At 39.3% G+C, this 72,089-nt stretch overlaps 2 protein-coding genes and 1 pseudogene across 2 annotated transcripts; 1 reads left to right on the forward strand and 2 right to left on the reverse strand.

The window, feature by feature from the left end:
* The first annotated feature begins 5,467 nt into the window (after positions 1-5,467).
* Positions 5,468-26,435, forward strand: LOC121327757 (meiosis 1 associated protein). Its single transcript, XM_041271946.1, has 8 exons — positions 5,468-5,710; positions 7,613-7,798; positions 9,696-9,882; positions 20,588-20,749; positions 22,887-23,034; positions 24,621-24,762; positions 25,186-25,392; positions 26,221-26,435. The coding sequence occupies exons 1-8, from the start codon at positions 5,468-5,470 to the stop codon at positions 26,389-26,391; spliced, it is 1,446 nt and encodes a 481-aa protein (XP_041127880.1). The 3' UTR covers positions 26,392-26,435.
* Positions 26,436-33,434: 6,999 nt separating this feature from the next.
* Positions 33,435-58,277, reverse strand: dok1b (docking protein 1b). Its single transcript, XM_041218513.1, has 5 exons — positions 57,588-58,277; positions 44,604-44,894; positions 39,752-39,863; positions 38,057-38,229; positions 33,435-36,457 (listed from the first exon to the last, which is right to left on the reverse strand). The coding sequence occupies exons 1-5, from the start codon at positions 57,642-57,644 to the stop codon at positions 35,309-35,311; spliced, it is 1,782 nt and encodes a 593-aa protein (XP_041074447.1). The 5' UTR covers positions 57,645-58,277; the 3' UTR covers positions 33,435-35,308.
* LOC121294624 lies at positions 39,917-43,167 on the reverse strand (annotated as a pseudogene).
* Positions 58,278-72,089: the final 13,812 nt, after the last annotated feature.

Genomic DNA, 72,089 nt, shown 5'->3' on the forward strand with positions numbered 1-72,089 from the left:
AATGATTTGTCATAAACTACATAGCGTTCTGTATTAAGTACATTAGGCCTTCTAATTTTCATACATTAGCTAATGTCATAGCTAGCAAGGTTTATCAGAACGGTAAAATGGTTTATACTTGTTATTTACCTGAAAATTAGGACCAGTGTCTCTTCTTATTTTATGTACCCATTCCTTCCTAATTTTTTCTTGTTTAAGAAATTGATGATATATTTTTCGACGGATTGTTTCTTAAATCAGAACCACAAAACGGACTGCAACAGTGCAACGCCATAACTTCTCTACATTGTAGATGGAGACATCGTGGCTGGAAGCTAGCAACTGTACTCCAAGTCTCGTTTTGAGTCTGGCGTGAATAAGGTCTATTACATTACTGGAAGATTATTACATGAATGGTTATTACAATCATAGTTCTGATGAATTCAGCTAAGTGTAGAACTACAACAATCCCTAGGGCAAGAATGTTGAATCCTAAATCCGGTCAGCTGCTTGCAGTTGTTTAAAATGTATTTTGTTTAACACTGAAGCAACTGCCTGTATTCAGGATTCAGTATTCTGACTGCAGGGATTGTGGACAGGACCATAACCAGAGCTGACATTCTACAGAGGTCAAACTTACAGGTTTCAAGCTATAGCTGCAGTATTTATATGACTGCTTGGTACTGACTATTCAACCTGCAAATCTCTGTTACACGGCAAACCAACAAAGAAAATGAAGGATCCTTTTATACTTTTACAGAATATTTACATGAGCATCAGCATTGATGATGCAAAAAAACAACCGTGGGCACGACCTCAGTGTCCTCATAGCTAGTTATGGCCATGATTGTGGTTAATACATTTTAAAAAAGCACAAAGCACTTACAACCCTATGAAATACATTAATACATAAATAATACAAGTTTTAGGTCAGAATAAAAAAAAAAAAACAAATAAAAACACAGCAAACAAAGGCAAGCATTTAAAAACAAAATATTTTTCAATTTAAGTACACGGTTAAAACAGCTGAAGTGTTCATATGCGTTACACGGACGCGACAGTTAAGAGACTTATCATTTGCAACACAGTGGTACTTGTTCATTTTTCAATTACCACGTGTACCAGGTGTGTACGCACGTCTGGGTCAAGTGTCACGTGATACGGTGTAATGCCCACAGTAACGACGTATTTTAAAGCTGGGCGCGCAAAGACTCTCACAGAGACGGTCCTCCCAGAAGCGCCGCCACAGACCACGCCTCCGGTCTGCAGTTATACACCTGGCTTTATCGGGAAGCCTGGGGAGAATTACAATTACATCACATTATGATTAAATGTTGAATACATCCTTAAAATACGAGTCAATTGTTTTTTTATTCCTAAACAAAATGAATCACTGTTTTTCTTTTTCTTTTTTCTTTTTTTTTTTAAATATTTCCACATAGAATTAAATCACATCTTATCACAAGGCGAGACACCTGGGATGTTGACACGTCGCCTTTCTTTGTAACAGCAGCCTGACCACAATTAAACGACATAAATAGCATTGGGAAGAGTTATATCCCATTAAGCAGACCTCCCGACTGCAGTAGTCGTAGAATTAGTATGGGTGGTACAGTTTTTTAAAAGTCAGTTTCAAGTCAACAAGCCAAAATTGATTTCTTGCAGTTTGGTGGGAGTTGGCAAGTCCGCTTATAATAAACGTGATTGGGCTTGTTTTTGAGAGTGGCCGGTCGAATTTGAGAGTCGCGGGTTATAATTTGTATAAATGCCCATACTCTAACATGGGCTGCGCTTGTGTTGGTTTTGTTTGGGCTTGTTTGAAGAACGAGGTCGCTATTTCCCTGTCAGAAACCTGGCAACCCTGGCACAGCATTCCTTTCAAAATGCCCGAGAGCGTCGAGGGCGGCTCGAGCCTCTGTAAAAGGCGGGAAGTTTAAGTGACCAGAGTGGAAAATACGAACATTTACAAATTACAAAAAGAAAAAGGAATAAAGTCTTCAGTATACTTTAAATTAGTAACACCGATATCGTCAATCTCAATTGATAATCACCTCGACCGGACGGGTTTTGGAGGAGACGAAAACAGTTTAGTTTAGTTTAGTTTTTTTTGTTTGCTTTAACCATTCACAGGTAAAGTAATATTCTGAAATTTACCGTAAATTACACCTCTTCAAAAGTAAGCAAGCGAAACGTGGGTTAGGGATCGGCCTACTGTACTGTACACATTTTGACCTTTTTTTTAAAACCCTGTCTCCTAAGTGAAATTGTGTTATTGTTTTGGGTTAAAATGACATGTTAAATATGAAGTGTAAGACTAAATGACTAAATTAGCAACATAACGGGGCCAATATTTCTGGTAGTAACCCACGAAAGTAGACGCGATTTTTTCACCCTTTGCACGTTTAAGATTATAATGTCGTGTAGCAAAATATATTGGTCAGTGTCTCTGTTCGACAGTGGACCAAATGTTTACAAAAGTACTTAATGTAGGATAATGTGTTTTTTTTTTTGTTTGTTTGTTTGTTTTGTTTATTTTTTTTAACGTTGATGATAAAGCACGAAATGTATGTACCGTTATGTTCTATTTCCTGTATTGTGGTTTGTAATTTATATTAGCTAATAACAAAATAAAAACAATAGAAAACCTGAACCATACATATAAAGTCTCTGAATCAGGTTTAAATATTTTCAGTGCATACCAAGAGGGTCTAGGCATAGTTGATAAAGTAATTGTTAACGATAAAGTTACATAGCAAGTTGAAAAGGTCAGATTGAATTCTAGTTGTGTGGGAACTTGCTTAAAATAAACTTTCAGTAGCCCCTTAGGAAAGGGAGTGACAATGCTGTGAAATTCAACAATATGTCTTACACAGTTTGGGTACTAATACTACCAGTGTATTTAAGTGAATTCTGTTCAATTCAGAAAACACAATAATTGTAATCTTTTGAGCAGGTTTACCACCTCTGCGGTACTAAAAAACGGGACCTCTGAACATAAAGGGGTGCTGTTAAAATCTTTTTTTTTTTTAAATCTTATATTCATCCAATAAGAAACATTGATAATATCACTACTATAGTATTGACAACCAGTTAATATTGTGTGTCTATTGCAATAATATTGTGGTTTATCTAATTTCTGCTCAATTTATGATACTGGCATTTAGTGTTTGGGTACTTCATGACTGCACCAGGAAGACTGCTCCTGGCTCTTGGTAAACTTCCAATTTACAAGACCAGGAAAAGCAAGATCACCTGGGAGAGTCTCTTTGATTGCGGAGCCATGTTCAGGGCCCTAGTCCAGTCAAGGGTTGCTTTAGACTAGAGCACGCCAACACGGAGTCCACTGGTGACAGCTTTTGTTGACCAGTGGGCTCTGAGTTGTGTGCTCTGTACCGTTTCTTTTGGTTGTGTTTTGGTTTTAAACATTTAATATACAAGCTTTTGAAAAAGAAAAAAAACATTTTTTTTTGGTTAAATTGAGTTAGTTGCCAGTTTTGGTCAGAACCCCCTTTTTTGTTTAGGGAATGCTAAACTGAATTTTTTCACTGGCTGTCACTAGGTAGCTGGTGTAGACCCCCTACAGGCACTAAATAGGACTGCTGTATTTAACTGAATTCTGTTTAATTAAGGAAACAATAATTCCTTTGCAACCTTTTGTTTTGATGGCTTGCTGTGTATGTTCTTGTAAAACTCAAGGACATATTTTATAACATAAGGCAGGTTACTGTACTTTGGTCTGGAATCTGTTTTGCCTGCCATAGTATGATAGACGTAAGGCTTTGAAAGCTTGGCTCTTTTGCGTTGCTGCTTATTCGCACCCAGCTTCATATTCAGTACATAACTGTACTCTATGATTCTCTAGGTCAAGGCAGATTGTGGCTATCGTACAGAAAAATCAAAGTGGTGCTAAATGTATTGGGGGCCTTGACATTGACCCACTATCCAATATGTCATGATGCTATGTGAAGTTTTTAGGTTTCTGCAGCATATACTGTAGCCTACATATTTCCATCAAGTTCTGAGATAGTGTCTTCACATTTGGTACACAGCTGTATTCTATTCTCTCACTCATCTGTGATTATCAGCACCATCACAGAAAATATAATCGTATTGTTTTAACTTCATCCCATGTTAATGATACATACTTCATTATATCCTATGGAAGATGCGGAGAAGTAGTCTTAACAACACATTAGTTTCCCACAGCGAAGGGTCAATATGCCTAAATGTGGGGCAGCTTGGTACATTTAACAAGAAACTTGACACTCACATTTGGGAAAGTACAGTACTATTAAAGGGCGGTATTGATTGTTTTAGGCAAAGGAGAATAGACTGTGAGTGAGGAAACTAGGGAATGTGTGTGACACTGGTTCCCTACTGCTTGAGATCCTCTTGTGATGATTGTTTGTAAAATCTTATTGAAAGCCTATTTCTTTCCCTTACAACAATGTCCTGTAGTATAGCATGTTAAATGTATTTATATATTCAACCAGGAGATATACCCATTGAAACCGAGGCCTGTACAATAGAGACAATTACAAAGTGCAAGAACACAATAAAAAGAACAGTGTAAGTAAGACATATATATTTGTTAATGTAGACTGGATGAGAAGCAGGAGGTTCTAAGAAATTCCCTAATACAGTCTTTAAAATTAGAGAAGGAAAGATGATCAAATTTCACATTTTACAAATTCGATCTTCAGGAGTTGATATGCAAATGATAATTCTTCCATAAGTATTCGAACCCAACACACTATTTTGTTATTTGTTTTTCTTAAGAACAGCAAAGTCTGTTTGTTTCTGTATAAGTGTGTCCGATTGTCGATTGGAAATGCACCTTCATTAAGGTTCGGAAATCAAACATGCAGATTGTTATAACCAGATCTAATCTGTAGCAAGCTTTGGGGCTTTGGTTGGTTAAATGCATATAAGTCAATACTTAAAGTCAGTGGAAGATCTTAGCCAATGCCCCTGTGATCGATCTACTTAGCACATCAAGGTTGTTAAAAATAAATAAATACATAAATAAAATCTGCAAGTCTTTAATATATATATTTTTTTACAAAAAGTACCTACCAGGTCCACCTTTGCTTAAATTTGTTAAAGTTAAAAAACATTAAAAGACTCAAAATGACTCATACAGTACAGTGCTACGATACAAATGATTCCATCCCATTTGTTTGTCATTCTTACAAAATGGATACATTTGGGGGTACCACTGTGAGTGAGATGGCTTGGCTTGCATTGTGTACTTTTTAATAGGCAAACCATTAACTAATATAATTTAGTAAGCAAGCAGGACTGAGTGGGTTAAAACAAGCATTTTTTATTTTATTTTATTGTGGCACAATAATGTTCCATATCGTTAGATCACATAAGTAGAGGACTGGATAAACAATCTTAAACAATCTTTCCTTGGACTTGCAGGTACTGTATCTACTTTAAAGCCGGAGCTTGTTCTCCTGTGACTGTATTTCAGCCCCTTATCATGAATTCTGCAAACAAGGCCAGTTACAACAATAAGACCTACGCTTCGGTGTTCGCCAGACAGCCTCCTCGAATCCTCATTGTGGATGTGACTCCGCCCTTGTGGTTGGACACCTGCACTAACCTGTGCGAGGCACTGGAAAATTTCTTCTCCCTTGCGTGCAGCTTGGCCGGCCCCTGTCGCGTCCCATTGCTAAGCCTCTACGTGGTCCATAACCAACAGGAATGTCTGCTTCCTTTTGTGGTGAGTATGAACCAGACATAGAAAGTGAAGGATAATGTGATACGTTACCACAAGTCTGTTTTAATTTTTGTTTGTTTGTTATTTTGCTTATATACAAAGTCAGGGATACACCAGCAAAAATACACCTGCTGTCAAACTGCCGTTGCACATCATTTGTGTCCAACCTGCAATGCCTATGCCTACCAGAACCATTGCAAATGGTCCAATTAAAAAGGTCATGTTCCACCTTGTTGCAGTATTATATCACTTCCTTGTTGCCCACACTCCTGCATAATCCACATAAAATACTGTGCTTTGGGTGACTTAATTGAACGTTCACATGGTCCCTGAAAAAGTCGAGACTATCCTCAACATTTTTTAATTCAGTTTGTTATTTTTCTAATTTGGGTACTCTGTGTTTAACCCTTTAAGGTACACAATGAATTGAGGGGTTGTTGAAATGGTTTCTTAAAATACATCTGAGAGTGACTCAAGTATCACGAGAAAGTTGACAACTTGGATGAACATATCCAACCCATCAGTAAATTGTAAACCCTGTTTCATGCACCTCATTGCAAAAATAAGAAAGTTAGCATAATTTTTATTTGTGGGACAAATATGTCCCTTGTACCTTAAAGGGTTAAAGAGCCGTGGAATATATACAGTAAAGTCATAATTTTTCTAAAAGCAGAAAGCTTTTTGACAAATATTCTTATAGTGCATTGCTGTTAAGATGGACTCCCTATACAGTACATCCTCTGAAAGTACATAAGAAAGTTTACAAACGAGAGGAGGCCATTTGGCCCATCTTGCTCGTTTGGTTGTTAGTAGCTTATTGATCCCAGAATCTCATCAAGCAGCTTCTTGAAGGATCCCAGGGTGTCAGCTTCAACAACATTACTGGGGAGTTGATTCCAGACCCTCACGATTCTCTGTGTAAAAAAGTGCCTCCTATTTTCTATTCTGAATGCCCTTTTATCTGATCTCCATTTGTGACCCCTGGTCCTTGTTTCTTTTTTCAGGTCGAAAAAGTCCCTTGGGTCGACATTGTCAATACCTTTTAGAATTTTGAATGCTTGAATTAGGTCGCCGCGTAGTCTTCTTTGTTCAAGACTGAACAGATTCAATTCTTTTAGCCTGTCTGCATATGACATGCTTTTTAAGCCTGGAATAATTCTGGTCGCTCTTCTTTGCACTCTTTCTAGAGCAGCAATATCTTTTTTATAGCGAGGTGACCAGAACTGAACACAATATTCAAGATGAGGTCTTACTAATGCATTGTACAGTTTTAACATTACTTCCCTTGATTTAAATTCAACACTTCTCACAATGTATACGAGCATCTTGTTAGCCTTTTTTATAGCTTCCCCACATTGTCTAGATGAAGACATTTCTGAGTCAACAAAAACTCCTAGGTCTTTTTCATAGATTCCTTCTCCAATTTCAGTATCTCCCATATGATATTTATAATGTACATTTTTATTTCCTGCGTGCAGTACCTTACACTTTTCTCTATTAAATGTCATTTGCCATGTGTCTGCCCAGTTCTGAATCTTGTCTAGATCATTTTAAATGACCTTTGCTGCTGCAAAAGTGTTTGCCATTCCTCCTATTTTTGTGTCGTCTGCAAATTTAACAAGTTTGCTTACTATACCAGAATCTAAATCATTAATGTAGATTAGGAGTAGCAGAGGACCTAATACTGATCCCTGTGGTACAGCACTGGTTACCACACTCCATTCTGAGGTTTTTCCTCTAATCAGTACTTTCTGTTTTCTACATGTTAACCACTCCCTAATCCATGTACATGTGTTTCCTTGAATCCCAACTGTGTTCAGTTTGAGAATTAATCTTTTTACATGGGGAATGCCATTAGAATCCCAAGGATTTGTTAACTGTTTGTTTTTTATTTTTTTATTACAGCAAGTTAAGGGTAACTTTGCCAGACTACACTCATGTGTCACAGAGCTCAGGTCAATGCCAAAGGAGGGATGTTTACGACAAAAGCCGGACTCTCTCGCCCATGCGATTGAAGACGGTGTGCTGCAGTTCAAACAGTACATGCGTCACATGACTGTTGGAGGGTCCCTGAACAGCTGCTCAGTGGAGGTTAGACACTTTTCATTAGCACTTGGATTTCCTTTTGAGATATTCTCTGTAAAAAAGAAAAAACACCTCAGCTTAGGTGGAAATCACTATTGACCCTTAGATGCCTGGTGTCCAATGTGTTTGACATTGAGAAAATAGGGATTAAATAGGTATGGGAACATACACAGGGCAGTAAAGGGTTAACCCATGGGTTTAAAAGCATAATTCCAGTAAATGCACAGTGCATCAGTGCAATTATCATTTGAGCTAATGCATACTGAATTCAGATAAAACTGCTGGTTCCGCATGCTAGCACAAAATAGTATAGTTTTCAATTTGATCTGTACAAAGCTTCCTCGATACTTCTTGATTAAATAATTCACAAACATAGTTCATTTATCGTAGGCAATGTTGACAGTAAATTGCACTGTATTTTACTGTGTAAGGGCCCTTCACTAATTCACCGTATCCAGTACAACACTTTGTAAAAGAGAAGTGGTTCAGTCATGGCTGGCTAGCAGTAGGAATGGCAAATACGGAGGAAGATTGCTGTTTAGCACTTTCATGCACTTTTATTAAACAACACAAAGTAAACACACAAAATACTTAAACAAAACAAATACATCAAAATCAAAATAAAAACTGCACCTAAGCTGTACTATCGGAGACAGGGAAAACAACCTGGTGCTGTCAAATCCTTTCCCTAAACTAACCAACCCCCAACACAGGATTAGACTTTTATATTAGTGGCCATCCCCAAACTGGCAATCAAGTAACCAATTTAAGAATGGCCACATTCCACACTCATCCCATTATCAGGGAGGGGACTCTAGCACCAGTACTGCCATATTCAACACAAACTTACATTTCAATGACTTTATGTATAAAATGAAAAAGAAACCCAAATACAAAAACCTACTATTTACATTTGCATTCGTGTGTGTGTGTGTGTGTGTGTGTATGTATATATATATATATATATATATATATATATATATATATATATATATATATATATATATATATGAACACATACACACCAAAGTATATAGTGAAATTAGGGTTCTCACGCAATTAACATTTTTGATTAGTTCATTTATGGGCATTAGTTGATTAACCTGTAGATTCATCCGTGCACAAGTTTAATAACATGTATTACTAAAAAATCTATAGAATCTAAAAAAAAAATCCAATGGGAATTTGGTCTTTTTAAAGGCATTTGTATTGTTCTTATTTTAGTAAATGTCTCTCTTTGTATTTGTACTGCACTATTGAGATATGCCTGTGGTGGCCCATTCTTGCAAAAGTGTACTGGTAAATGAAAGCCTATATACATAATGTATTTATACTTATGCCTTCTCTGAATTAATATTTAGAAAAAACAAAACTTCCTTTTAGAATCGTGTTATACGTATTCACATGGATGTAATGGCTAAGTAAATGCCAGTCGCCATCTAGAACGTTCTGTTTATTATGGATGTTTCCTTTTTACTGCATTAAGTAACTCAATCCACAGTAGTTCTGAATGTTTTCAATTCAAATAGTGAAGCATTGAACTGGTGTTTTTGTGGTACGGCAATTTTGTTTGGAATAATTATTTACACATCACGGTTTTCTAGTCCGGTTTCTCAAAATATTTCCAAAGTGAGGATCGGATACCATACCACGCCCACTACAGCATGAACTCACAGTGCACTAATGAAGCATGTGACCTGTTATACGTCTAGCCTATTCAACGTTTAACACTTCTTTAGAGTTTATACGTTTAAACGTTTAAAATATATATATTAGGGATGGGAATTGTAATGTTTTGTAATCTAGGACTGGGTGCAGGACTGCTGTGAGTTTCTAACCCTCTATTCAGTTGTACTGTGTGTGTGTGTGTGTGTGTGTGTGTGTGTGTGTGATATTGTTTTAGATTACCGTGCTGACCAGCCAGCCAGGCAGGCATGTGGTAAAGCAGCTGGAGTCTGGGCTGAGCAGCACTGACCTGGTCAGTCTCAGGAGGGTGCAGGTCGTCCACATCTCAAAGGGAAACCCACTGATGATGACAGACATGGATTGGAGCCCACAGCCACTTTCTGGAGAAGAGGGGGAAATGGATGGTAAGAATGTTAAGTTGGAGACTTGATGTAATTCTAGGGAAGGGGTCCCTTTGCCAAATCTTAGTGGCTAACTCATAAAGCCCAACTTTACCAAAATGTTCTGAGGCCCTTTTTCACAGGCCTCCACTCTACGACTCCTAAGCAACTATATCTGTGAATCAGGGGGTGATTGTCTTCCATTACCTGGCACTGGCTGCTGGACCGGAAGGCAAGATTGCTGGGTCTGTCTATGGCATGCTGTTTTTGAAGCCGGCTTATCTCTCCCCATCAAATCTATTGTTTTTAAAATCTAATTTTTTTGTCTACTGGCAGTCTTCCACTGTATTCGTAAGAGGGTTTAGTGCATGAGGATGTTTTTTCTTTTAAAGAGACAAGACCACAAATATCACTACAACTACAAACATATAAACTAAGGATAGTGTTTATGGGATTTCTCTTATTACTGCTAGATATACTTTAAAAAAGGGACTATTTTAAAGTATCTCAGTGAAACACTAAGGGTCGAATGCACCAACGTGGATTAAATAAAACTCAGTTTAGTACTAAACTAGGGTTAGTTCATCTGAAGTTATTTTTTAATCACAGCTACATTGCACCACAAAAATTTAAACCAGGATTAGTAAATCTTTGATTAAGAAGGTAAACCTAGACTTCTGATTAGTAATCAGTCATTATTTCTACATACCGTATGTAGCAAATGTAAACGTAAAAGCAATTGTAAACAAAAAAAGAAGAGTTCAAGCATAAGAAAACATTTCTATTATTTTTACTCATTATATACTATGTCTCTGCTCAGATGATATTTTAAATTAATTATCTAAAAGCAACAACATAGGCCCCACATGCAGCTTGCGGCTTTCCTACAATCCTTAACCTGATCTCTCGTTATGCATTAATTCGAATATCAATTAAGTGTAAAAGTAGATTTGTTTTACTTTGTGTAAACTTTAATATATTTATTTTGTTCTTGATTATGATGTTTTAAGCAAAAAAGCTACAAAGTGATGGAAAGTATTAATTTACTGGGGATGATACATTTGGAATGAATATTAATTTAGCCACTAAAGTTTGTTAGTTATCAACACCATATTCCACTGACCTTGATTTACAGTAGTTTCCATATAATGTACATCAAGTTATCATGTGCTTGTGGTCTTCATGCTTTATTTCTGGTGTCGGTAACTGCCTACCGACCTTTGCGTAGCCCTGTTTTAATAGAATATTCAGGTTTGAACAGTACTAGTGAAGGGTTGGCTAATCTGATGAACAGGAGCGACAACCGCTAGTTTTTTGTTGTTTCGCTATTTGGGTTGTGAAAAAAGTGTATTTTCTTACTCATTGATGTCACATCCTAAAATGTTGTACTTTATAATTCTCACCTGTCAGACAAAAAGAGACAGGATCTAGGATCCGCTGCGATCAGCACACACGAACACCTGCAGACATGTATATACAGTGCACTCCATTTATAAGAATCACATCCGTCCTAGATGATTTTATGTAAGTAGTTGATTCTTAAAAGCGGATTGATATTATTACGTGGTTGAGAATGAAAGCTTTGTTCCCTGCAGTGCAATGGGTTCAGCAGTTCAAATGCAGTATACAAATGTCAGTTGTGCTCAATCACGGAGGACAATACATCAAAACAAGTCCTTGTGGATAAGCAACTTGTTATATGACCACGATTATGTTTACTCAAGGCTAGAGAATCCTATTTTACTACAGTATACTTGAGAAGCAATCGTCTCGTGAGGGTGCCTAGTTTAACTGCCCCGTGGTGTTACATGTAATGGCCTTGGAATTAAAATGGCATTACAGTACAGTATTTTATTGTCTGGACTACCACTGCATTTAATGATCTGTGGCTTACTTATTTTCTGTTGCAATGCAAATCTCAGTTTTTCATTAAGCAGAGAAGCAAAGCTTCGCAATGCCCCCCCCCCCCCCCCCCCCTCCTCCTTACTGCAGCGCACCGCGCCGCAATCTCACTCCCTCTACATGCATATCACACAATAACACTGCTGTACTCTATGTATTCAAGGAACGTGTATTCACTTTACTGAAACAAATTTTCACTAACAACACAAAAAACATACCTGCACAATGCAGTGGTGCAGTCACCATTTGATTACAAACAATGCAGTGTTTCCTACATCACTGTACAATCCATGCTGCGTACATGTCTAATCATACTACATGTGATCAAATTCAAAAACAGCTTTATTGGCTGTACATATCATTGCTCTTGGTCAAGTACCGATTATTATAAGCGGATTGCTTGATTCTTACAAGCAGATTGTTTTACATTGGATAGTATAGGAATGATTTTGCCCCAGTCATTTTTATATGTGGTTCATTTTTATATCCGTGATTCATATAAACAGAGTGCACTGTACTTTTAAAATGCTGCATTCTATTTTTACTATTTTTTAAATAAAAATTACATTTGTAATTGTACAACATGATGTATAATCACGATATACAACTTTCGTCTCAGTTTCTTTTCTCCTTTACTCAAATATGTCTGTCTCTAATTTTTCTTTGTGGAACTCTTTCCTGCAACTCAAACAAGCTGAGGTATGCTGCCATTATGTCCAAGTTTAAACCACCTCCAGTGAAAGTTTAAATTTAAACCACCTTTCACATTTAGACATGGATTAAAATTAGTGGTGCAATATGATTATATTTGAATCTTTTATGTTTAAAACATGTTTAAGCTTGGATTAATGTCAAACAAGGATTACATATAAAACCAGCTTTAAAGTTATGTGTACCATGATTAAAATACACTTGAGTGTACAAAACATTAGGAACACCTGCTCTTTCCATGAAATAGACTGACAAGGTAAATGCAGGTGAAAGCTATGATCCCTTATTGATGTAACGTGTTAAATTCACTTTAATCAGTGTAGATGAAGGGGAGACAGGTTAAATAAGGATTTTTAAGCCTTGACACAATTGAGACATGGATTGTGTATGTATGCCATTCAGAGGGTAAATGAGCAAGATAAAAGATGTAAGTGCCTTTGAGCGGGGTATGGTAGAAGGTGCCAGGTGTGCCGGTTTGAGTATGTCAAGAACTGCAGCTCTGCTGGGTTTTTCACGTTCAACAGTTTCACGTGTGTATCAAGGATGGTCCACCACCCAAAGGACATCCAGCCAACGGCAGGCCAGTGGTCGAAAACGGCTCATTGATGAAAGATGCCAAAGGAGACTGATAAGAATTGTGCAGAGCAACAGACAGGTTACAGTTAGTCAACTGACAGTGCAGTACAACATTGGGGCCGAAAGACCGATAAAAGAATGAACAACATTGCCTGGTCTAATGAATCCCGGTTCCTGCTGTTTCACGCTGATGGGAGGAATAGGGAATGGAGAAAACCACATGAGTACATGCATCCATCATGCTGCATGTCAACATTGCAGGCTGGTGTTGGTGGTGTGAGCTGTGGTGTGTGTTTTCATAGCACACATTGGGCCCCTTGATAAAAGTGGAGCAACGTTTGAATGCCACAGGATATCTGAACATCATTGCCAATCAGGTGCATCCCTTCATGGCAACAGTGTATCCATCTACTAATGGATTTTTTCAGCAGGATAATATCCCATGCCACAAGGCTAGGATTGTCCAGGAATGGTTCCACGAACATGACAGTGAATTCAGCTTACTGCCTGCCCAGTCACAGGATCTCAATCCAATTGAGCCTCTGTGGGATGAGATGGAACGAGCTACTAGGAGTAGAGATCCCCTATCAGCCAACTTGACACAACTGTGGGAATCATTGGAGTCAACATGGGCCAGCACCCCTGTGGAACACTTTCGACACCTTATAGAGTCCATGCCCCAACGAATTGAGGTTGTTCTGAGGGCAAAAGGGGGTGTAACTCAATATTAGGAAGGTGTTCCTAATGTCTTGTACACTCAGTGTATAATGCTTGATTTAGTTTGGGTTAGTGGTTAATCCATGTGGTGCATTTGATCCTAAGGGTTTCTCTACTCAAGTGCAGCATAAAAGATTCAGAACAGTAAATTGACCAAGTGTCATAACACAAATAATAAGCTAGCTAACTAGCTAATAAAGAACATTTGTGTAAATCATAGAAAGATAACTTCACTAGAATGGAGATCAAAGTTGAAGTGATTTATATACGTCAGTAAAACCCTGAAATCAATAAATTTTCTGCATTCATTTTGCATTTGTGTTTTTGTTAATTATTGAATTAGTATATTGTCCAATTCATGGTTTCCACTCACAGCTTAGGAGTGCATACACAATGCCAACCGGTACAAACAATACAATTTAGTTATTAAATATTACGTGTAAAGTATACTTTTATGACTCCACTTGGTGAAAGATGCCAGGACAGTAGTCATCTGTCAGACATCTCCCATGAGTAAAGGTCAAATAGCATACAAGTGCTAATCTCCATGGTAAAGCATTGACAAATTAATACTTCACTGTGTACACACTGATGAAACAGTAGCACACTGATTAATCTACAGTTATTGTTCATTAACAGGATAGCTGCAATTCATGTGACTTGCTTACTAGAAGTACTGAAAAGAAGATTACATGACGCTGACCTAATGGGAGAAGACCTCTTTCAAAAACTGCCAAAACCTCATGTAATAAAAATGCAATCTGCTGAACCCATGGGGCCTTGCTACCTTCCTGTTTCTAAGTGGAGGAAGTTTAATGTGTAGTGTTATGTACAGTTTTCCCATTTAATTAACTCTAATCAGAACACTATGACGTTTGCAAGTACTGCATTTTTTTATCAAGGAGATTGGTGGTTTTTGTTTATTGTGTTGTACAGTACCTCCCAGCATCACAACACATTCCACTATCTTCTACATAGAATAAATAAAATAAAAATACAATATGACAAACTTTTTTTTTTTTCAAAGGAATCGGTATAGAAAATCCTTGTTGAATAAAACTCAAGAACTGGTATTTCCTACTCGTGTTTGATCATTTGAAAAGTAGTAAAACTGCATTCTTCACTCATTCCCAAGTGCTCTCGAGAAGCCAAGACAGCATAAACTGTATTTTTTATTTTTTACAAACGGCACAAGCATTGTACTGTTGGCATGAACTGATAAATCCCAATTGATCTTTAGATTTCAAATACCCCTCTTCGGTTCTTTGTTGTTTCGTCCAAGAGTCCACGAAGAAAGCCTGTCATGCATTGTGGCAACTCTGTGTCTTTAATAGGTATCTGCTTCAATGAAGTAGCATGGTTTTATAGCCCTCCCTTACTGGATTATTCCTACACTGGTCAAGAGTTACAGTTCCGCTGCTCAACCATAATTGCTATTAGAGAGGAGAAACTGGTTGAGTGAAGGAAGCACTAGATCCTGGTTTGAAATCCCTGACTCTGTGTGTCATGCGGCCATTGGGGGTCAGGCCATTTCCTTTCTTTGTCTTCAAGCCTCATCTAGACAAACTGTTGCAAAAACGCCACATTAAGATTGATTGCTAAACAGAATGCAACTGCTCTTTAAGCAAGTGACATACATTTAATGAGCAAACAGCCATGTTTGCTTTGCTTTGCTAATACCTGATATTATTATTGTTAATAATACTTGTAGTGGTAACAGTGATAATTATTTTGGAGCATTATGGTTGGTGCTTCTAGTTTCTTGTAAAACTGCTATTTTAGGTTGGAAAAAACCTTGAAAACAAGGTACAGAAACAGTTTAGTAAAACTAGTATGTTCGGCATATCTGCTGATTTGCATAAGCTGGCCCACATGGTTTCTGTTTAGGAAAATAGAGGGTACTGTAGGTGTGCCATCAGTGGAACATATTTCTCAGTGTTGGCTTTGCACAACTATTGTAAAGCTCTTCATTAGAATTAATGGAATCTCATTTATTTCCGCAGATCTCTTGTGATGGTGTAACTGTGATGTGCAGTTTGTTATATATCGTGACTCCATATTTTTTATTTGTATGATTGATGCCACATGTATGCTTGATGCAAAATCTATGTATGTGTAAAAGTGTATGTAAGAGGCCAACCTATACTTAAGTATCTGGGTTTACCTGTAATTCATCAAAACAAACTCATTGCATGACTAATTATAATACAAGATCACATCAGTTCTAACTGACTTATTGTAATGATTGAACAACTTGTTTTACAAGGAGGAACGCAGCACATTGTGTAATTTACCAACATCTCAATCATGAGATCAGTTGAAAAATAATTAAAAAATTATGCAATATATGGTCAAGAGAACTTTGTTTGGGGGTTTTCGTTGTGGGTGAAAGAAAAAATATGAAACAATAAAAGGTCAGTGGGCAAGTCACAGTTTTTAGGTGATGTTTTTAAAGGCTAAGGTCTATCATTTTAAGATTTTGGGCGGGATGTGCTGTGCAAAAAAGTAACGTCAGAAATCCGTGAAATATAATGTTAAAGTTTATCTTTTGGAGCCAAAGATTCTGTCTTGATAAGAGGAAGCTGTGAGGGACCTTGTGTCTCTGTCTGCAGAAGAAAAGGAAAAAGGAAAGGAAGATCATTTCACTGTTTTGATAAAACTACAACTCCCTAAGGAGGACTTCCCCTGTCCTAATAACCCCATTTAAAAGATAACTTCTTTGTCAAGTAACGTCAGGCCCTATACATTTAATTTATGAAACATCATGTCAGTAAGTTTTGCTGTGACCTGTGTTTGAATTATGGAAGGTAAAGATTAATATATATATATATATATATATAGAGAGAGAGAGAGAGAGAGAGAGAGAGAGAGAGAGAGAGAGAGAGAGAGAGAGAGAGAGAGATGTATTACAATACAAGGGTTTGTTTCCAAGCCTTTGGTACCAGTCTTTGACTTCTCTTTTCTGAATGTGATACTGCTATTTTATTAAAATGCAGTTCAGCAAAACATTGAGTTTTATTGCAACATCAGCTGTGCCTGGCCACAGTCTGTAGGAAGTAATTTCCATTACAGTTTCAGCTGTAGTGCTTGCCCATGCTTCTGTGTTACAGTTTTCTTTGACCTGGATCTAGTGTACTTGTAAAAACACAGAGCTCAAAAATGATACTGTTTTTCATTTTATTATTGACTCCTGCAGAGGCATTTGTGCTCTTTTTTTTCTGGAGCTGGCAAGCTTGCTGACATTGATGCCTGCCTGCACTCGTCTCTGCATTGTTACACTTCCATTGAAAAACCTGGCAAACAAATGACCCTGGAAAGGTGGCCATTGCTTTTCCCCTTCCCCTTCACACCCTTTTCCTTTATAGCTTCAATGTGGACTCTGGGGACCGATTTAGAAAAGCCATTAAGCTGTTTTGAAACAAAACCAAAAGAAAAAAATAAATCTTAGCTTACAACTGAAATCTGCTCATATACTGTATAACAGGCAATAACTTAGGGAAAAAAGCCCCAGGGGTAAATACAGTAAAAACTCAGTGATGTTCAAAGATTTGCTGTCAAAATGTTCACACTAGTTGTGGAGTGCTTCCTGAAACACTTACCATAGTTTAGTCTTGTAGGCTATAGTTTTTCTTAGTAAAATGACCCAATCTCACATAATTTACAAACTTGCTATTTTTCCTTGAAGCATAGCTGTGTATTAGTCATTCCACACTCTTTATTGCAGCATCCTACTTCTCAAAGCACATTTCCCGACATTTGTGCAACATTTGTTATCTAAAAACGCAGGGAACATACATTACAGGGAATCCAATATATACAAATAAGCTAGGACTGCTCTAACTGTAAAACAGTTGCCTTCATTTCTAAACTGTGTTAACAGCAAAATTAATCTAGGGTTTTGTTTGTGTATAGAGTAGTTTACACAGGCATGCCATTCCAAACTACAGCAGGTATTGTAAGTAAACGAGGACACCTGGTGGAAATGCTCGCAAATTACATCATTGTTAAAATAGTTACCCATACCAGTATTTCATTCATAGAGCTTGCCAGTGGAATATATAATATAAAGACTTTCAACTCAGGGCAATTGACGCAAGTCCAGCTGTTAGTTCAGTTCCAGTTTTTATCTTCTGCTGGTCTTCAATGCAGAAATAACCCTGGGTGCAATTCACTGATCAGAAGACGAGTGTCTGCTCGTCACTACAGTACATGTCACTGAACAGTGATGTTGCATTGCTTCCTAGTGGAAAATAGTCATATTGACTATAAAAAAGGCCTAGTTACAGTGTATGGGGAAATGATTGCCTATTATTTCCATTGCAATAGTGAGACATTAAATATTCATGAGCAAAGTTGCCGAAACATTGTTTTTTATCAGAAGGGTGTGGTTTTCTGTCTCTTTGAAAAAAATTGACTAGAGAAGATGGGGATTGATTTCAATTACATGAGAGTAGATGTTAAAACCTCATGCTGATTTGAACTCTGCTCTCGCCAAGATAAGCATTAACTAAGACATAGCTTTACAGTAAACTAATGTGATCCAGCTGCATCTCCATCCATTTGCGTTTCTTTCCATCTGTTGATGTAGCTGGCTTTCTGCCTGGTGTTGATAGCTGAAGTGTAGTGCTGGCTCCTCTTATTTTGCCCCTCAGCGCATCAGCACACACAACAGCTGCGATGCTGGCTCTGGGGATCAACCACAGTGTGGTCTCCCCAGCGCATCAGCATGACAACCGTCTGGATTGAGCTAAGTAGGGTACATCTCTGGTGTTTCGTCGACTAGCCCACATCACCTCAAGGCTTAAAAGTGATTCTGGCGTCCCAGCATCACCCCCCTCTGTCCCCCACTCAACTCAGTCCAGCGTACTTACCTGTATGTCAGCGATGCTTTCTTTCTATTGTGCTTGAGAGCCCCATCCAGAATCTTTCCGTCTCAACCACAGCCAGTTGCTGATCCTTTCTGGTGCTTGAGATAGGTTCTTCACTGTGCGACGCTTCTCTTGGCCACTGAACCCGACATCTCTGAGAAATTGGGTTGTAGAGTGTGTCACAAATCCTTGACAACCCACTTGCACTGGATAAACCCAGACTCTCCATCCTCACTGTTCCGCTTCATCATATAGTTGAGCATACAAAGTATCTTCCTCTCATACGTCTCATCCACAGTATCTTCCCATGGCGCTGTTAACTCCAGGTGAACAAGGCGTGCTGATCCAGACCACAAGACAATGTCTGGTTCAAGGTTAGTGGTGGAAAAATAAGCCGTTGACCAACATCTGCCAGCATCTTCCAGTCTCTAGCAGCTTCCAGTTGTCCTGGGAGAGGCTTGGTTTTAACACATTTTCTTGGTAGAAAGGAGGAATGTTGTCTTTTGTGTGTAATGCTTTGATGGAACTGATGGCAAGTTATTGGTCAGGTTACGCTTGTGTAGTGGGTGGGACCAGACACAAATGCGCCCCTGTATACACTTGAGTGCTAATGAATGTAGCGGGTGGGACCAGACACAAATGCGCACCTGTATACATTTGAGTGCTAATTACAATTGATCAATTAACTATTTCGGACCAAATAAAAGCCATGCACTTCAGCTGTGTTGCACAAGCTTTCCTGTTGGGTTCATGTGTTTGTCTATTGGATGCATCTGTGAGTGGACGTGTGTTTTCCCCCCTACTACGACTACTACTATCATTATTATTGGGACAGACGTAGAGTGTTTGCTGTGCATTTTATATCTTGCCAGAACTTTCTTGTTGACAATGCACTCCCTTAACTATCAGGTGCTATCCAAAATTCACACAAATAATCAATATTTGTGCTATTTCTCTTTACATCTGGCATTTTTAGCAGTAATTTGCATCCGGGATCACATTAGTGTGTGATTTGATTTAATTGGTTTATTTACGTTATTAGTAGAGCACAATTAGTATTGATTATTTGTGAAATTATTTATACACTGAGTTTTTGGTTTGTTTATTGTTTTTCACTGATCTTTGTATTGAGTTTTTGTGTTGTTTGGTTTAACTTGTGTTTAGGATTTCTGGATGTTCTTGCTGCCACAGACGCCGGGACCCTTTTGACTTGTAGCATTGTATTACCTTCTTGTGTGTGTTCTTTTTACTAGGATATACAACCTCCCTATCTAGTGGACACGAGCGGTACTGCCGTTGCCTGGCTATAAACCAATAATTGCACTTTGTCTTTGTCTAATTCTGTTTTAATAAAATCAACTTTTTGTATTTTTATATTCGATTCCTGCCTCCTTGATGTTCATTTATTTGACAGGACTTGAGTGGGGAACCTAACCTTATAATCATGGGAGTCAACTTGATGGTTTAATTAGTATTCTGATACTGGTATTTAGTCAAACTTTATTGTCCAACGGTAAATAAGTTGCCCCCCTGCCACACTTGTCTTCCAATGGTAAGGCCAAACATCGCAGAACCTAGTTGGCGCCAAGTAAACCGCCCTTGGCTAAGACCCACCTTACACCCTGTCAAAATGTGCCTTAATGTTGCAGGTGATGAACACAAAGGACATGAGGGATCCTTATTCTATAGCCTATTGTATATGAAGTGGTCAAAAATGAAATTATTACTATATACACCTTGGGTTAGATATATCTGTGTAATGTGCTCATTTGAATAATACATATAATAAAATACTGTATAGAATACCTGATGTGAATTGTACATAATGCATAACCAGTATTTAAACATGCAGAAATTATCCAAAATATTTGTAAAATGATGCACTTTATAGAAACTATGGTATTCAAAATAAATAATTACTGCTTGTTATTTCCCCATCTCTCTCACTCTTGCAGAGAATGCAATTCTGGGCACAGACATTGACCTACAGAGCGTGGAGAATGATGCTGTCTGTCTGGAGAGCTTCTTCAAGGCCTGGCTGCATGACCACAGCTCTGACAAAGAGCATCTCCACCTGCTCCTGCCTCCGGGGGGTTTCACAGACAAGAGCAGCCCGAGTTCAGTACTGATAAAACAAAACAGAGTAGGGTAATACAGGGTCTCCCATAAGGCATTGAGCATCATATTATTGGTATTAGTATTAGTAGTATTGGTTGCTTCTCTTTTTCTTTCAGGTGTGAAATGTCTTAAAGCAAAGAGGAATGAATTCTGATAATTTTGCTATGTTGCAGCCTGATTTATTATATGATATTGCCTATGATGCCTTTCTTATGAGACATGTTTGATTTTACAAATATTTATGTTATCTCTGGTTACCTGCTGTGTTGTGTGAAGTGATTTGTCCATGTTTCATACTGATATTATGAATATTCTACCAGCCCTTTTATTTCTGCGATCAAGAGTACAGTTCTGAACTGTATATTATATATTTTAAAGATTCAGCTCTTGCGTGGGGATGACCTTGTGGGGATCATACCATGTGGAGCAGTGTATTCTGTTTCTGTTCAGTTTGAGGTCAAGGCTCCCATTTTTGCATATTATAGGATACTGTTTCATGCTGTCACTATAAAGTATGTAACAGGACTGCGGTAAGACCCAGTAACTTATGAGAGAGCTACAGAGGTCAGTCCTTGTGAGTATAAAAACTTTATATCATGACCCTGGTTTAAGTAAATGGGAAACTGAAAGAATCTATGAATATCCCAGATGAAACTGAAACTATGCAAAGGACCATGAAGTTGGATTTGGTTGTTTGGGTAGATTTCAGAGTTTGTGTTGCAGTACTTGTTTTTAAGCTTGTAATTATGAGCCCTCAAAGTATTGTGAAATACCAAATTCAAGAATAAATAGGAAATTCACTCTTCCAATTAGCAGGGTTGGTTGTGGTTGTGGTTTTGCTTATGGCCTGCAGGCTACAAGTATTTTTCCATCCATTCATATATTCAGTGATTTCTGATATTACAGAGAATGTTTAATTCCTTGATACCCGTAGAGATTGTAACTCATGCTGGGGAAGTACTGAAGGACTTGGAGACCTTTGTGACTGTACTGACTGACATCTGTACCTGCTAAGTTGCTGCCTATTTTTATGTTTGATGTTTTATGATATGTTTTTTACTCCTTATTTATTGTATTTGGACTTCTTTACTGTGGTGGTGTGATTGTGACATGATCATTTTGTTCTCAATTGACTCATCTGGATAAATAAAGGTTCCCTTTCTAGTAAAAAATATAACCATTACTGAAACCTAAATATTCTATACCAAAGCTGCTCAGCCGAGCCTGTGACGCAGTCATGCCCACCCACAGCAGCGAGAGATCTCTTTGCCTCCCGGGAATCGACCCACTGTTCCCTATGGTTCTTCATAATAGGAGGCGGGGACCCTCTGGCGGTTGATGCCTTGGCACACCAGTGGCTGAGGCAACTGTTATATGCCTTCCCACCGCTCGCCCTGCTCCCACTGTGTCTGGAGAAATTCACTCAGGACTGGGCCAAGGTGTCCCTAGTAGCCACTTACCGGCCCAGGAGACTGGTTTTCAACCATGCTGCAGCTCCTGAACGGCCAGCCGTGAAGAGTGCCCAAGCGACATGACCTGCTCAGTCAGGCACGTGGGACCTTATGGCATCCTGACCCATCAAGCCTGCAACTCTGGGTCTGGCCCCTGAATGGCTGCATTTAAGCCATCTGGGTCTGTCGCAGGGTTATTGACACCCTGCAAAATGCCAGGGTGGGTAGAAGTGGGGTGTCTTTCAGACATGGTGTCTGCCTTGTGGGTTCAACCCCACGACTCGTCCCATGACAGTAATACTACAATTGATCAATCAACCCCTCAGCCACATTCTATATAAGGTTCAGCATTATGCAAAGTTAATCACTGAAACACCGCTATCTATGACACGCCCCCACCTACTCGTTTCTAAAATGGCTGCATCAGAAATCTCTTATCAATCGGCTCAGTTTCATTTTCAGACACGTTTAATCAAAAAAGGGCAGGAAGGTTTCACAAGCATGGCCTGTGAGCTTGCTGGGGTTGTGTGCTTTGTGCAGCCCAGCCTGGACAGTTTTATTAGGTTTGGCTTTCTGAATTAGTAATTTTATTGAAACAGATCGTTTGTGGCACCTCTCTGTTAAGTAAGCTGTGGTATGGTAGTACTGCGTTGTGCTTATTAACATACCCCTGTGCTGTCTGCAGTGTGTTTGAAGTGTGATGTTCAGGAAAGGCTCCTCAGTCCAACCCTGCTCCCTGGAGCTGCAGACTTCACTGTGAAGACCGAAAGTGTCAAAGACTTCCAGCAGACCCACAAGGCCCCAGCCAACCTGTACCGGCTCAGAGTCCTAAAGTAGGTGGCCACCCGCTGAAACTAGACACTAATACCATGTGTTCATCTGCCACTTAAGAGTTGAATGAGTATTGCATCCAGGCACGTTCATTTCCATTGACAGACCAGATATGATTGCAGACTGGCAAAAACTAATCAGTTATACAAGTGTGTGTGCTGCATATTACGTTTTCGTCCGTCGCCTACAAGTTGAATGAATGTATTTATTTTATGCAATTACATAGGGTTTTGATATTGTGATTTTTTTTATAGTTTAATCTCCTATTCATTTTGGAGCAGAATATCAGAATTTGCTAAGATATGTTATATATTTTATTTAACGTCACAGTCAGTATGCAAACCTAAAAAAAATACTGCACTGTATAGCACAGTTTTTAACAACTGAATATGAACTAATGTACTGTACATCAGTGTCTTTGTTTAAAACATTCAACTCAAGATAGTGAAAGTCAGCCATTGGTTAAAAGAAGTATCTGTGCCTTCTTTCTCTTTTACAATCACTGCCATTATCTGCCCTTGCCTTTTTGCTTCTGCAAAAACATTGGCTTTGAAAGGATCATATGCAAAGCAAAACCAGACACCCACTGGTGATTATTCCTTTTCACCATCCGTGAGCATAAACCACACATGTCTAACCTCACATTCAGTCTCCTCTCTGTATGGCACCATTGTAGAAAACATAAGAACCATATTGTCCCTTTTTTAAACATTCATCGTTGGATTTGCATGTGTTTTACATGCCGTTCAATCAGCCAGATTCCAGTTAATGCTGTTTAAAGAAATTTACATGAGTATGCCTCTACTATTGTTCTCTAACATGAATCTGCTGCATCAGACTTACAGCTGGGACACTTTGAATGCCAGTTTTTAAATAATGTTGCTTATTGTAATATACTGTAGATGTCAAACAAATGCAGTATGTAATACTTACGATGTGGTTTTGCTGATGTACTATAGAACATCATCTTTATATTTGCATTAATTATAGGAAATTTTGTCCACAAATCGCTAGTTTCACAACACAGCACTTTTATAGATCACCCTGCATTGCTGACAGTCATTGGGTCTGTTTGCTTGAAATAGGTTGCAAATATAAAGGGATTTACTATATAGAATATTAAAAAAATATATATAATAATTTAATTATATATGAAAAATGGTTACCTAAAAATGTTTGGTGTGGTGACAGAATGGTGTGCAGATAGAGAACTGTATGTCTCAAGCAACCTATTTTGCAGTGTTCCTTTTTGCAATTTATTGCATAATTATCCTACAATTAATTTACACAAGTCCAGAGCCTTTTGTTAAAGGGTTGATTTGATCAGTTTATACTCCGCAGGGATAAACCCCTTCTGGATTAGGTTGTTGATGCAATCCAGGTTGATTCACCTGTGATGTAAAATGTCCCAATAAAATCCAGCTGTGGCTTATGCTGGCAGTGTATAACTGCTTCCGATATATTGTATAAACAAAATATTTAGATTCGAGAGGTACCAACTTCCCATACTGTAGTCCAGTGCTGCTTGGTCCACTTTTTCCCTTCTGATATTTGTGAATGTAATCCCTGCCTTGGCCTTGTGTTCCAGGGCCCTGAAATCCAGTGGGGTGTGTGAGTCTGTGTTCTTCGGACTTCCTGTCATCATAAGGCCCACAAACTGCTGGCAGCTGGACTGGGATGAACTGGAGTCCAACTACCAGACCTTCCAGGCTCTCTGCCACACCCTGAGGGTGAGTGGAATCACTTGAACACAAATAACTAAGAAAGGTAATGGGCAGTGTTGTGTGATGATCTGCCGTTACAGATTCTCAGATGTCCCCCCCTCCCTGTCAGTGAGATGAGGTTAAAAACTTGATACCCACAAGTGCAGATGAGCTTTGCTCTTCTGTATTGTGTTAAAACTTTCACCTGCGGTGTGCGGGGTTGCCGGTTCTCATGCAGCCTCCACAATGTTCCCTAAGCAACAAAAAAAAAAGCCAATGTTTATTTTCGAAATTGTAACTTTTGAACAAGATCTAAGCGTTTTTCACAGTCACCCTATCGTAAACAATTCTAAAACACTAGAGCAAAAATGTGTGAACATGTTAGCTAGGGCTCAGGACCTTAACACTACAAACGTCTGAGGTTTATTGCTGTGTTGTTATGCTTCACAGAACAGAGACTGGTTGCTGCTGGCACGCTGTGAGCCCCAGACTCAGGGGCCGAGCTGGAGGGTCACTGTATACTCATACTACGTTATCCAGCCCTCCGCCTCCCTCACCCTGCTCATGAAGCCTGTGGTGGTCAGGGAGTTGCTGCTGCCCTGCCACCTTCCTGTGGTAGACGAGGAACCACCAGAGGCAGCACTCAGCAGAATACAGGTACATTACAGATCCAAGATCCAAGGCGGTCATGTTGAACACTTTTTTCACTGAGGGTACTAGGCTTCATTGGCTCTAATTTTATAAAAGTTTACCATAGTAAACACAGAGCAAAGTTTAATAAAGTATAGTGAACAGAATAGATAAGCTTTGTAAAGCCCAGAGAGGTATGGTAAGAAATATAAAAGTACGGCAAACCAAGGTAAACTATGGTAAATGCATAGCATAAACATTGGAAAAGCATGGGAAAACTGCAGTATTATCACAGAAGGATATCAATATCCATTGCTTTAAGCCTTACATCCAAAATCTTAGAATATAAGAACATAACAAAATGTATTATTTTTTATATTAGGCCCATTAATACTTCTCCAGCTCTTAGTAGCTGATTGATCTCAAAACTTTGTTAAGACAGGTCTCCACGATTCAGCATCAGCAACATGGCTAGGTAACCCTGTTCATACCCTCACTACTCTCTGCTTAAAGAAATGTCTCCAACTCTATGTCCTAAGGCTATCTCCACCTAATTTCCAACCATGTCCCCTATACTACCTTACATCTGTTACAACACTTTTATTACTGTACCTCTCATGTTTTTTTTTTTTTTTAGTCGTTGCCAATTATTTTTATTTTCTCCCAATTTCAAAATGGCCAATTATTATTTAGGCTCGCTACCACCTCCGAAGCGTGTGCCGTCAGCCGACCGCTTCTTTACGCTCTGCGGATTCACCATGCAGCTGCCCAGGAGCTACAGTGTAGGAGGACAACGCAGCCCCATGTTTTTTCCCTAGTTTCTGTTTGTTATGTGTTCAATTTTTTAAAACATAGAGTTCGCTGGATGTACTCGATGTGGACCCTGCATACAACCCTTTGGCCCTGAAAAGCAACCTGTACAAGCACCTGCGTGGGCTCCTGGGCAGGACTCCCTACAGACAACAGACACAGCGCAGAGAGCAGCGTCCCTCAGAGCAGCCTCCACACCGGCAGGTGAGAGTATAGGGCAGGGCATTAATCTGGGGGACCAGGGGACTGCGCATGGCATAATGTGCTTCTTCTGGTGACTCAAAAGGGCATGCTATGTGTGATTAAATCTAGATGATCAAGATTCTTCATAGAATTTCTGTCTTTATGGATTTCAGTTTAATGCTTAACATGTAATATATGAATATGGTCCATGTCTGCATCTGCTAATTTAGCAGGTACTTTCTGACAGGAAGGAATGGCATTCCAATTCTATTTAATCTATTTTATCTTTTAATATCAATATGACAACTGTACTCTAATCATAACTAAACCTAATCGTAACAAAACCTGGTCTACTATTACTGTGGCAACAACAATTTCTGTTACAACTACAATAAGCTTGAAAAATGTACACAGGGCACAAAACGATGCAAAGGTCACGTTACGACATGTATCACGATACATGATACAATTCTGATGGCCAGCTTTGTATCATGTATGGATTATTTTGTAAGAAAAAAAAAAAGTAAAAAGTTAAATTTAAATGGAAATAATGTGTTAAATTCCAAATATAAACCACATTTATTTATCAGTCAAGAGTTAAGTGGTAGATTACAAGTATTTATGTAGTGCTTTTGGTCATGTATTATGATTCATCCCTTTGTTACTATATGGTATATCATGTTAAAATATAATGATTCATTGAAACACCAAATGACATTTCTAAAACTAACAAGAATCAATTTATATGGAATTAGGCTATTTTGAGTGTTTGTAGGTTGTTTTATTTTTGTTAGTTACTTAACGTTTTGAGGCAAACTGTGTCAAATAGGGCCATAGTTTTTGTTTTTTGTTTTTTTTTTTAGAAAAAAAATGTGTCTGTCTGCAGAAAGTACATTGCAGTCATATTGTGACTAAGACAAATACTGATTAATGGTAGCCATTTCCTCCCAAGAGCTGCTGTTGTCTTCTCTGGCTTATTGCCATGTGATGTGCAGACAATATATAAGGAACTTGCAAATCATCTTGAATAACAAACATTTTAAAGACTTTTTCAGGCTTAAAGGAGCTCTAACCAAGTTTCTTAAAATCTATTTTACCATCTTATACTGGTCGAACTGATCCCATCTTTACAGGAGTGCTAACCAAGTTTTTAAAATCTATTTTATTACCCCTTATTTGCATTACCAATATTGTAACAGGAATATTTTTTTCCTTCTGCTGGTTCTTTGCTTGTACTTTATACTTTAATTTGTAATATGCAGACATTAAAAAAACAAAACGCATATGTATAAGCATAAGGCAACACTATGGATGTAAAGTTGTCTGCTTCCTGGTGCCTTTATATCACTTCACTTTGTAGTTAAAACTCACTGCCATGGTATAGCTGCAATCAGACCATGTGACCTACAGCAAAGTTACCATGATGCCGTTTATGTAATGTTGCAATATTTTTAACATTTGCATATCTTCAATTTACATTAAAAAAAAGTGGAGAATCAAAATATTCTTAACACAGTAGAAGAGGTGGGAGGGCAATAATAATATTAATAAAGCTAATAAAAGGTATGAAAATGTGTTTGGCTAGCACACTAGATGGCAATAACTGCCCATTAAACTTTCTGCAAGAATTGTGTAATGTCAGTTAACTGAACCCCCTTTTACTAACAATCGACACCGAATAATGTCTGTATAGAGATATCTGTTAATGGGTCATTAAAATAAAGCGTTGCTATGTGTTCTGTCCTTACAACCCGCAGCAAAGCCGGCAACACCAAAGCAAAGTCAAAGCGACAGTGGCCCCTCTACCATCAGCTTCCTCAAAGAGTTTCCGGCCAGCACTCACCATGAACAGCTCGTATGACCCGACATTCTGCTCCGATGAGGAGGAGTTCCTCACATGTCTATAGTTCTGCACAAGGATACTCACTCAGGGGTGAAAAGACACCCACACTCGTCTGAATTGTTAATAATCGAGTGCGTCTCATGACAAAACTGAATGGAGAAGCATTCCCCTGTAGCCCCTTGTGTCAGGGAAAGATAGATGAAAAATACTGCACAGTTATGTACATCTGTGATCACATAATTGTTCATAAACAAAGGGCAATTACATTCTGCTTATCAATGGCTGTGTTGTCCATGCACAGATCCGACTACCTTGCATTTGAACGAAGTTAAGTCTTTATCAAGTCTTAATGTAAAGGCCAACTGAAAACATGCCTTATGGGAATCAATCGTCTTACCACCAAAAAGTCATGTTTTATTTGAATTACTTTGAAAACTATTCGACAGGTGCCAGGTTTGTACAAAGCACAGTTTATTTCACATAACCTAGATATCTGAGTGAGCTGCATTTCAATATATTTATAATCTGAATTTAAACAAGTTTCAGAAAAAAAATATTCTATTCAATTTTTAAACCTTTAACACAGTAATTTTGTCTTCCAGTTCTCTTGAAATAGGTTTCACAGTATTCTGTTTTTCCACATAAGGAAAGTGTGGAGGTATTTCTGGTTTTTATGCAGTTTTGCATGCTGCTTTTCATGTTTGTTTGCTTCTTATAACTTTCCCAGGCCTTTAAAGTTTTAATGAAATTACGTTTTTTGCATTACTCTATTACTGAATCAATTTAACAGACATATGTTTACTTAAACAATCCTGTTTTAATTTGTGTATTGGGTGTGTGGTAGTCACTGCACACATTTAGTCCACCTTCTCAGTTGTAACTCAGAACATCCTAATCACATTTTATAGGCAGCCATGGTGAAAATGGCTTCTTTAAATCTTTAAAACCTACCATAGCACAGCATGTGCGGATCAAAGTACATGTCTGTACAGTAAAACTTCTGTAAGGATCTCCTGAAAGTTAATATGTACAGTTGAGCCTTATTTTTAACGCAAAACTGTACACAGGATGAATTTATAATTAATATTTAGTTAAAAGAAAGGCAAAGCAGCACATTTAATTTGTTAACCTTTTTACTGACATTCCTTTTTTGAAAAAATAAATTGCAAAGTGTCTCCCCCCCCCCATGCACTAGGCAACAAAGTAAAATTTTCTGGAATGTTTGTGAATAAGAAAAGAAAAACGTCACTGCAACTAGAGATTCACCTGCAAACAATGCTCACTGACACCAAGCCTTGATGCTTCACCTCTGATTAATAGCATTTTTGTAACACCCATGCCTTGGAGAAAGCAACATGCAAGCGCACGCCTAAGTATGCACAGCTCATGCTCTTTGTTTGCTATGAAAAACAAAAATGCCAAATTGGGTGGGGTAGTTTATTTTGAAAGTCTGTGGTTTTTGTACTGTATGAATTAAATAAAGTTCAATATTCATGAAACTGTTGTAGACTGTTTTTGGTTTCATTTAAAACATGCTTTGTTTAAATAAATCATGAGTTAAAGCTTTGTAATAATAAAAATAATTTAGAGAGCTGTTATTGTTATTAGAATATATTATTATAGTATTGTATATAATTATATATTGGTTTTACTTTCAGGAGTCCACTATTATAATCCTTGCAAAATTGAACACTTCACATTGAAAAAATGAAACCTTTTACTCAACTGTAAAATCAACGGTGTCCAAAGCACAATATACCATAGTAACCACTGATGGAATCTCATAACAAACAGGACATTAGCCACTCACATTATCACAAGAGCTGGCATGCTTAATAAAATATTTCTGAGTAGAAAACATTGGCTCTTACTTCCTTTAATATGTATAGAGTCATTAGTTTTGTTAATAGATATATATAGTAGTTTCAGTAATATAGCATATATATCGTATATCTATATATATCTATATATATTGCATCGCTATATATCTAATATATCTTCCTCTCTATCCTTATATATATTTGGATAAAAAATTTTATGCCGACAGACCAAGCTTAGCCACAAAAAAACCCTACATTAAGTGTGCATAATGGAACAAACACATAAAATGACATTTGAAGCCATGTTCTTTACATTTTGCAAATGTAACTGAAACAGTAACATTTTACATGACTATTCATTCACAGCCGATTCCCTTTTCTTTTAAGTATTATTTTCTTCTGCATATATTTAAATATTTTCTGAATTAAACATTTCTAGTATCTCACCACTTCCTACCTATGCTGTTAACTTCTGTCCAAAGGTCTGATGGTAATCTAACTAAGTGACCTACAGCACAGGACGTGACTATATACTGAAAGCCAAAAACAAATCAAGATGACAAACATTTCTGCTACTGCGTTCATCAGTGTGCTGGGCTGTGCATCTGGTTCTGACAGCTGATGATTTCAGGGTGTTAACATGCTTTCCCACATACTGTGGCCCCTAACTGGTTGTGCACTAGAACTTCCAAAGTGTTTATTTCTGTCTTTAAATAACAGCTACTGATTTTAGAAAACTATAAAGAAAGAGCCAAGTCATTTTATTAAAGGTTTGTCAAGCACTGTCAAGCTGTTCCTCATTTTAGCAAACAAAGTCTCTAAACCTTTTCTGAAATGAATAAACTAGTTTGCTTTTTTTTTTTTTTTACCTAAATAAGGCCACTAATAATATGATTGACTCTCAAAGGGGTCAAATTAAAACATAGTTTTTAAAACATTTTTAAAAAGGTGTGCAGAGATTCTTAATGTAAATCAGACTAAAATGATAATTTCTGTATTTATATGGTGAATATCCATCTGAAACCTGTATGTGTGAAAGAAATTAGACAACATGCTTGTGTGTGAAAGGAATTCACCTACATTTTTTTGTAGTCATGGTCTCTGGGGACCTAGATTAACATGGGGAATGTATTACTTATAATGAAAACACTATTGGGGTGAGAGTGAAAAGAAAGGGTTATGGGCATGTTCTGTTTTTGTGAAACCAGTTGCTGAAGGCTAGTGTTGCTTCCAGGGGTATAACAATACAACATTAATGTCACAATACGATATCACGATACATGTGATGTTCCTGATAGGCTACTTGTGTGATGCATAAAAAGATAATTTAATGAGGGACTATTTTGTAAATTAAAGGAGCTATGGAGAGTATGCATTCATATCAGCTATGAAACACACTTATTCTTCATTCAAGAACCACTTGGTGAACAGAAATTAGCTATGTTGGGCCTCTGTTCTTGTATGATATATTTCATGAATTATTATACACACAATTTTTTTTCCACTTCGATTCACTACCAGGCTCATATGAGTGACTACAGTACAGTCTGTCTCTGTTCCTGTGAAGAGAATAGATTTCATTTAAGCAGATGAGCTCAGAAAAGAGGAAGCTGCAGGATAAAGCACACAACCCCTGCAAGCTCACAGGCCATGCTCGTGAAACCTTCCTGCCCTTTTTTGGTTAAACGTGTCTGAAAATGAAACTGAGCTGATTGATAAGATTTCTGATGCAGCTATTTTAGAAACGAGCGGCAGGGGCGTGTCATAGATAGCGGTGTTTCAATGATTAACTTTGCATAATGCTGTAAAATTAAAGCTTTGGAGTCCAACATCTTATTTGGATTTTCTTTATTATTTTATTGCGACACACAAAATGTTATCTGTCATTATTGCCTTGCTCATTCACAAACAAAGCTTATGTATGATACACTTACAATATTTCGGGTGTTTGTCTCTTTACGCATATAGTATCCCACCCCCTAGCCCTGACCAGTGCTGCAGAAACTTGTGACAGATTTGCACAGCTGACCACATCTGTACCTCTGTGCTGTGCATATTCCTGGTGTTAACAATGTATGCTACTGCTTGTTTACATACTACATTCATATTAATACAGCAGCACCAAAATAAATTACTAGAGGACTGAGTGCTGCCAGCACAAAGAGCAGTACAGTAAAAAAAAAGAAAAAAAAAAAAGAAAATTAAAGGACTTCGAAAACTCTGCTGTTGTCTGGAAACGCAATGAGACTCTTTGGTGAGCCACAGTCACAGACAAGCAGTAAGGCACTTGGTTCAGAACAAGTCATATTCCTTTAATGAGGGTCACAAAATAAAAACACCCCTTCCAGGGCTGTATCGGGTAAATAAAAGGTTATTATTGAAAGTGGAAAACACGGGTTAAAGGCTTTTAATTCATCCAATATAACTCAAGTTTTATGTTTCTAATAACAGCCCTTTTATCTAACTGCTGGTGTACTTAACATTTAGTCAGGAACTGTCTGTATAATTTCTGTTTTAGGGAAGTAAGTGATATAAAAACACAGCAGTTAGCAGCAAGGTAAATATTAACCCGACACATCTGAAGAAAGAGTGTGCTGGTGGCAGTGAGTGCGGAATATGAATTATTTAGCCTGAAATATGAAAAACAGGATACATAACACCTGAAGGTTGTTTTGCAGTTTTATGTATTTCATGAGATAACAGGCTTATTATAGTATTTTATAAAAAGTGCCTATAAAAGATCTGAAATACATTCTAGAGTGAGCTGAAATAAATAAGATGCTGAAAGCAACCACCAGACTCAACAGGATCAAGGCACACAAGTTCTACATCTTTTGGCAAAATAGGGCCCGTATTTTCCACCACGCTGTAATGAGAAGTCATGACTTGTTTCATTTATTAAGTTTAAGTCCCTGTATAATCACACACTGTTGTGTAATTACACCTGCTTAATATCACTGTGTAACAAAAAACAAAAATTATATATATATATATATATATATATATATATATATATATATATATATATATATATATATATATATATATTTTTTTTTTTTTTTTTGTTCCTGGGTAGTAAGTGTTATTTCCTAATTGCTTATGCCTCAAAAGTATAGAAAATGGCTATTATTCCCCACAAACTTTGCTTTTGTGACCAGGACAGTGATATTTCAAAATATCACTATTTCCAATGGGAAAATGGGCAAATGTGTGTCAAAACTACTCACTTCTAAATCTTTTGTAGTCATTTTTGTATTACTTTAGTATAAATACATGTTAATTTGGATTCATATGTTGTTTTTTTCTGACTTTAAGTGAACGAAAAGACACACATTTGCCCGTTTTCCCATTGGAAATAGTGATATTTTGAAATATCACTGTCCTGGTCACAAAAGCAAAGTTTGTGGGGAATAATAGCCATTTTCTATACTTTTGAGGCATAAGCAATTAGGAAATAACACTTACTACCCAGGAACAAAAATTGTGTAACATAGTGTATTCATTCGTTTTAATCCTAAATCACATATAGTGATATTTAGTTTCAAATCAAGGGGGATTCACAACATAACCCTATAAATTAAGCGGCAAATCCAGGCCCACGTAAATCCAGTGAAGATGTGTCTGGATATTTTTCTGGTGCGGTTCAGCAGGGCACTGATGAAGCATGTTAGACTGTGCTTGTTAGGAGTGGTTTCTTGGTTTTTAACACAGTTAAGCTAGTACCTTAATGTCTGACCAGTGAGCAGACATGAAATGGAAAACAAATACATTAAAACACACAATAAAAAAAATACATACAGACTACTGGTCCTCATCTGTGTCTATTTTAACCAATCTGCACTTCCTAAATAATGTATTGAAAGCACACAATGGACTTCATTAATGATTTCAGCATTTCATGATATGCATTATTTAGCTAGTGTAAGCCGGGTAAGTCAGTCCATTTCAATCCTCTGCCTTGTTCCAGCTATGTCAATAGGCTGAGTCTGGACTGCTCAATTAAAAAATTAAAAGGCACAGTTGGAACAAGGTCCTGCACTAGAATGTATTGAAAGTACCATAAATGAGTAGCACTGACTGACTTTCACCTTGTTCACCTTAATAACGTATGGTAATGAACACACATTGAAACAATCTGGTCCCCATTTACTTCATATACAGTCACGTTTTCGACACGTGACGATCGCACATTATCCAATGTGACTAGGGGTAATAGACTGATTGGAGTATTAATAAAATGCTAATAAAATAGGATTTACTCACCCTATCAATTAAACACATAAGTATTTCTGATATCATGTAAAAGCACACAGCCTACAGATTACCACTGAAACAATGGCATTTCAGTAAGCAACAATCGCAATCAAGAGTCCATCTCTAGCCGCAGCAGTTTCATGTCGAAGGGGTGTTTAAAACATGCAGTCTTTGCTTTGTGGAGTATTTATCAATACCAAGGCTAGACGCTTGTCACTTGCTATGACGCTCACAAACCCAAGCAAAATGGCACACTTCTTGTCCCTGGTTTATGGATTGGAAAAATTTTAGAAAAAATAAATCTACAGTACTCTCCCAAAGTATTTATTCCTGGCTGACCTGATACTGTATGTCAGTAGCTAGGTACTGTAGCTGGTCATTTCCCATCCACCAAAAACAAAAAAAATTAAGGGAAAGGATTAGAAAGCAGTGCTGTAGTTGGCTTAGCAGTGCTAAAACTGTAATCCTTGATGACTCGGAAACCATTCTGCTCCCAAAGCTTTTCTTCCACAGCAGGTCAAATGCAATGCCTAGAAAAAAAAATGCAATGGTAGATTACAGAAATTACCAGGGTGTGATAAAAGACCCAGATTGGCAGTTCAATTTGGCACATATTGACTGATTTAAGGTTTGGCTACATTTAAAATGTCATTTAAACCTTGAACCTTGAGACATGTTGATAATAAGTGCAGCAGCAGACAGACAGGCAGGCTCCGCCATGCACCCTCATATCATGGCACTCTCAATAACTTGTGCTGAAGACATGCTAACCAAGTTTCCTTACAACTGGATAAGCAATTTTCTCTAAACGTGCAAAGTACCAGTGCCAGCTGGGGACAAGTGGGTGCAGTTCCTCTCTGGGAGTGACCTGGCAGACTGACTGCTGAAAATCTGCTGATTGCTCCTGATGGTCTAGGAGCAGATTCATGCCCAGGTGTGTGAACACACAGAACACAAGAAAAATTACTAAATGCTGGCCAGGAAAAAAGTATTCCAGCTCTTCACTTCCTGCAAGACTATCCAAGAAGGTTGGTTAAAGGCTTCCCAGGTCCTCATAAACTGATTCTGGTGACCTGGGGACACCAGCCTCTACCAAGTCCTCCCGGCCCCTGCTCCTCAGGTAGAGACTGAGGTTGTTGCTCTTCATCACTGTGCTATAAATGTCCTTGCTGTTAGAGTTGTTGAAGTTGGCTTTGCCCAAGGGCAAAGGTGGTGGTTCTTTCCTGCCTATCTGCGGCTTGGGTGCTGGGAGTGGTTTGGGCCCCTTGGGTCTCGGCTGCTGCTGATTTACGTAGGGTGGCACGCAGTAGTCATCAGTGCTGGGGTTGTAGGGGATCTCATGGCCTGTTTGATCATCCAAACCCTGCTTCCTCCAGGCATTGGCTCCCAGGCGAGCCTCATCGTACACGGAGCTGTCAGCAGGTGATGGCTGCCTGGCCCTCCCTTCCGGTTCATCGTAAATGTGCTCCTCGGGGTTGGCCCCCCCGTTCCTGCCTCCTTCAAACATGAACCCGGGCGTTTTCTGTGCCAGGTTGTAGGTGACCTGGTCATTGATATCGGAGTAGAGGGGGTATGGCTTGCTCGGCTCGTCCGTGGTGTGCCTCTGCCTGGGCGCAGGGGCCGGGGGTTTGATGCTGTCCATGGGGTCAGAGTACAGGGACTCCATGAAGGGCTTGGGTGGTCGCACCGCATCCATGGGCTCGGAGTAGAGGCCAGCCTGGTCCTCCAACAGGGATGAGCTCTTGGGGAGTCTGGGCAGGGGGGAGCGAGGAGGAGTGCTGGGGGATTTAGAGGACAGGCCTGGAGGATCAGGCAGACTGCGTGCCTTGAGGAGCTTGTCCTCTGCCTGCCGCCCATCCCTCTTGGTGAAGATGCCGTCAGCCGAGCCTGACTTGCTGCCCGCAGGGGTGTCTGACTCAGGTTCCATGATCTGGGGTGCCCATGCTGTGCCCCCTCCCCCTCCCCGTCCCATGGACTCTGCAATGGCGTTGCGTATCTGCTGGCTGTCCGGGCTGTCCGAGTCCAAAGAGGGGCAGCTCTGACGGTTCTCCTCTGCTTGCGCCTTCTGCTCCTTGATGGCAGCCTCCACGATCTGGAAGATTTCGTTGCCCTGCTTCGTCTCGAAGGTGAAATTTCCCGGGCCTGAGTCACAGCGCCGGCCGGCTTCGAATGAAAACATCACCTGGAAGAGACAACACAGTCAGTCACTAACTATACTCTTTACAGATACTTCCTACAGTATTTACTGTAAATTTCATAACACTGAGAAGCACATTTAGGAATGTCCTGGAAAAATGTCATTTTCATTAGATGACCCTTTATGTATCCAATTACCAACCGAATACAATTTTCTAAAAATGGAAATATTCGTGGTTTATCAAGTTTTTTACATTTTTTTTTTTATTTCACAGAAATAAGATGGTTGATGGTAATATTAAGCTAAATGAATGAAATCTGCTTAGTGTCAGTGGCTTATCCAGCGCTGGTACTTCAAAGGCTTTTGAGACAGGTAAGTTTGCATCTCATTACGCCAACGAAGGGTTAATATACAGTACAATTAAAGTGAAATAGTACATTTTAAGTGATTATTGAAATTAGTAGTAAAGCAATGTAGTGTTTGTCTTAGCTCTGCAAGAATGTGACAAAGAGCTGAAAACAAGATAAAACAAGCACTACTCTTGATTAACTAATCTTACTGTGTTTTGCTTAGCCAGGTCTAAAATTCTGAACAGGCTGAAGCTCATGCAGAAATAAGCATGCTTTATGAAAAAGTGACAGGGGTAACTCTTTTTTGGTGCACTTTCCAACCCATTATAAAAAAACTGGCGATTTGGTGTAAATAGCTCTTGAGAATCCAGCACAATGTGTTTCAACTGCCAGTTATTACAGAGAGTATCAATAACTATTTAACACCCAACAATGACACATTTACAAATAACAAAATAGAAACTCAAATTTTAAACTTCAACAAAATTGCAGACATGGACAGAGACAGCAGTCATTAAATTTCGATAGAGCCGACAGTTGGTTTTATTTTGAACTATGGCGGCTGTGTTGGCAATTGTTGTTGTCATTGATGGGATGTGGGTAGAGGTCAGCACTCTGCTGCCCTGGGTCAATGATGTTATTAATGTTACTCTGATAGCCTGTGTACTGGTCAGGTCTGAATGAAAGCCTGTGACACATATCAGAGGCCCCTGCCTCGGCTATTCGTTCTGAACCACATCCTCTGACATCGTGGCTGCAGCACAGCTGCTGTTCGAGAGTGGAAAACCAGAGAGCAGAACTAACTGCAGGAAACCGGTGCAGAATGGAAACAGCACGTTACACAAATAGATAGATTATTATATATATATATATATATATATATATATATATATATATATATATATATATATATATATATATATATATATATATATATATATATATATATATACTTATATAGTCATTAGAAATACAGACACAGTTACAAGAGATACATGATAAAATAGCTCAATCAAACCAGCTTTGCAGAGCACACAAAATAAGATGTAGTTCCATTAAGTTAAATATAAAAACTATTTTCAGATAACAAATACCTTGTTTCCATGCACAATCAAATCAGGTTTAAGATACCTGTTAGAGGACCGTTCTATAATTTGCATGTAAACCAGTTGTGTGGGTTTAATCTGATTTAAGTGCACACAGATTCAAAAGCCTTGATTCCTCTGAATCCCACTGAGTCTGGCGTGTAAACTCTGCACGGCACAGGACCATGTTGTCTCGTCCAGCAACTCACCTTGTCACGCCCGTATCGGCGCAGCAGCTTGTAGGGCCAGGCGAAGAGGGTCTGCTTGGTCTTGGGCTCCTTCAGCAGCAGGCTCTCCTTGCCAGCTTTTAGGCAGTACGAGCCCTGCAGCCCACATCGCTCTGACGCCTCCGTCTTCTGCATCGACACCCAGAACTCGCTCACTGTGAAATAAATGCAGACAGTAATCAGGCAGCCAGGGCCAACTGTGCCCGAGGCACCATGGACCAGGCTCCGGAATCAAATGAGACATGTTCAAGAGGGTTTATATCAGTGGTGCACAATTTTAACTCTGGACCTCAGGAGCCACTGCAACCCAGTTCTTGATTCTAAGCAGGTCCTAAATTAGTTAATCAAACCATCTGAGGGTGAATTAACTAGTTGAGTAACAAAAACCCAGCCTGCAGTGAATCTTGAAGGCGGAAGTTGTGAACCGTTGACTTGCATCAAACTTTCATAAAATCACCTTTATTTTTATTGTAACTGCAAAATACTCCTTGCAAATGATGGCTACCCAAGTGTGAAAAGGAGCTGGGGGTTGGGGGGTATGGAGCACTGCAACTAATCTGCTGTTTTTAGTTTTACAGAAGGAAGTGTTCCTGCATACTCGGCAAGTAACACATGCAGTTGTGATACTGTTCCTATTTCCCCAAGTGCTACCTTCGCCACACATGCAACTACAGCAACAACAAAAGAACAAGTACAGTAGAAACCCAGGGTTCCTAACACGAAACTTATGAACTACCTGGTCTACCGAACCCCCACTTTCAACCGGAAGTATGCTGTCACTCAATCCCAATGGTAACTTCAATTTAGCATTTTTCCATTTATAGTACTGTTTTAAAAACTTTTGAACCATAACAATATGAGTATTGCATTACTGTGCTGTATCCTTGTATTATTCTTCAGATTTAGGGTGTAGATAGCAGGTGTCCACATCTATTAAAACCATTGAAAACTAATTTTCAGTTACAGGCATTTCAGACTTACACACAACCTCCATTCCCAAAGGTTCTACTAAATATCTTTTAAAGGGCTCATCAAGTCTGATGTATGTGCTGTCAAATCAGTCAGTGCAGACTATTTATTTTAAATGTAATTTGAGCTTCTGCATTTCTGGATGTGTTAGAAAAGTGACCCCTCTCCTTTTTGGGTCACTGTGATACTGTTGAAAGAAGCACAGCTGATGTGTGTCTAAAGCAACTTCCTCTTCTTGTTACCGGAATGTCCTGCTAAATCAGCACTCGTTGTCTGACTGTTCAACAGCAGCTCTTCTAACATTTTGTCTCTGCCACTCCATGGGTCTGAGTGTGGGGCAAGGGTATTGGAGGCTCCCACTGCAGGTTTGAGTGTAAGCAACACAACAGAGAACTAAACATGGGAAAACTGTGAAGTTACTGTGTGCTTTCACTGTGGTAAACTTCTGCAAGGGCATCTCCATGCCTGTTTCCATAATGCAGGTAAAACAGTTTAAAACAAATTCAAATCATATTTCATAAACAGAATGTGAGCCAACTGAAGGCTCTTGAGCAAATGGACACCATACTTTATCATTAAATATTGTTATTAAAAAAATGAAACAGAACAGAAACATGGAGTGGGCTCCACAGGTTTCAATACCACAGCGATTGGCTAAGTGATTAATTGATTGATTGATTGATTGCACGTGCCCTGCGGAGGCCCTACCTTCATCCCGGGAGTAGTAGATGAGGTTCTCAGCCATCTCCATCTCAGACTTGTTGTTTGAAGGGCTGCTGGAGTCTGAGCCACTGCTGCGCTTCAGGTCTCCTATATTCCCCTGAAAAGCAGAGAGAGAGAGAGAGAGAGAGAGAGAGAGAGAGAGAGAGAGAGAGAGAGAGAGAGAGAGATTTGTTGAAATCCAGTTATTTGTAGGACAGACAGAGAGAGAGGCTAGTGCACAGGCAAAACCAGCCTCCAACTCAAATACACACGGCAGACCTGCAAACTCTTTCTTCAATAGGATTCAGGATTCTTCACCACACTACGAAGGCAATGCATGAGCCAGCACTTTCCAACCAGCCAAAGACAAACTGTGCCAGCTGTGTTCTACATACCTGACAGATCCTGTCCCTGCCAATACATGTGTCCACTTCAAATGTAAACAGGAGAACATTGATCATTTTGTGAACATGCCTCTATGCTGCAGTTACACACTTGGTTCAAACTGATTTTAACAAGCAAGGTTACTAGACATCAAGAAAGCACTGTGTTCCAGTGGGGGAAGCTGGATTGCACGGTCATGTCCTTCTCTCTCCATAGGCTCAGATCACGGGGGAGACGAGGGGGTCAAGACGCACCCACTCTTCGTACTGGGGGGGGACAGTACAGGAATTTATCCACCCCACCACACACACTTTTACGACACCTTACTAATATTTTTAAACTGTTTTATGATTCAGAATGGTTAGCTTGTGGTTATCTTACACACAAATGATTTTGGGAAACGTAATGAAGCTTCTGTTATTTACCAAAAACGCTTTGACATGAATATGTTTAATAAGGGGACGGGTAAAAAAAACGCAAAGTGAAAACAAAACTGAGATAGAAAAATGTTTTGATGAAATGTAGCTTATCGTTTTGCGAAAGTAACGTTGAGACTAGTGTAATTTCGACCCGATACACAATCTGTTTCCAACTTCTACTTCTTAGAAACCTGCTGCTGCAGATGCAAGTAATAAAGAAGTTGGCAGCAAAGGGAATTTAAGAATCATTTTGCGGCAAAATCTAAAACAGTCTACGCCATTTTCAAGTATTATACCGATTTTTAGCAATAAGACAGTGTTTTCAAGCCCAATGGTTTCACACGTTAGCCCTGGTTACACTGCGAGGGCTCAATTAAGGAAGTACAGTACTGTGCTTTTTCTGTGCAAAGGCATGATAAATGAAACTAATATATAGTTGTCGTTTAGGAAACAAACAAGTCTTGGGGGGGGTGGGGGTGGTTAAAAGGGGTGAAATTACAGGGGTTAACATTAGAACATTTCTTATCACTACCGTATCAATACCGTTTTAATACGTTTCAATACATCTGTGTTTATAAGAATTTGTTGTGATGTCACACCTTATTTTCCTAAATTGCCACATGTTTAGTCCCCCCCCCTCCCACCTTACAGTAGAGATCGGCACCAATGTCTCTGTCCGTGTCACGTTTGAGACTTTTTCAAATTTCCACAAAGCTGACGTTTTTGACTGTGTCCCATACATGATTTACAGTCTTTGAAAGTTTGTTAATAGAAGCAATTTTTTTTTTTTTTTTTTTTTTTTCATGTGCAAAACAGTGTTTATTGTTCTTTTGCACAGCACTACCTAGCATGATGTCAGTCAATCCTGAACTCGGCTCTTGAGATGTAGCAGCTAGTTACAGACGTGGTCCCTGTACAGGTAGCAGCCCTGTCCAGGTGTCTTGGCAAAAGCAATGTGGTTCCATTCTATAACAGAAGCAATCATGCACACATCACAGCATAACCACTGAATCCAACCAGTCCAACTGCTCCCTTATTAAATAATAAAATGGTTCAGTGGCAGGTTTTGAAGAGCATTTACTGATGTTGTGGTTTTGATGCCTCGCTCGTATTTATCTCTGCAGTGGGAGAATGCTGCAGCCAAGCAGACCCCTTCCACTCCATCGCTGTGGGGTCAGCCCGAAGTGTACCTTCTTTCCACTGCGGATCACAGCTATACTCAGGGGTTTCCCCTCGCTGTGCTGCAACACTGAAGCAATGTTCTGTAAGTTCTGAAAGTTCTGAGAATTCACAGTGCCGAATTCAAAAATCTCATCCCCAATTTGTAATCCAGACATGCTGGCTGGGGAGCCCGGCGTGACAGCGTCCACTTTAGCGAAGGGACGGGGGAGAGGCCGGTTCTGCTCGGGCGCCTCTGCTTTAGCCTGGGTCTCGTCCTTCTCACGCTTCTCTCTCTCGTAGGCGTGCAGCCGGTACAGCGCCTCTTCAATCTGCTACATGATTTCCTTGTGGTCATTCTGCAAACACGCAACGTTGTGTCTGGCACTGCGGACTTTGTAGACGTCAATATCTCCTCGTGGAAAGCCCTCTGCATCCACTAATGGCCCAGTCATGCCAACACCCTTTTGATCCTCCAGAACGTCATAGTAAGCTTTAATCTGTTCTTCTATTTCATCTTTTTTCTTGACCAGGTGTTGCACGTCCTCAATAGTTATCGCAGATCTCGTTGTTGTGTTTCCTTCTGTCATCGTCTCGGGGTTTTGAAACTGACTCATAATACTAGTATTGTTCTTACTAGTAGGAGTGGCATTCTTTTTATTCTGCCTTTTATTAGTATTGGTACTGTCACTGTTGTTTTTATTACTCATGGCCTAGTGCTTCCAGTGCTTTCCACCCTGCAGTGTAAACCCAGTTTCCACAACACTAACAAATCTTTCACTTTCATTTCAAATGTTCTAAGAAAAGATTGTGTTAACAACAAACAACCTCACCCTGCAGCTAGCAGACTGAGAACACAACACAGAGTGTTACATTGGACCCCAGTCACAAACTGCTCTATATCTTACAGAGCGATAAGCACTGGATAAGCATGTTTTTAGCACTGGAACAGGGCGAACCAGCAACCATAAGCTCTACACATGAGCATTTAGCCATTGGTTTGTACCAGTAGTTAAATATTAAACCTAATTTCACTAGCAATGGTCAGTGCAGCCAGACAAGTGTAGACTATCACAACAGCAAAAAACAAATAAAATTAATTCTAAAGTTATTTATTCCTGGTAACACATCACTCCTGTTGAAAAGGTCAGTGTCTGTGGTCTGGAAGTAAATAGATACAATTGGCGCTGCGTACTCGGCAGGCTGATAATTGTGACTTCTGCTTAAATAGGACATAACTCTGGGAGACAGTTCTTCCCAATGCTGTTTATTTAATTGGAATACAGTATTTTCTGAATGGAGACCGCTTTTCAGAGCAAGATAGGTTCATATAAGGCAGTGCAGCGAGTACATAAGTATGCGATTAAGCTAGGACTTGCATAAATTAAGTAAACCACCTTGAACTCTTGAAGAAGATGGAGTCTCCTGTGGTTTCTCAGGCTGTTTGGGCAAAGAAAGTTGGTGTGATTTCATTATTTTTAACTTTATGTAGAAATAAAAAACAGCAATTCATTTTGATTAGGAATAAAAAAAAAACAATTGACTTATTTTAAATCAAACTTCTCAAACAGGGAAACAACATTCAATGTAGGGTCTCGTACAGTAAGTTATTTATTTGTTGTATTAGAATTGTAATTGGAGCTAATGACAATTTGTAAAAAGAGCTTTAAGAATCAGGCCCACTCATTGCGTGTTTTTTAATTCCCCCCGCATCTGGTCTGGTTAATGTGTCACTAACAGCTGAAGGTTTTCCAGACAACCACTCCATATAGTGCATCAAGATCAAAACAATTACCAGTTCGTCACTGGCAGCTCAGTGTTAAGTGATATTGTATTGATTGCCTACAAGCACATTCCACACCAAAACACACAGTGTACTGACCCTTTGTGAAGTGATTAAAGAATCATCCATGGGACTAATTACGGTCCATTGTCTAGTGCAATTTACATCGATCTAATAAAGGCTTTTGGTTTTCTTTATTTATTTTCTATGATTATGACTAACAGAGGTAACCGCGAGGAATGCTGCAGTAGTGGTGGCATTAAAACCAAAGAGGACTGATTTGTACTACTGTTTTTAAAGGGTTTCAGAACTCCAGGAAGAGAATCTCTCTTACACGGGTTGCAGTCCATCCGGATCGTGTTCCCTCCTGCAACAATGCTGGTTTTCAGTCCTCACAATATGCTATTGTTGCTGGAGGAATCATGAACAGGACACTACAAAACAAAGTAGAGAATTCATTTCTTATAAACACTGCAGGATGTTCAATAACAACAATCAATAAACCTGTTTTAAAACATTTTTCTGAAGGCACAGCAGTGTGTCTTGTGTCATTTTGCTATACCTTATTGCAAAATAAAAAATATCTGTGTGCTGATAGAACTGCCTAGCTAGAAACTGATGCATTCCCACTAGTTAATGACAGTTCCTCTTGTCCTTTGTTCAGTCCCTCTTGTCCTTTGTTGGGTTTCTGATTGTGTTCCCAGTGGTATTAATTCAATTTTAAATTGTCTTGTTCTTGTATAGTGAACAAAGTTTTTTCTCCAAAATGTCTTCTGCACTGAAAACAATCCAGCAACTACGTAAAATACAGGAAATCGTAATTTTAAAAATATAAAAAGGAAGTACAGTAAGAAACTGCAGAGCAAGTGTCAGCAGTTTAAATGGTATCACAGGCCCTTTTCACAACGCTTTACCTCCCCTGTGAGGGAAAGAAAGCCTTCTTTTCAGTCTTTCAAATTCTGTAATCTATTCCAGACCATCACAGGTGTATTTAACAGGTTGGAAAACTGTAATGAACATAAAACTTGGCTAATTGATTAATCAACCTTCTATCTGCTCTGATTAATGAATCAACAGCAGCACATGAACATCCCCATGCTCCCATTTGCTGTACCTGGAAGGCTATCTCGCACAACTTCTCGACCCACTCTGTCATGGCTTGCTTCTCAGTCGCGAAGACGTGGATCTTCTCGTTGGTCTCCACACAGAAGGCAGCCATATTCTCCTTGGGGCAGGTCTCTGTGATGGCAGGCAGGATGCTGATGCACTCAGCCAGCCGGATGATCTTTTTGTCCAGTTTCTTGGTGCTGAGCTTCTCGCTGGGATTGCTGCAGTCAAAGTACTCAAGCCGGGCAATCCCATTCTGGCTGGCAGGGTACAGGACGAACCAGTTCTTCTTCCATTTCTGACCAGGAAAAAGAAAGAAGCAGTTTATTAGGGCTGTTCGTTTCCAGTTCGTCTCCTCAAAACCTTCAAACTTTAAAGAAATGTGTGTGCTAAAGAAGAACCTTGGCAAGTTTTACATATTTTTTTAAAAACTGGAAAGCTGTCCTTGATATACAATTCTAAAATGACCTAAAAGAAGGATAATCAGACAGACAGATGGCAGCGATAGCAATAAGGTTCCCATTGCATAGCAGTTTGATCCAGTCCTGGTTTTGCTATGAGTTTAATAAGACATGCCTGAGCTTGTTACCTATACACTGTGGCTAATCAAGCACATATTAAAACTTGGAACGGGTCAAACAGCTATGCATTGACAGTCTCATTACCGATCCCTGGACCAAGAGCCTCCATATTCAGTGTGTTGCTCTTTGGTCCCACTATGAGTTAGAAGACACAGACTGAACCAGGGCGCCCTTACACATGCCCACACACACATTAATTGTGTCAGTGTGTGATCCACACGTCTGTCACTGCACTCCTACACTGTTGCCATGACAACCAGGATGTGAAGGAGGAAGAGACTTACTGGCCTTGCTATCTTCCTGTATTGTATTTTATTGTAATCAACTTCCCTTTCAAACTGTCTTTCCACTGACAAGAGAACCTAAACAAGACTTGGTATGTTTGTTTGTTTTTTGCAGTAAAACAAGCACGTCAGTGACACACATCCTCTGCTGGAGTTATTATTATCATGGAAAAGTAAATTCCAAACTCCCCCTGTCTCTACAGGGCAGATGTGACTCAATACGAATGACAGTTATGGTAGAAAAGCTGGCTATGCTACCTCTCATGAATCCACCTTTTTATTAAAACTACACCACCTGTTCCCTCTGTGTATTTACAATTTTAGAAAAAGGAAATGTAAAGGTTATATGCTAGCTATATGAATGTTAAACATTACCAGTATCATGTGGTACCATCCAGCACTCCAAAGCAGACATGTTAAGAATGCCTTATTGATGACAAAAATACTAAATCAATCTGGAAGAAACAAGAACCTTTTGGTCTCCCCTACTCCTCTAAAAGAGATCCGCTGTATGTATGTATGTATGTATGTATGTATGACAATGTAAGTGTGACATACAGACAGATGCACACATGTCCTTATATTCTCCAGGGTTAACCCACAGAACACACAGCCGCCTCCACTGCATCCATCACAAGGAAGATTTATTTTCAAATGTAAAACTCAATGCATCAGGGAAAGGGTGGAGCGAACACTACATTTCAGATTACACCTGTCGTCTGTGTTACAGACTCTACAGTTTAAATACTGCAGGTGTGCAAGAGGCTGCACCGGGCCTGTACGTTCAGGCCTGTATAGGCTGGGGTTTAGGAAGAAGCACTAGTGGGTTGCTGCCAAAATCAATCAAAAATGTTTCTGTATGTTGTTGTTGTTATTTGTTTAAAAACCACTTATTTTAAATAAGTGCTTAGTAGCATCATTATTTTAACAGCTGCCCGATTTCCTGTTTGCACCCAACTCTCACACGCTGAAAGAGCAGAATCTCTGTCTGGGCTGCTATGAACAACGCCAGTGGTCTTGCAGAAGCAGCCAGGGTTAATGGTTCAGCCTGCAGTTTGTTTTATACTATATGGTTTTATGGGATGACAGGTTTATATACGGAGTCTACACCACAGTAGGCTTTACTTTGCCCTTTGGTACACCAGCATTTTTCACTTTGACAGTTCTTCATTGCATTAGATTCCAGTGATTTTCCCAGAGACCAAGACAGGAACAGCAGTTACAGAATGCATCATTTAGGACAGGGCTTCTCAACCTTAAGACACTTCTACCAACACCCCCATACCCCACACGTAATGACAGTCATTTCAAAATACATTGGGCACAAATTAGGAACCCACCTATCGGATACGTTGGATTATGGGAATGGATCACACTGGTGTACATCAGTTTATGATTCTACTGAGGGTACAATGAAACTGTTTCTAAAGATTCCCTTTCTTAGGCTAAATATACACAACACTAGGCAAGGCTGATAGAAGTTTGCAGTGGAACACTAATGTCATGCACTACAGCATCACATTAGGGGTTATTATAAAAGCTGCTGGAGAAGCTGCCAGCACTTACTTAAGATTCTGGCCCACAATACATCTATGACAGACAACTAATACTGAAGAGCAGCTCCTGAACTCAGTCAAAGCATATTAACACACAATAAAAAAAAGTATTTAAATTGAAATAAGAACCAATAAGAAGGACTGCGAGCATTAAATACATTCTTTGGTGCTCCTGAAAATCACATTCAGTTGATTGAACACAAAGACAACTCAGAATAATTGATATATGAGAGAGAGAGAGAGAGAGAGAGACACACATTACTTTTAAAACATGTTATCCTACTATTCCTGCTGTGTAATAATTATCACTTAAGGTTTGGGTATGTAGTTGTGGGTTTAGATTTGTACATATATGGAAGTTAAAGTTATATATTTTGAGAATGTGTTTGTATTGTAAGATCCTTTTTGATCGTTATTTATTTTACATATTTGATTTTTATTTATTTATATTCTTTCTTAATTTACCGTTACACTGGAAATTTGTCGGATTTTACACAAAACAAGGCAAAGGCTAGTGACGGTAGAAATACGAAAATTGGAGAGTGCTATATTTAAATGCCATTGTATTTATTAAATGTGTCTTAAATCATCAGGGTTTGTTTGAATTAATTTTTTATACCATGCTGTATAAAAAGAGGGCTTATTGTTCCTTTATAATCTTACCGTGAGCGAATTATTATTTATTTATTTTTTAACACTTTAACTGGATAATGATCAACAATCGTCGCTAGAATTTGCACGATAATCGATGTCAATGTCAGGGTTCGATCTGCAACACTATTATAAGGATTGCATGTATTTTATTTAAAAATGCAATACAAATATTTACACAAAAATAAAACGCGAGCACACAGTGCTGAATGCGCACCACCCAGAAACTGCACAACATGCCAAGGCAGAGAGGCACTGCTGGATTTCCAAAGAGATGCAAGCCTATAACGCAGTGCAAGGATAATTGCAGCTGTGAAAATCTCAAGCCCTCACCACATGCAGGCTAAATGGAGCTATCTGAAGTTAACCTGTGCAGGTAGTTTTTAAGTTTCCTGCTGGAAGGACTGTCTCAAACACAAACAAAAACACTGCTGTGTCACTAATCCACATGGCACCCACCCTCACAGGGTCAGTATGACGAAGTAGCCTTCACAGGACTGAATAAAAATGGTGTACATATATATACATATTATATATATATATGTCTCCTCCAGTCACAATGACAGGAAGCACAGCAAACCTGAAGCACCAAGAAGTTTAAACCAGTAAGTTAAAAAAAAAAACCCACACATTTCTCAAAGGTGTTTAATGGTTCTGTTTATCACAGGAAGAACCTGACATTTGATACAGTTCAGACGCAACCCCCAACAATCCATTCATGTGAAGTTATTCAAGCACGTTTTCACTTTATTATTACTTTCTCCAGCAACCTGTGTTGCTTCAAAAGGCCAAAGTGTTGCAAAAAACAGTAAACATGCTATATCATACCTCTCTGGGCTTTACAAAGCTTTCCTATGCTTTCCCATACATACACTCTGTGCTTTAGAACACTGTGCTAGGCTCTTTACTATGCTACACTTTTATAAGGAGTGGATCCTAGTAACCAACCTTTAATTTTTTTCAAAATCTGTTTTTAAAAATAAAACACTGTTTGATATTTGTGAAACTGTGGGATTGTCACCTGTCCCTGTTTTCCCAGGACATTAAATGCCAGGTCCACATAAACTGAGCAAGTTTGATCAATCAGGATACAACATTACTGCAATGGGTTGTCAATACTATAGTAGTGATATTAATGTTTCCTATTGGATGAATATAGGATTTCTGAAGAGATTTTACACTTAACAACCCCCTTCTGTTCAGCGGTCCCGTTATTTTTGTAGTTCAGCTCAGCTTTTTCAACCCTAGTGAAACTGCTCAAGATTATAGTGCTTTGTAGCTTCTTTCTCAGTCTGGAACGTTTCATGACTATCAAATGTTGTTAAATAAATAGAAATAAAAATAGGAAGTCATGAAACTGCACTGACTGCCCTTATAAAAGTTTCTCATAGTGAAAGCACAGCAACGTGTAATAAAGAACAATGAACGCACGGTAAAGCACCGTATGCTAAAGCATGTTAACAAACATGGTAAACCAGGTTAAACTATGGCAAATGCATAGTGCAGGATATGGGAAAAATATTGAGGTTAAACTTTTATTAGGGTACAGGGTGCTTTCAATGTCAAAGTTTTTAAAAGTCACCAGGATGTGATGACAAACAGAAAACTGTATAAAAAAGAGGAATACTAGGCAAGATACATGTGAAGCAATATGTGTCACACCCAGACAAAATTCCAAATTTAGGCCAGACATCTTTGATGTACAGAGGTCCTGTATTCTGTAATCAGTTTACATTCGAAGCTTCACTGAGTAAAATTCACTTTTAATACTGGTTGTAATAACACTGTCTGTCTCTAGATTTCTTTCATGTGTGAAAGAGGGACGAATTCAGATCACTTTGATGCGTGGTGCAGATAGTCAATGGGGTGCGGCTGCCTGATTTAACAGGGAGTATCTTAATGGCTAGGGTATCTGATACTGCCTGTGGTGCCTGATAAATGGGACACCCTGTAGAAACAAATGAGTGCGAAGCCATGAAATAAGATACTAGTGGGCCACTGCCCTTATGACGCCAGCAGCAAAGAGAACAGCGCTAGAGTAACACACCACTAAAAGTTTATCGTGGTATTTCTGAAGTTTTCCATATTTACAAATAGCAGCTGGTAAATGCAAACCATGACTTTCTAACCAAGTGTGGCAGTGTGGCATGGTGGAAGCCCTGCTCGTGCACGGGTGTGTGTTGTGTGGGGAATATTTGGTTGGCAGGGAGGGGTAATATTTCTCTCTGTTGAAACATGTGAGAATGTGGCTGGAGCCGACAACTGAAGAAATGATCAAGTTATTAATTAGGTGTATAAAATAGGTGGTCATGGGTGTTAGAAAGGATTAGGATTGATGTTGGCGTTAGAGGTGGAGTGCTGTGATCTGTGTTCCATCTTATGTTTACGTTCGTGAGTTCTTTGTATGACCTTTTGTTTTGGCCCTTGTGTCGTTTGTTTTGTTAATTGTGTTTTGTCTGTTTTGCTTGATGCATTTGTTTAATTAAAGAGTGCAGTAGCGTTTTGAACTGCAGCTTCTGTGTCTGAGTCTCCCTTCCTGGTTGAAACAGCCTTGCCAGTGACACTACCCTGTCTTCATCCTTGCCAGTGACACTACACCAAGTTTTCCATGTTGTTTTGAAATGCAATTGAGCTAAGCGGCAATGGACTGATGACACAGTGATGACTACAGGCACTCACTGCTAGTTACGCCCATTGTAAAAAGAAGTGTTGCACACATACATATGTACTTAATTGTACCTGGGCATCCCTCAGCTACACTGCACAACATATTATTCAATTAATCAGACTGAGATGTCTGCAGCAAGCAGATGACACTTGGGAAAGGGTCAGTGGTGTTGCCTGGGCCAGTACACCAAGACACATCAACCTAAACAAACACCACAGGGTGTCTGCCCCTGCTTGCTCTGGAGGAGAGATCAATCTGAATAACATGGATAGCCAGCTGGAAATCTATTCCAGTTCATATTAGGCAGGTTGAAACACTGGATTCTTTTAAGTCTAAATTGAAAAGAAAAATGTAATGTGCTTTTATATAATTCGTTGTAGCTGGAGCGTATTTGTACATATGTGCTCTTTTGTTTTATTTTTAACTTTGTACAGCACTCTGGGACGTCATGTCATGATATAAAAATAAATGGGCATTGCATTGTATTGTATTATATTGTATGAAATGTAACTGTGCATGTTCTGTCTCTCTCCCGGTACTGCAGACACATTATTTTGAGCATTTTAGATGCATTCCTGTGGCTGCATTGTGCTCAATGGTTGTCATTAATTCACACTGCACAGGTTTATTCTGTAGCAGCATTTGTACCGTTTCAGTTTTGCAGCTGCATCCTTTACAGCAGCCACTTGAAACAGCATTGTGATGTCCCTTTCGCCTAACACAGGCCATGTGTCACATGCTGTGAGTGGGCATGTCTAATGGTTGCATTACTCTGATGTCAGAGACGACTGCACAACCCAGTTAAACAAGAACAGTTCTGAAGCGAATTGCAGTCCGACATGGGCGACAGGCTTCCTGTTGCAGATATCCCCCACTCTGGTTTCACACAATGACTTATTTCTTCATTCTATCCCAGTTGTATCAATGTGACAATGAGGTCACAAAATACTGAGTGTTAAAACTGTACAATGCATTAATAAGACCTCATCTTGAATATTGTATTCAGTTCTGGTCACCTCGCTATAAAAAAGATATTGCTGCTCTAGAAAGAGTACAAAGAAGAGCAACCAGAATTATTCCAGGTTTAAAAGGCATGTCATATGCAGACAGGCTAAAATAATTTAATCTGTTCAGTCTTGAACAAAGAAGACTACGCGGCGACCTAATTCAAGAATTCAAAATTCTAAAAGGTATTGACAGTGTTGACCCAAGGGACTTTTTCAGCCTGAAAAAAGAAACAAGGACCAAGGGTCACAAATGGAAATTAGACAAAGGGGCATTCAGAACAGAAAATAGGAGGCACTTTTTTACACAGAGAATTGTGAGGGTCTGGAATCAACTCCCCAGTAATGTTGTTGAAGCTGACACACTGGGATCCTTCAAGAAGCTGCTTGATGAGATTCTGGGATCAATAAGCTACTAACAACCAAACGAACAAGATGGGCCGAATGGCCTCCTCTCGTTTGTAAACTTTCTTATGTTCTTAATGTACCTACCGGAAAAAAGAAAGCAGACCTCTGTGACCTACATCCCAGCGTGTACAATGAATGCAAAAATTGAAGCAAGACGTACATATATGACAGAGACAGACTGAGACCCCTCCGAGACACTAAATACCAGAATAGAACAATGTGGTTAATTTGCTTTTCAGGATCACATTTTTTTTCAACCTTCTTTTTGTTCATTTAATATTGGAATAACAATTTTAAACACATGGCATTTTCAGCGTATTTTCTTTAAATCTAGAATTTAAAATAAGACAAACTGTGACGGCTGGGTTATTGTCCTGCTGTTAGTTGTGAGTTTCTAATAAACAGAGCAGCTATCTCGGTGAGGATGAGCTGTGAATGGAACTAGGTCCCCACCCTCAAAGCTATTTCACCTCTGCCTACAAAGATGCAGGAATGTGCCCATCCTGTGCTTATAACTACATCTCCACAGACCCCCAGATTCTGATCACCTTAATATCGTGTTCATGTAAGGGGGGCATACTGTACGGAAAGAAGCATACACTAAAACCCTGGGATAATCAAGACAACACTGTAGACATTGGTTTATGTTTCTATAGCTGCAACCAACTGTAAAATATGACGTGCAGTAAAAAGTGAAGAAATGTTCAAATATGATCAAATGAATAATTCTGAGAGTGACAGGATGCGCTGACATGAATTTAAGTTGTTTTTCTTAACTGCAACAAGTGATAAATAAGTGTGTCGCTAATTTGTGTTACTTAAAGAATGTTTTTTTTCTTAAACTCTGTTTCAATGCATGGGTTGAGCAGTTTTGTGAATATCAAGCATTCTTTAATCAATCAAAGCAGACTATTTAAAAATAGTTAAGGCTTTGTAACTGTTTCTATGTTAGTGTTTCAAGTCATGAAAACCCTTCTTTATAACGTAACCCTTATAAAAATTTATCATAAATGTGCACATTGACTTTGCAGTTTATTGTCCTTCTCCCATGCTTATACCAAGCTACTTTTTTTTTTTGCTGGTCGAGAATGGGCTTTACCATAGGCTACTTCTCAGATACTGTGCTTGACAGTGCAGACAAGAGAGAGTGTAGATGATCAGTGAGGAAGGACAAGCGCCACAGGACATCTGGTGAGACTGACAGCTTGCCAATTCCCAAGTCTTCTCCTCTCCAAAGAGAACAAGGCAGTGTTTTGGCAGTGCAGATTGTGCATTGTGGGTTTTTGGGCGTCGACATCAGCAGGGCGAGTCAAGGAGGCGAGTGGAGATGTACCGCTGTATACCTCGTGGGAACATTCCACTTTGCACTGCACCATGTTTTTAATTCTGGGATAGAATTTATTTGTGTATTAGTTTATTTATTTGTTTTAATCTATTTATAGTTTTTTGTATAATTGTATTTATTAACAATTTGTTTTATTTACAATTCTGTTTATGGTCTTATTACTGGAAAAACCTGACTCTTAAAAACAAATGTGCATTTTCTTTGTGTTGGACATCATGAAAATAAATGGAAAACAAAGCTGCTGTTCTTGATAAAATCTATGCCACTAAATTAGATTTTTTCCTTAAATCAGACACACAATTTGCCAGCATGGATACAAAACTGAAATTAATATGTCATAAGAACATAAGAAAGTTTGCAAACGAGAGGAAGCCATTCGGCCCATCTTGCTTGTTTGGTTGTTAGTAGCTTATTGATCCCAGAATCTCATCAAGCAGCTTCTTGAAGGATCCCAGGGTGTCAGCTTCAACAACATTACTGGGGAGTTGATTCCAGACCCTCACAATTCTCTGTGTAAAAAAGTGCCTCCTATTTTCTGTTCTGAATGCCCCTTTTTCTAAACTCCATTTGTGACCCCTGGTCCTTGTTTCTTTTTTCAGGCTGAAAAAGTCCCTTGGGTCGACACTGTCAATACCTTTTAGAATTTTGAATGCTTGAATTAGGTTGCCGCGTAGTCTTCTTTGTTCAAGACTGAACAGATTCAATTCTTTTAGCCTGTCTGCATATGACATGCCTTTTAAGCCCGGAATAATTCTGGTCGCTCTTCTTTTCACTTTTTCTAGAGCAACAATATCTTTTTTATAGAGAGGTGACCAGAACTGAATACAATATTCAAGATGAGGTCTTACTAATGCATTGTATAGTTTTAACATTACTTCCCTTGATTTAAATTCAACACTTTTCACAATGTATCCAAGCATCTCGTTAGCCTTTTTTATAGCTTCCCCACATTGTCTAGATGAAGACACTTGAGTCAACAAAAACTCCTAGGTCTTTTTCATAGATTCCTTCTCCAATTTCAGTATCTCCCCTAAATGATATTTATAATGCACATTTTTATTTCCTGCATGCTGTACCTTACACTTTTCTCTATTAAATGTCATTTGCCATGTGTCTGCCCAGTTCTGAATCTTGTCCAGATCATTTTGAATGACCTTTGCTGTTGCAACAGTGTTTGCCACTCCTCCTATTTTTGTGTCGTCTGCAAATTTAACAAGTTTGCTTACTATACCAGAATCTAAATCATTAATGTAGATTAGGAATAGCAGAGGACCTAATACTGATCCAGACGTGGTCAGACGCGTATTATAATACTCTATTTGGAGATATTGGGCTCTGTTCATCAAAGTATTGGTTTCAAAATTCATTATTATGAATAGATTAAGAATGGCATAACTACAGTTTGTGATTCATCAAATACGTATTGCATCGTTTCCGACAACCGAATGACATCACGTCACACCAAAATGAGACTGTTTTCCACAATCAGACAAATCCTAAAAATCCTAATTTGCATATCATTAACTATTAAAGTCGGAAAAGGAACGCGACTCATCACACACTTGGGTGTAAAGAAGGACCTTTTTTCAGTCGATGTTGTTTAAAACACGTCACAAAACACAAAGCATGGACGGGGCTGCGGTATTGGCAGAACATGCCAATGCAAATGCATTTTAATTGTAGCCCTGGCAGATTATGAACTAGAAAACGAGGCTGCTTTAGAACATTCTTTCTTTTGTAAACATGCCCAATGATGAGATGAAAAGAAGATTCAGTCTAGATAACAGCTGCAATTTTCGACCTGTGTGAAGAACCGAGGGGAGAGTTTGAAAGCCAAACGGCTAGATCTCATGCTTTACCAGTGCACATCAAAGTTCAAATGGCCATCGGGTTCTATGCCATGGGATGGTTCCAGAGACCCGGGGGGGATCAGAAAGAAGCACTGGCCTAGCCAGAACATTTCTGCCACTGCGGCAAAATACAAATATCTCTGGAAACTTTCAATTTTTGCCAAGCGTTCCTGTTCTGATTCAGTTTTATGTACAGCTATGGCTAAAAAGTTTTACAGCACCTAGAATTTTAGGATTGAGACCAAATTAAATAATTACAAAAAATATGAACATATTTTATATATTTTATTCATCATGTAATCAAAGAACTACAAAATGGTATCGCAAAATTCTACCGGAAACCAGTATTTCCTGTTAAATTTCGAAATGTCATATTTTTAAATTTTTGTCCGTATATGGAAAACTACAAAGCAGTATGTAATTGAATATGTTAACGTAACATTATTCAACAGGTTTAATTTGAATTTATAAAGCATGATGTGTTAATTCTATAGGGGGGTGCAAAACTTTTGGCCAAGTTGTATATCAATGCCTAAGGTTTAAACGTTCATAAAACGTAACCAAAAGCTGTACGCATATTAGCTTATTAAATGGCTAATATTAAAATAGGGTTTCATATCTTGTATGAATATAGATTCATAGTCATTAACCAAGGTGTATTTCATTTTTTTTCATGAAAACATCTAGATTGAAAACAATAATCAATGGTTTAAATAAAGCTTAGCAGTTTTATTTATCAGAGCGTGGCAATGTCGCATAATGCTTAGAATTGAAAACACTATTTGCCATCTATTCATACCTTACAAGGTACGAAAACAAAGTTTCACGAGTTGGACGAGGCAAAATGCCCATTTTAAACATAGTGACAATACATATGATTTCCAAAGGAATTGCATACAATGGTGTAGATAGGGATATCCAGCCAATAAGATCACGTGTTTTACTGGGGAGGTACAATTATTTTAATACGCAAGCAGGTGTAACTTAATAAGGAAATGTAATTTACTGTGTACAGTTTCGTTGGCGGAGAAGGTGATATCCACCAATCCACTTCTAACACCAATGTAGCGATCTCGATTAGACAGGGCGAGGCAATCCACACAAAGGCGTAGGACGGGCGCGAAACCGGGACATCTCGCACTAAAGCATAGCTCCAATACCGCTGTACAAAAGAGCCAACTCCTTTGCAAGGGGCGTATATCGGGCTTATATCTTTGTAGGTGATTATGTCACCTACCAGCTCTGCTGCTGCTGCATCCCCGTGCATGCTACAATTATATATACGCTATTTTGAGGCCCTATTTATGATATAACCTAATTTAACAAAATATATAAGATTGTCGTAATAATGATTAATACAACACTTTATTTTGTTTTATGCTATTTAAACAAAACCTAAATGAATTACTTTTAAGGTTAGTGCACATATAACACACTGTGTAGACTGGAGCCTTGGTCCAAAGAACGTATTCATTCTTACTACCAAAATTGTGTTGACCAGATGGTTCCAACAATGTAAGGTACAGAGACACACGAAAACATACACTCATATGGATGAAAACTAAATCTAAGTTATAAATAACATAACAAAAAACAAAAACAAAAATGTATTACTTATGTTTTTTGACATATACCCCCTACCCCCCCTCCTCCTCCAGAATTCCAGATATTAGCGACAATTAATGAACAAACTGGTCAGCAAAACTCCATCTGGTTATACTCCAGCAAAAAAAAAAAAAAAAAAAAAAGTGAATACGGACCACATCAACCTAAACGGTTGTCTGCTTGACAGAGTTACACCAGTATGCTGTGGGTCTGTTTAGACTCCTGACATTTGTCAAGCCCCAGTTGGTCCTTCATCAGTGAGTCGCAGGCAAGCACCTACACATGACAGGCATGCTGTATCTGACATACAAAACCCAGAACTGCCTACACAACCACCGCATTTTCATAAACAAGTTTAAAAAACTAAATACAGGACAAGGTCAGAATCATGAAAAGGACATGATTTAGAGTGACAGTGCGCCGAAAGGTAACAACCGTATTCACTGGATTCAGTCTAGTACTAATATAACCTAACCAATGCTAACTACTGGTGTCCGTTAATGCATCAAAAGTTATTTGCCATACGGTTTTCTGTATCAAGAACAGCTATAGTGCATGTTACTGAAAGTTGCACACCTAGAACAAAGAAAGAAAGAAAGAAAGAAAGAAGAAAAGAAAGAAAGAAAGAAAGAAAGAAAGAAAACAGCTGGCACATGAATAGAACCCTTAATTTAACAACAAAATCTTAGTACCGATACAACATATTAATATATAAACTAAACAACACAGAAACAGCATTTTCTCTGCCTCTGCAAAGAACGCAACTTCCTCTTTTTCAAGTCTTGTTGCAGATGACAGAGAACTTGACTGAGTTCACCGACACAAACACAACCATACTGCAGACTGCATAAGTAGGCTTTCTGGGGATTTTAAATTAAAAACTCGTTGTTACGGTACACGTGCAAAACCTACAGTATAAACAGCAGACCTCGGACATTTTTAGCCTCTGCTTGAAGCTGTAAGTGACACTGGGAAAGCAGACGAAAGGAAACGTCGAATAATAACAGAAAAGTACTAAGAGTTACATTTCACTGCTTACCTTGCCGAATTTCTGATGCTGGACATACAGCTGTCCCTCTTTGGCGGCTTTATCCATGTCTTCAGGTCTCCACCACCCCTGCCCCAAAGCGAAGTTCAGAAACTTGACACACGACTCTGTCTTAAAACGGGTGTGTGTACCTACCGTGCGTTTCTGCTTTTTATACTTCCTCGCAATATGACCTCTGCTTTGAAAATATGAATAACCATTTAGCAAATGCAGTATTGCGTCTGATTTATTTTGTAACGAATGACAGCCCTTTGATTTAACAATCCATTCCGCCTCTCCAACTCCACCGGGCTTGTAGGAATGACAGACACACGGTACAGATCGTACTGACCTCCCGGTTTAATTGCAATGGAACTCGATTCGTTTCACCTCCAGTTGTTACATCTCCTGCTAAAACGTTCCCTCTAACCTGACACACGTCACGTATAGCTCAAGGGGCTTGGCCCGTATCTTTTCTCTTAAGTGTTTTGTTGAAACATGTTAAAAAAAAAAAGTTCCCTATTCGCGATGAATAAATTGCTTTTAAAGCACGTCTTTGGTATATTATAAACTTGACCTTGCCTGCCACACAAAACGTACAGAAGGTTTTTTATTTATAATCATTATTATGTATTTTATTTTTGCATTGCAACCAACTCCCTTCAGCCAGACAGTTGCACAATCCCAGGTTGGTTTACATTGTTGCTTTATTGCTTGCGTGATGCCTCTGGTAATTTGATACCACGCATCATTGATTTTTAAAGCACGTAACCACTAAACACACAAATTAAGTTGCCGTACAGTTTAGAAAACTAAGAACGGGGGTGGTTCTTATTACCAGTACACATCCTACTCCCCATAAGAAACCACAAGACTGCTGCCAGCAGTTTAACAGGAGGGCTGAAGTAAGAGAAATGTTTTTATTTACAGGACCTAAGTTTAGAAAAGAGGAATTGGGTAGTTTATATATTATGAATGTGTTATGCGCAGCTACTGGAATCAGCGAAAACAGCTACTTTCGTGCCAGTAAAAATCCCGCCAAGTTTTCTGCATTCTGGGTGTAAGATATCGTGGGGTGCCATTTAATAGAAATATTGTCTGTTCTTTGATACTAAAAAGTTAACCCTTAAAAACTGGAAATGAGAGTCAAATTTGTACAGCTCTGTCTGAAATCTTTAGTCCTGCTTCATGTAAACCTGCCCCCTAGTGGTTACATGGTATATATATATATATATATATATATATATATATATATATATATATATATATATATATATATATAGATTATATTATCTGACCTTTGATCAACCATACTGTCTAATCAACATAACACATCTGTAATCACGTGATGAATTACATGTGGAGTATTACTCACACGGCTTCTACTGCTGAAACGGCTACGAGATTTAGCGGAGTGAACTCGTTCTTTCTAGTCTGTCCTTGGTTGCTGTAACACGTCGGGGCGGACAAGGGTGATGGAGGACCCCGTGTTGATCAGGCAGTGCATGGGACCCCCTCTATGTGGACCTGGGCGTGTAGAAAGGCCCCGTCCCCGGTACGGCCAACCATCGCTTCCACATGGGCCTGTAAGGCAACTGTGCTACACAGGTCCGCCATGTTCCCGATGTTTCTGGCGGAGGCCTCATCAAAGCCTAATGTCTTTTCCCCGGTGTTAATTATTACGTCACGAAGCTTCAGTCTCGTTCTGTGTACAATAAAATCCCAGTTGTTTGTCAGAATAAAATCATCAATGTAGTTAAAATAAGCAAACGTACAGTAATACTAAGAGGTCAGTTGTATTTTGAATAACCCTGCTAAGGTAAAAGACCGGTAGCTGCTGTTTCATAAACATATGTAAAATACCGCAGCAGCGCAAACACATTTTTTGTTACCAGTGTAATAACTGATCTGATCATTTATTAAAAATTCATTAAAAACAATGCAGTTCGGTCCTCAGCCTCTTCTGGCAATGCTGATTGGGCGTATTCCCAAAATCATGCTGCTTTGGTCTGGTCTGCACATTTTTATGAATTCATTATTTTAAAAAGCTAAACGTGTTTTAACCAGACTTCTAAAACATCTATCTAGCATGCTACTCCTGATGTATTAACCAAACATGTCTAGAACTGATGACTCCTGGTCCTCCCTATTTGTACCCCAGAAGCAGGGGCAATCAGAGTTGAATTATCTGAAGGCTTTGTGATGGGGACTATAAAATAGACCAACATCACAAAACAACAAGTAGATTCAGAATTGCAATGCTTACAATTAAAACCTGAAAATGACTTTTGCGTATGATCACCTTTAAAATATTGTGGGATAGTTACCTACTCAAAATGACTCAAGGACGTACTTATCCGTGCTCTGTAAAGACTCAACTGAAGCTCACATGTATCAGTGTCACAGACATGCAGAGGAGCTGTGCTGTTGACTTGATTACAATCTCATCACTCCTGCATAACAAACTCAGCTATGAAACTAGCGGTGCACGAGAGCTAGATAACAGTTCACACCCCTGTATCTTAACAGATAAAGAAGCAGCCCTGCTCAGCCCACAAGTGTGAAGATTGTGACTGAGAGGGCAGGGAGTGGCTGTGCTGCTGTGACTGCACTTCCATTCCAGGTTAGTGAGGGCTAGTTGGTTTAGTATTTAGGGGGAAGCACGGCTCAAATCACAAGTGAAATGTGTTTGTTTGTCTCGGATAAGCCCTTAAGCGATCGCCAAAAACCAGCAGACTTATCCAACACAATTCACCTCAGTCTCTAGCTTGGGAAAGAGTAGTATTTCAGGTGAGGATTGATTACTAAGAACATAAGACCCTAAGAAATATACTGACTAGAGGAGGCCATTTGACCCATCAGAGCTCGGTGGGTCCTTGTAGCTGTTTGATTGTAAATCTTTGTAGAGTGCAGTTTTAAAGAACCCCAGTGATTCAGCATCAACAACATAACTAGATACTGTACCCCATTCCACACACCACTCTCTGTGTAATCTGACTCCCTCTGTCCCCACTTCATTTCCAACTGTGTCCTCTAAGATGAGTAGCTGGAGCTTAGTGGAGAGAGGTTATCTATGGAAACTCCTAATAGGGTATAGTTATCTACAAAATGATTGAGGACCTTCCATAGCTGTATAAAAAGTTCTGTAGTAAACACTATATAATAGTAAGATATTTAATTGAAACATTTCATGAGCTGCAGCGATTTTCTTTAGAAATCTGTTAATGACATTCTAAATAGCTACAAGTGTACACCCTGCTATGGATTTCAACAAATAGCTCTCTTTCTCTCTCTCTCTCTCTCTCTCTCTCTCTCTCTCTCTCTCTCTCTCTCTCTCTCTCTCTCTCTCTCTCTCTCAAAAATTCAAATTCAAATTCAAAATTCAAAAAATGCTTTATTGGCATGACAAGAGTGCTCAGGTATTGCCAAAGCTTTTATAATACAAAACAAATAATAAAACAGATAAAATTACAGAACATAACAAACACAAAAACCATTGTCCTCTTCCCTTTGAACAATATAACTACCTCCCTCCCTCTTTCCATTCACCCTCCCTTCCCCCTCCTTCCTCATCAACAGTAACCCATGGAAGTGTATGCAGGGTGTCTACACACTGTCCCTCAGGTTGTGGCAGGCAGACACATATTGTGCTGCCAGATTTGTAGTTTGCTCCTGTCCCAGAAGGATGGGGATTTTACTCAAATTGGAGAGGAGGTTAAAATATGCCATTTGGTTTTTAAATTGGGGGATATATCTCTTCCATATCTTTGTGTATTTTGGGCAGGACAACAGGAAGTGCAGCTCTGTCTCGACCTCTCCCAGATCACAGTTACAGCACAGCCTTTTTTCTTTGGCAATCCAGGTTTTTTCTGTACTTGGTCAGGATCTGTCTGTGTTTTGTGTTTTTGACCCTAACCAGATATTCTGCCAGGGTAAATTCCTTTTTAGGGTCAGATAACATTGTAATTTATTGTGTGATTCAATTTCGTTATTCCAATGTAGTTTATAATTGTTTTCCAGATTTAGATTAATTTGTTTCATTTTTTGTGCTGGTTGTTTTTTGTTGGTGGTGTTCTGGAGCTCGCTGTTGTTAATTTGGCTCAGTTGGCTGAGCTTCAGTACCACTGTACTGAGGGGATTCTCTTGTGGGGGCTATGTGCAGCTCCGCAGTGCTGTGTGGTGGTAGGACTGCGGATCAGCCTGCTGTAGATGGACCCAGTAGTTGAGCGCTCGTTTCTGTATGGAGTGGAGTAAGGGGAACCGGCCCAGTTCAGCCCTGCAGGCGCTTTTAGCTGCACTCCTGTGAACATGCAGGAGGTGTTTACAGAATTCCAGATGGAAATACTCTAAGGGTCTTTGATCCCATTTTTTATAATCAGGGTTCATAAGGGGACCCCAGGCTTCACTACCATATAGAAGGATTGGCTTTATTATGCTGTCAAAATTTTTTAGCCAAATTTGTTATTGGTGGTTTTATTTTGTATAGCCGATTCTTTATTGCATAAAAAGCCCTGTGCGCTTTATCTCTTAATGCATTTATAGCCAGGTTGAAATTCCCAGACGCACTGATTTTTAGACCCAGGTAGTTGTAGCTGGTGCTGTGCTCCAGGGTGTTGTTGCCCAGGGTTTCCCTGAGATCTGGCTTTCTTCTGGCATACCATAACTCTGGTCTTGTCCAGGTTTACTGTCAATGCCCATTTCTGACAGTACTGCTGTAGCAGTGCCATGCTCTGCTACAGCCCCTGTTCAATTTCATTTCTTTATCATGTAAAGTGAGGCCAGGGGCTGCAGACTGCTCCAACACTGTTGCCAACTAGTTGATGTAGATGTTGAATAGTGCTGGGCTCAGACTGCAGCCCTGTCTTACTCAACGCCCTTGGGTGAAACCCCCTGTTCTTTGGTTTCCAATTTTCACACTTGTTCTCTTTATACATTGACTTAATGATGTCATAGACTTTATCCCCTACACCGCTCTCAGGAATTCTAAGGAATAGACCTGGATACTAAATTGAGTCAAATGCTTTTCTGAAATCTTTAAAACAAGCAAAGATTTTCCCTTTATTTTTTTGGTGGACATGTTTATTTATTAGGGTGTGTAGGCTTTTAGCTCTGGTCCTGTTATTGGGTAGTCCAGTGGGTTCTGATTGTCCTTGAATATGGTTTCCAATTTGTTTAGTTTGTGGTTCAGATTTAATTAGTTTTCGTCCAATTTTTGGTAGCTTATTAAAATAATTTTTCCAAATGTTACCATTTTTGATTGCCAATTCATGATTCGTTTTAGCTGCTATCTTTGATGGCTGAATTGGTTCAATTTTTGTCTGTTTGAAAACTTTTTGTTAGAAAGTTGTTTAGCATACTTTTTATTTCTGCACTATAAATTGTATTTTTGAATTCCTTAGCACTGCTTTGTGTCCATTTATAAGCTAATAAATGGGGGGGTCGGATTAGAATTATTTTGTTTGATATTAGTTTTTAGATACAGGACTGTTTGGCAGTGGTCTGATAGGGTGGGGGTTTCTTACCAGACTATAAATGCATTATAGATTCTGGGTCCATGTCTGTAATAGCACAGTCCACTACGCTATTACCTAGAGCACAGCTGTATGTATATCTGCCCTGAGATTCACTACACTAGTACCTAGAACAGAGCTGTATGTATATCTGCCCTGAGATTCACTACGCTATTACCTAGAACAGAGCTGTATGTATATCTGCCCTGAGATTCACTACACTATTACCTAGAACAGAGCTGTATGTATATCTGCCTTGAGATTCACTACACTATTACCTAGAGCACAGCTGTATGTATATCTACCCTGAGATTCACTACACTATTACCTAGAACAGAGCTGTATGTATATCTGCCCAGAGATTCACTACACTATTACCTAGAGCAGAGCTGTATATATATCTGCCCTGAGATTCACTACGCTATTACCTAGAACAGAGCTGTATGTGTATCTACCCTGAGATTCACTACACTATTACCTAGAACAGAGCTGTATGTATATCTGCCTTGAGATTCACTACGCTATTACCTAGAGCACAGCTGTATATATATCTGCCCTGAGATTCACTATGCTATTACCTAGAACAGAGCTGTATGTGTATCTGCCCTGAGATTCACTACGCTATTACCTAGAGCAGAGCTGTATATATATCTGCCCTGAGATTCACTACGCTATTACCTAGAACAGAGCTGTATGTGTATCTGCCCAGAGATTCACTACGCTATTACCTAGAGCAGAGTTGTATGTGTATCTGTCCTGAGAATTCCCTCTGATCCTACTGTTAACGATGTACTGACCCAGGCCTTTACAGAGCTGCAGTATCTGCTTTCCGCTCTTATTCACCACACTGTCGAAACTGTTTGTTGTGGTGTGTCACAAAGAAGTCTGTCCGTGGCCATTTCCCTCTGTGCTGATGTAGTCAACTTCTCTGCCGGTCCTGGCATTGAGATCTCCACACAGCAGCACAGAGCCCAGGGATTGGAAGTGGCCCATTTCTGATTGTAAATTTTGAAAACAACCCTCTCGGTGATAGGGGGAGTCAATAGGTGGCATGTAAACTACGCACAGGAATGTGTAGGATTGGAATTTAAGGATTTTTTTTTTCAATTTTGAGCCATAAATGTGTCTCTCGGGGGCGGCTGGCCATGCTCCTGATCTCGGTGTAGGTGCTGGTGGTGTCTCGGCCCAGGATGATGTCCTTGAGGACTTTAGCAAACAGCCTCACACCCTCCCTGTTGAGGTGCACCGGGTCGTAGAGATGATGGTGCCGGATGTCGCGGTGGTGTGCCAGGTACACATATGGCAGCAGGCTCGGGACACCTCCACGTTGATGCCATGGATGGCTCGCTGTGGCAGGTGAAGATGATAACCTTGGCTGATGGGAATTCCTTGGTGGCTTTAGCTGCTACCTGTCTCAGGGCTTTGGTCACATCACCCCTGTGTGTGCTCAGGTCATTGGTCCCAGTGTGGATCAGAATGTGTTTGGGGTCACTCATTCTTCATCCCAACAGCAACTCCAGGGCTGCCTGTGTTGTTGGGCACCAGATCTTCTTTACCCTTTTGCTATGGAAGAGGCGCTTCTCATTTAGATACTTCCCATTTGAATCGCTCAGGATGACAATTTCTGCACTGGCCTGGTGCACCGTGTGTATCAGGGATGGACGTGTTGGGGAGGGCAGTGTCAGTGCTGTGGCGGGGCAGTGTGTGTTTCAGGGGTGTAAGTATTGAGGATGTTGGGGGGGGCAGTGTGTGTGTCGGTGCTGGGAGTGGTAGTGTGTGTGTCGGTGCTGGGAGTGGTAGTGTGTGTGTCGGTGCTGGGAGTGGTAGTGTGTGTGTCGGTGCTGGTTGGGCGGTGGGTGAAGTGCAGTGCCTCTCTCAGTTCCAGGTCTCTCTGCAGGCTCCTCATCTCCTCATCTGGCTGGCTTGTGCTGTCTTGCTAAGCTCCTCTCAGTCTCAGCAGCTCAGTTTTCATGGCCTGGTTGTTCTCCTCCAGTCCTCTCAGCGCTGCTCTCAGCTCCTGCACCTCGGCCCAGTGAGTCTTGAGTCTGATCACCTCGTCTCTGAGCTGCTGTGTCAGGCAGGGGAGCCAGGAGTGGGGCATGTTGCTTTGCTCTCTGGGTCTGTGTTTGGAGGATCTTCATTCTGCATGGTTTCAGGCTCTAGTTCTTGTTTCTCTATAGCTGCAAATCTTTTAATGTATGGAAGCCGAGTGCAAACTGGTCCGGTCCGCTGCCCTGCACCATGACTGTGCTGTTGTGATACACATTTACAGTGAACATGTTATTGTCTTCATTTTCTTCTTTCACCAAGATCTGCCTGCCCTTGCCAAGCCCTCCCTTTTTAATGTTTGGATAGCTTCTGCACAGGGCAGTGTGCCAGGCTGTGGGGTGCTGTGTATAGAACAGCAGGTTGATTTTAATTCTCCTCTTCTTTTCAATGTAGTCTGCTATGAGGGTTTCAGGGGACTCCCTCAGAACTTTATTTTTAAATAGTTTTTTAGCCTTATTAGAGTGAATCTCAGCTGGGTATTTAACTTCATATCCCTGCTCTGCATTGAGGCTGCTGCTGCTGTTGGTGCTGGGAGGAGGAGCTAGGATTGATACATTTCTGTCAGCCTGGGGCCTTCTTGGTCTAGCAGCTCAACTGTCATTGTGTTTGAATTTGAATTTTTCCTCTGCATTTTTTTTTTGTTTCTAAATGAATTGCAGTTAATTTGGAGTTTTATATGCTCTTATTAATTAGTTCTGCAGTTTTCTTTGTCATTTCTTCAGATTAAATGTAGACAGGCTTACCTTGGCTGTCTTCTGTGCCTCTTTCTCACTTCCCCTTTTCTTTCTCCTAAATGTTTTCTCTTTCTTGCCTTTTCTATAAATTCTTGTGATTTTGATGGATTTTCTCCTGAATGCTGTCCTCCTTGTCTTCTCTAGGTATTCATAGAGGTTTACCTTCAATTTTAGATCACAACTCAAACATTTTAATGTGCAAACATTGAGAAAGTTAAGATGTTTTTAGGAGCTCATCTGACTGCTTGGTTACTCTCTCTGTCTTGCTCTCTGAGTGAAATAAAAATAATCATGTAAGTTAATATAATCATTCTTTTAGAGCTTCTTAATTCATATCAGAAAGTCGCTGTGTAATTAAATATTCTGTGCTTTGCTTCTAATCCCTACTCGTTCCAGCACACAATTCAAATTCAATTTGGCTTTATTGTCATGACAACAAAACAGAATTGTGTTGCCAAAGCACATACATGGCATAACCAACTAAAATACAGTGCCTATAGAAGGTCTACACCCCCTTTCAAAATGTTCACCTTTTGTTTCCTTATAGCCTGGAATTAAAATGCGTTAAAATATATATATTTCATTTATCTACACATCCTACCCCACAACTTCCAAGTGAAAAAAATATTCTAGATAAAATGTTCTAGATATTCTAAATAAAAACTGAAATAGTTTGGTTGGATAAGGGTCCCTTGTAATAGCAATCCTACATTAGATCAGGTGTAACCAATTGCCTTCAAAATCACACACCAAGTTAAGTGGCCTCCACCTATATTAAATTGTAGTGATTCACATGATTTCAGGATAAATTCAGCAGTTCCTGTAGGTTCCCTCTGCTGGGTAGTGCATTTCAAAGCAAAGACCATGAGCACCAAGGCACTTTAAAATAACTCAGGGACAAAGTTGCTGAAAGGCACAAATCAGAGGATGGGTATATAAATATATATATATATATATATATATATATATATATATATATATATATATATATATATATACAGTATATATCAAAGGCCTTGAATATCCCTTGGGGCACGGTCAAGACGATTATTAAGAAGTGGAAGGTGTATGGCACCACCAAGACCCTGCCTAGATCAGGCCGTCCAAACTGGATGACCGAGCAAGAAAGAGACTGATCAGAGAGGCTAAAAGAGGCCAATGGCAACTTTGCAAGATCTACAGGCTTTTATGGCCAAGACTGGTCAAAGTGTGCATGTGACAACAATATCCCAAGCACTCCACAAATCTGGCCTGTATGGTAGGGTGGCAAGAAGGAAGCCATTACTAGGGATGCACCGAATTCAGGAGTCGTTTTCGGATTCGGCCCAAATACCTACTTTTTGAGCAGGGTTCGGATTCGGCCAAATACTTAGGATTCGGTGAACAGAATCCGAATCTTATATATCCGCCTAGACGCACATCCATTTTAATACATTCCTCCAATGTGTGCAGCTCATCTTTAAATAAATGACACGAATCCGGTGTTGAAAGTAAGTGTTGTATTTAATATCAAGAACACGTCTGATGAACTCTGTCGCAGCTCCCAACTTCCTAAATTACTAGTGGCGCACGCACTAAACACACGCAGCTGCTAAATACAAACATACCCCCGCATGCAGCAGCACATTTACATCACACTTTTCATGCTGTAAATTTATGCATTAAACCCGTAATATATAGTAACAGCAAACTGTTGGAGACTTTTGTGCTTTGTTGCTTTGTCTGTGAAACGTGTTCTAGAGATCATACTGAGAAAAACAAATCAGTACACGGAAATATATATTTTTTGTAATTTTACAACTGTCAGACGTGCAAGACATTGTTGAACAATATGCTTTAGTAAATTAAATTTTACGTTATTGTAATATGCCAATACAAGTCGAACCATTTGGGAACTGCTGTGTTTTATTAAAATATTTTTAAAACTATTTCATAGCCTATTTGATATGTGTTACACACACGGTGCATTTAAATCAACGTGGGTTTTATTTCATAAGGAGCTCATTCAGGTCACTCATCACTCATCACATCAGTGCTTTTGGTAAAAATTAAGTAAAACAATTCAATTAATTTAATTTAGTGACAGATCGAACAATTCACACTCACTTTACTGAATACATTGCAGTTTAGAGAGGTGAGTTACAAAGCCTGACTTTCCTTAGTGTCCCGAGATTCTGGAGCCCGATGGCAACCCTACTCTCAGATCAGGTGATACAGGTTGAAACGTCATTAAAGAAAATAGTGAGTTATGGCAAAGATGCAGCTGCTCTCCTTTCTTGTAAAGGTAAAGCAAACTGTTCTGTATTTTGATGTTTCTGTTGTGGGGGGGAGGGGGCTAGCAATAAATTGTGTACGTTTCAAACTGAAATCTTATTCAGAGATATATTTCCATTCAGTAATAAAATACTATTAACTTAAAGGCTCAAAACTATAGATTGTGCATGTTTAGATTCGGTATTCGGTTCGGTATTCTGTTAAATCTTTTGAGATGGATTCGATATTCGCCGAATCCCTAAAACTTGTATTCGGTGCATCCCTATAGCCATTACTCAAGAAAGCCCACCTTGAATCCCGTTTGAAGTATGCAAAAAAAACACTCAGGAGATTCTGCAGCCATGTGGCAAAAAAGTTGTGTGGTCTGATGAAACTAAAATGGAACTTTTTGGTCTAAATGCAAAGCGTTACGTTTGGTGCAAACCCAACACAGCGCATCACCCAAAGAACACCATCCCTATTGTGAAGCACGGTGGTGGCAGCATCATGTTATGGGCATGTTTCTCATCTGCAGGGACTGGGGCACTTGTCAGGATAGAAGGGAAAATGAATGGAGCAAAGTACAGAGAAGTCCTTGAGGAAAGCCTACTGCCCTCTGCAAGTAGGCTGAAACTGGGACAAAGTTCACCTTTCAGCATGACAACGACCCAAAGCACACAGCCAAAGCTACACTGGAGTGGCTAAGGTACAAAATGGTAAATGTCCTTGAGTGGCCCAGTCAGAGTCCCGACCAAAATCTAATCGAAAATTTGTGGCTGAAGATTGCTGTCCATCAATGCTCCCCAAGGAACTTGACAGAGCTTTAACAGTTTTGTAAAGAAGAATGGTCAAATATTGCCAAATCTTGGTGTGCAAAGTTGGTAGAGACCTATCCCAACAGACTCACAGCTGTAATTGCGGCCAAAGATGCTTCCACCAAGTATTAACTCAGGGGGGTGGAGACTTATCCAATTATGATCTTTCAGTTTTGTATTTTTAATGTATAATTTTTTTTTCTCAATAAAAAATGTTTTCTCCTTAACAGTGTGGAGATGGTGTGTAGATAAAGGGAAAAATATCCTCATTTAAATGCATGAAACTCTGAGGCACTGACGCAACAAAATATGAAAAAAAGTTCAGGGGTGTGTAAACTTTCTATAGTCACTGTACATAAAGACAAAACATATATTTTAATACTAAACAGTACCCCCTCCCTCCCTGTATATTAAATAGTAACCCTCCTCCCTCCCTGTTATAATACAATAAATCAACATTACTAAACATTTATGAACAGAACAGCTCCCTCCCCATTGACTGTAACACAGGGCATGTGTTGCTGCAGAGTGTCTACACACTGTCTTTTAGGCTGTGGCAGGCAGATACATATTTGGCTGCTAGATTTGCAGTGCGCTCCACCTCTCCCTGTAGGATGGGGACTTTAATGCTGTCCGAGAGGAGATTCAATTTTGATATTTGGCTCTCAAATTTAGGAATATATTTCTCCCATATTTCTACATATTTTGAGCACGATAAGAGGAAGTGCATCTTTGTTTCAACCACCAATAGTTCACAATGATGGCACAGCCATTCCTTTCTGGTAACCTATGATTTTTTTATATCTGCCCTTTTCAATAGCCAAGCTGTAGTCACTGAGTCTGTACTTTGTTAGAATTTGTCTTTCTTTTGTGTTTTTAATTTTTAGCACGATTGCATTCCAGTTTATTTGTTAATTTTACTTCAATTTTCCAATTTTCAGTGTATTTGTTCTTCAAGTTAAGGTCAATTTTTTAATTATTGTTATTTGAATTTTTTTTTTTTTGTTAGTGGCTTGTATCTGAGGCTCACTGGTTTGAGTGAGGCTCGGTTCTGTGAGCCTCAAAACCATTTGGCCCAGGGGGTCCTTGTCTGGGGAAAGCTGGTTGCTCAGTAGAGCCTTGTATTTATAGCAGTCCTGGTCTGCATGTTTTAAGTGGAATCAGAACTTGGATGCTCTCTTCTGAATAAGGATTAGAAGGGGGAACAGTCCCAGCTCAGCCCTGCAGACGTTATTGGGGGCGTTTCTGTGAACCTGCAGGATATGTTTGTAAAATTCCAATTATAGAATTTCGAGGGGTCCCCACACTTCACTGCCGAATAGCAGAATTGGTTGTATGACGGAGTTGAACATTTTGAGCCAAAGTTTTATTGGTATTTTGGTTTTGCCAAATTGAGTCTTTGTGGTACAGAAAGCCTGACATGCTTTTTCTTTTAATGCATTTATAGCCAGGTTGAAACTCCCTGAAGCACTGATGGTCCGATCCAGGTAGTTGTAGTTGGTGCTGTGATCTAATACCATGTTGCCCAGAGTGAAGCGGTACCCACTTTCCTGAAATCTTTATTTTTTCTGGAATACCATGACTCTGATCTTGTCCAGATTGACTGTCAGTGCCCATTCCTGACAGTACTGCTCTAGCAGTGCCAGGCTGTGTTGCAGCCCCTGCTCTGTGGGTGACAGCAGGACCAGGTTATCTGCGTAGAGCAGGAATTGAATCTCTTTATCATGTAGAGTGAGGCCAGGGACTGCAGACTGCTCAAGCACTGTAGCTAACTGATTGATATGAATATTGAATAGTGTTGGACTCAAGCTGCAGCCCTGTCTCACTCCACACCCCTGTGAGAACTCTGTCCTTGTTGTCCTTTTTCATACTGCATTTATTTTTTGAATACATTGAATTTATTATACCATATACTTTACCCCCTACACCACTTTGGAGGAGTTTAAGGAAAAGTCCTTCATGCCAGATTGAATCAAATGCTTTTTTAAAATCAATAAAACAAGCAAATATTTTTCCTTTATTTTTTTGATGGACTTGTTTATTCATTAGGGTGTGTAGGGTGTAAATATGATCAGATGTCCGATGTTTTGGTAGAAAGCCGATCTGACTCTTACTCAAGACACTGTGTTCGGTAAGGAAGGCCAGTATCTGGTCGTTAATGATTCTGCAGAATACCTTCCCCAGATTACTGCTCACACAAATGTCTCAGTAGCTACTTGGGTCAAATTTGTCTCCAGATAGGGGTAACTAGTCCTTTATTCCAGATTGCAGAAAAACACCCAGCAGGGTGGACACAATCACTTTGGAGCTAGGGAATTCTCTGGCTGCCATTTCTGCCACCTGCTGCAGGGATTTGGCCACATCCTCTCTGTCTGAGTGCAGGTTGTTGTGTCTGGGGCTGTGTGCGTTTCTGGGGCTGTGTGTGTGTCTGGGGCTGTGTGTGTGTCTGAGGCTGTGTGTGTGTTCGGGGCTGTGTGTGCATTTGATGCTGTGTGGGTGTCAGAAGCTATGTGTTTCCATGCACTAGTCCACTATAAGAGTCTCTGGGGATTCCCTCAGCACACTGTTCTCCTATTGCTTCTTGGCCTGTGCGGACCACAGTTCTTCTGGGTGTTGGATTTCACTGCTGCTGCTGCTGCTCAATCTATCCATAATTGTTACATTTTAAAGTGTAACAATTTCTCTGGCAGTTGGGAGACCCTCTTCAACTGTCACTTCACTCTGCTCTTTTTAAAATTTTCACAGCAGTTAGTAATAGTTTTGATTTTTTTTTTTTTTTTTTTTTTTTTTTTAAACAGCAGTTAATGGTCATTTTGAAAATTTGTATTTATTTATTTATTTAATTTCTCACAGCAGTTAGTAATATTTTTTATTTTTTTCTCTCACAGCATTTAGTAGTGTGTTATAGTGATTTATTATTATTATTATTATTATTATTATTATTATTATTATTTATTATTATTATTATTATTATTATTGTTGTTGTTTGCGTTGTATAGAGCCTTACCTCCCCTGTCTGTGCTTTACTCTGGCTGGCTGTTTCTGATCTCAGGATTTCTGTTGTATTCTGCTTTCCTGTCTTCTTTAGTTTTTCTTTTCTTTTTATTTCATTGTTTTTTTCTTTCAAAGTGCTCTCCTTGATTTCTCTGAACA

This window comes from Polyodon spathula, chromosome 2 (assembly GCF_017654505.1).
Source record: "Polyodon spathula isolate WHYD16114869_AA chromosome 2, ASM1765450v1, whole genome shotgun sequence".
NCBI lineage: Eukaryota > Metazoa > Chordata > Actinopteri > Acipenseriformes > Polyodontidae > Polyodon > Polyodon spathula.

What these genes read in the sequence shown, in the direction of transcription:
- LOC121327757 (XM_041271946.1), top strand. Translation starts at nt 5,468, where the DNA reads ATGAATTCTGCAAACAAGGCCAGTTACAACAATAAGACCTACGCTTCG. An exon ending in AGAAGAGGGGGAAATGGATG is followed by an intron (nt 9,883 to 20,587) that starts GTAAGAATGTTA and finishes TCACTCTTGCAG; the next exon opens with AGAATGCAATTCTGGGCACA. An exon ending in CTCTCTGCCACACCCTGAGG is followed by an intron (nt 24,763 to 25,185) that starts GTGAGTGGAATC and finishes TATGCTTCACAG; the next exon opens with AACAGAGACTGGTTGCTGCT.
- dok1b (XM_041218513.1), bottom strand. Translation starts at nt 57,644, where the DNA reads ATGGATAAAGCCGCCAAAGAGGGACAGCTGTATGTCCAGCATCAGAAA. An exon ending in TGTGCGAGATAGCCTTCCAG is followed by an intron (nt 39,864 to 44,603) that starts GTACAGCAAATG and finishes TCTGCTTTTCAG; the next exon opens with GGGAATATAGGAGACCTGAA. An exon ending in GCCGATACGGGCGTGACAAG is followed by an intron (nt 36,458 to 38,056) that starts GTGAGTTGCTGG and finishes TGTCTCTTCCAG; the next exon opens with GTGATGTTTTCATTCGAAGC.